Source organism: Polypterus senegalus, chromosome 9 (assembly GCF_016835505.1).
Source record: "Polypterus senegalus isolate Bchr_013 chromosome 9, ASM1683550v1, whole genome shotgun sequence".
In the NCBI taxonomy this organism is placed as follows: Eukaryota; Metazoa; Chordata; class Cladistia; order Polypteriformes; family Polypteridae; genus Polypterus; species Polypterus senegalus.
In genome coordinates, this window is record NC_053162.1 from 11,196,278 (window position 1) to 11,258,866 (window position 62,589).

Below are 62,589 nucleotides of genomic sequence, written 5' to 3' on the forward strand. Positions count from 1 at the left end.
TTATTTGAAGTATACGGGTGGCTGCCCCAAATTCTTTTTCGTGTGTCAATGTATATTATTCCACAGAGTACATTTATTTTGCATTACTTTTTTATGGCAGCAACAACAACATTTTTTTTTCTTGTACACCCCAAAATAACACAAGGAATACCTCAATGGACTTTAACAGACCCTTACTTTTTTGACAGCCCCCGCAGCCTAGACTTCCTAAGAAGACAAGGAAAGACCCTGGTAGGGAAAATAAACATGGAAGTATGTGAATTTCTCCTTGGGATTAATAAAGTATCTATCTATCTAAGAAATCTTGGGAAAGGCAAATCAACAGTGACCTCGGATATTTCCATGAATACTCCAACCGGAAACCCACGTGAACACACTTAAGTGGGAAGGAGAAAACGTCACAACTCGGAGCACTAACTAATCTGAGAGTACGTGAATGCAGCACAAGATATGAGGTTTCAGAAACTTGCAATTCCAAAATGGCTCCTGTTTGGGTGGTTGCTCTTGGAGTCCCAAATGAGGCACATTACCTGCATTATGAGGGAGCATCAGTTACGGCACGATTACCCGAGGGTGATCCGGCTCTCAGGACTCTCATTGTTGAGGACCTGAGTGGCTGGACCAGGCCATAGGGACGTAACACCTGTCTGCAGCAGATAGACGGGTCATTTCCGGAGGGTGGGACTGGACCACGTGGCTGCCTGGGGGTTGCCAACTGGGATCCCAAGCTGTTTCGTCGTGTGGAGGGTGCGGCAACATGCTGTACCAGTGCCTGCTCCCCAGCTGACCTGACCTATGAAGACAACTCAGGATTCTATATCAGGGGTCGCCAAGTCTGGTCCTGGAGGACCACCTGCAGTTTTTCATTCGAACCCCTTTTTATAATGAGTGCCCTGTTTGTGCTGCTAATTAACTTCTTGTGAATTTATTTTAATTGAATTGCTTTTTTAAAATTTGTTCCCCTAAATTTCTCCATCATTCCTCTGAATTGCTTCATTTCATTCCTTAAATGGCACCCAAACAGAAATGAAATGTGAAGTGAGTGAGCCAACAGAAGACCAACAAAGTGAGGGCCTCCAGCTCCAACCAATTTCACTCCAACCAGCTGATTAATGAGGGGACGATTCTTGTCGTTAATTAAACTCCTTCTTTAATGGCTTGCTGCTGCTCTCGTAATGCAAGAGCAGACATTTCTAAAATTGTTGATTTTCTCTTTTCTAATAGCATTGATAAAATGTTTAGGGGACCTGAGCAGATCGACATTCCTGAGACCTTCACCTTTCTTTATTTTCAGATATTGTATGATGGACACCAGTTGTTTTGGCTCATTTTATATCTCAATAGCAAAATACCCGCGCTTCGCAGCGGTGAAGTACTGACTTAAAATTTTTATTAAGAAGAAAATTTTACCTTTTTAAACTGAAGGAAAATATACCAATAATTATTTGTTAAGGATCTCTTTGTATACCACATTGTGAGTTCGGCCCTCCGGTTGTAACATGACCAAGCTGTGGCCATTTGAACAGTAATCTTTTGTCAAATCTCACAGCTTGGATTGCTGCTGTCATAATCGGTTTGAGTTTCATGGTTTGTTTCAATTACGACAGTATTTGTAGGACTTGTTGTGTTGAAGTGACATTCAGCACCTGTCAAGCGTTGTAAGCACACAACCGGTTTCATCGATAACTTCACATCCAGCTTTTGAGAGTTTAAACATTCATAAACATCAAAGTGTCCACTACTGAAATCGTCACCTGTGAATCTAAGATGTTTAAGAGGCATTGGTGGTTGTCCAAAGGTGTAAAATATTTGGCCATTTCGGTACACTTGAAAGTGACAACCGAACAATTCAGCGGCAGCCATCAACTGACATGCAGAACCATAGGTGAAGGGCTTAAGCATTTCACTCTTCTAGTGCTCCTGTGTAGTCTAATTATCAACAACAACAACAACATTTATTTATATAGCACATTTTCATACAAATAGTAGCTCAAAGTGCTTTACATATTAAAGAATAGAAAAATGAAAAACATAATTATAAAAAAATAAATCAACATTAACATCGAATAAGAGTAAGGTTCAATGGCCAGGGGGGACAGAAAAACAAAAAAAACTCCAGACGGCTGGAGAAAAAATAAAATCTGTAGGGATTCCAGACCATGAGACCGAGATGAGATAATTATCTCCTGTACCGTCATCAGTCCACACCTTGAACCTGTCCAGTCATTCAATACATAAGACACAATGTTCCTCCGGATATCAAGAGTGAGCCTGATATGGCCGTGCAATATGTAACAAAGAGAATGGAAAAGGTAGGTGCTATCTCCGGGCATGGAAACCACTCGGTAAGTGACAGTTCTTTGATCGATGGTGATCACCTCGATAATCATGTTAATGGGGGTACGGTTGAAATGATAAAGGAAATGTGTACCTGAACAATGTAAAGTAAGTCTAAAATACCTACACAATAACTATAATCATAATAAATGAACAATAAAACGGCGGAGAAGCCATGGATTAAATAAAAAGGCTGCAGTTATCAGCAGGGAGACGTGAATCCCGTGAAGAAGCAAGAAAGGGAATGAAGAGACTGGAGTGACGGACGGCCTTATATAGGCAGGCAGCCAACAACGTGGGAGGCGTTGGGATGGGGTTTTGTGTGGCACCCTTGTAAATAAACGTGTTTGTGGGTGATATGAACATGTCTGCCTGTCTGTGTCCGGGCCAGCCTCAACAATATATACAGTATATTTATATATATATATATATATATATATATATATATATATATATATATATATACTGTATATATATATGTTGTGAACCTTAACCCGGACACAGACAGACGGACATCGTTTGTTGCACCTAACACACGTTTATTTACACTATATTTACAGTTCAAGTTCAGTGCACGTCCCAGTGCCTCCAGCACCGATCCCCCAAAGTCCAGGCCTCACAGTCTAAATGCCTTTCTCCTGGCCGCCTCCAGTCCTCCCTCTGGCTCCGTCCTTCTTCCACCCGACTTTCGCTACTGAATGAAGGGAGGCGGCCCCTTATATAGGAACCCGGATGGACTCCAGCTGCTTCCTGGCATTCCTCCGCAGACATGCCGCAGTGTGGCGGAAGTGCCGGCTGCGCACCCGGAAGCCCTCTGGGTGTCCCCTGTCTTCTTCCCCGCAGCTCTTCCTGGTGTGGTGGAAGTGCTGGGCTCCAGGTTTCTTCAGGCACTGGGGCCCCTACAGGGTTGGGCTTCCAAGCCCTCTACCCGTGGCCCCCAACACAACCAGGACAGTCGCCCCCTCGCGGTCTGGAGGAGGTACAAGCCCTCCTCCGGTCCTCCTGGCGCCCCGCTGACTCCACCCCAGCCACATGCGACTATACAGTAGATAGATAGATAGATAGATACTTTATTAATCCCAAGTATATATATATATATATATATATATATAAGTGCACCAAGCAGTTTTATGTAAATAATGTATATAACAATATTTTCATTTTGATTTTCATTCTACTTTTCTAGGTGTTCTAATTGTTTAATTAACCCATTTGTTATTAGTTAGTGGGTCTGATACTAAAGTAGTTGCAGCCTTTGATTATTCCGTGTTGTTTGCCTGCGTGTCTGCTCTGCTCATTTTTAAGTTGTTATTAATAAGATACAACAAAGGGGAAAAACTACACAGAGAAAGGGCAAAATATAATGAAATCAACAAAAGAGAGTTAAGCATTTAAATCTGTAGCAAAAGCAGAAATATTTCTAAATGTCTTATAAATGTACAAATCATGCTGCTGTGCTTTTCCGAATGTAGAATAAGAAAAAAATAATGCCAGCTAATTAAATGAGATCAGTGGTATCAGGGATTGGGGATCTGATTGGAAGAAAAACCTGCAGACACAGGGGGTCTCCAGGACTGCGTTTGGGAAACACTGGCCTAACAGGACAATTCAGTAAATCAGGCAGCAGAAAAAGCAGTCCATTGTATCTTTGTATCAGCAAAATGCCTTGGAGGGAGCGTTCTTTAAAAGTAGTCTGCTACAGCCTGGTCAGAGAAAACAAAGAATAGAGATTCATTTTATAAACTACTGAACAGAGGTGGGTAGAGGAGCCAAAAATTGTACTCAAGTAAGAGTAGCGTTACTTCAAAATAATATTACTCAAGTAGAAGTATAAAGTAATCATCCAACAAATTACTCAAGTAAGAGTAAAAAAGTATTTGGTGAAAAGACTACTCAAGTACTGAGTAAGTGTTTGATCATAATAAATGATTTATTTTTTAGAAATGTAATAAGACAGACAAAAATAGAAAATAATGTGCAAATTCTGCTAGTTCCAAATAAAAAATGAGTAAAAATAAATAACATCTTACAAAGTAAAGATGCACAAATAACACAAAATTCCAAATCTCAGTTTTTCACAGCAAAGCTTTTGAAGCCGATACCTACAGTAGGTAACATGGATGTCTGAACAGTGCAAAGTACTTAGAGTGACAAGATATCCTGTACACCCAGGTGCCCAATACGTCAATTGCGATCGACCGGTAGATTGGAAAGGTAGTGCAGGAGGATGGCGTTGCACTAAAAAAAAATTTTTTTAAACGTTAGTCTATCATATATCCTCCCTATGCCATTTGCCACTTGATTAACATGCAGGGCAGCCAGTCTGAGATCTCTCAAACACACTGGTTATCCCACAATGAAACACGCGAGATACTGCAAAACTCCGGCTAGCTAAGTGATCTAGTTAGCCTTCCAATTTATATCGACTAAAGAAAGGATTTAAAAATTTGTTGCTTATGGGCTGGATGTGGAATTGGAAGAGGATTTTTTTCTCTCACAATGTCACAATCGAAGTGCGTTTCTCTGATCTGTCAATCTATCATTGCTGTTCCAAAGAAGGAAAATGTGGAAAGGCACTTTTAAACTGTTCATAAAAACTACGAAACTGACTTTCTTCCGAAAAGCCATCTGAGAAAGAGAAAGGAGAGGGAACTAAAATCGCAGGCAGCTGTCATTTTTCACTCGGCTGAATTCAAAAGCAAAGGCAGACACACCGAAGCATCGTCCCAGGTGAGTCACTCGATCATTAAGCATAAGAAGTCCTTCCAAGATGGAGAGATAATAAAAGATGCCTTCGTTGAGGCAGATGGCTAGGGAGAAATTCTTGCTCAGATTTCAAGACCCCTGGTCAGAGAAAAAGGAGTTTCTCCTCGTCATTAAACATGCAGAATACAAGCAACTTAATAACAATCAATGGCCGCTAGACTTGCCATTTATTTTATCTGATCTGACCAACATGTTGAATGAGCTTAATTTACAGCTGCAAGGAAAAGAGAAAACCAGTCAATATGATTAGCTCAGTTAATGCTTTCAATCAAATAATGCAACATCTGTCCTCAAAGCTGCAGCGCCTTGATTTGGGGAACATCCAAAACCTGACGCAATGGAAGGCGTGTGCGCAACTTGACAGCATCCGCTACACAGAGCAGATTGAAAATTGCCTGTCAGACTTTATCTAATGGAAAAAAAGTAACGAGTTGAGTGTCGCCCAATGTAGCGGAGTAAGAGTAGCGTTTCTTCTTCACAAATGTACTCAAGTAAAAGTTAAAAGTATGGTGCAGTAAAACTACTCTTAGAAGTACAATTTTTTTAAAAAGTTACTCAAGTAAATGTAATGGAGTAAATGTAACTCGTTACTACCCACCTCTGCTACTGAATTTATATACAGTGTCAATCAACACATACATTTTACTCTGGTTGGTTCATTGGTTTACACCCAAATGATTTATATAAAATAAAGTCTATTATATTACACTAGCCATGTGCGCCCAACTACGTTGCGCGTGTTCAAGTTGTCTGTGAAGGGCTCCCTGTTTAAACGCGGCTGCCAGTCGTGAACTGGGCCCTCCGTCGCACAGCATTATGATTTTTTATAAGGGAAACAAAATTACAAAAGAAAACCCTTGAACATTGATTTGATAGGAACGGCCTACTCGGAATCACTGTCCGAATCGTAATTCTGTGGTCGTGTAGGAGCATTTCTGCTTCTGTCGGTTCACAGTCTCGTTTTCATGACGCTATCGATGTCTTCTCAACCTTTCTCCAATCTCGCAGGTTGCTTTGTGGCAATCCAAAGAGTAAGGCAATATACACGGAGCAATGGTTATAAAAGGGGGACACATAGGTATCCAGGCGCTAGGGATCACTTCACTGACATGTGAGCAAGCCATGGTACAACTGTGAGACACGCAGCACTCGCCGGCTACAACGTAACAATAATAATTTCTGAACGTGCTGTTACATTGTCATTCATTTTACCCACTGTCTTTCTTTCATTCATATGTTACGTAGGCACGTACCTTTTATCTTCGGTAATCTCATTCTCTAACCAGGCCTCAGGAGCTAACCAGCGTAACACTGTCCGCCACCCCTTTCGTTATTCCGGCACATTGCTGACATCCGTGAGTAACAACAACGTACTAAACTGGAAGGTGGTCGACGCATGAGTGGAATTCATGGTCAAACAAAGATCAAGATCTAAATGAAGATCTCTTTAGTTAATTTAAAGCACAACAATTTGTTTAGTTTGAATGTCTGTGTTTTGAGGTGTGACTGGCATACTGCAGTCTTCAGTAGTATAAGCCTGGAGGAGATTCTTAATGCAATGCCTGTGTTTTAGCTGTCTCTCTACTGCCATCTAGTGCTTCTTCTTCTAATTCATTCACAGACAAACAAAGATCAAGATCCAAATGAAGATTATATATAGAGATTCTGGTTCTTCTTGTACCTTTTGAGATGAGCTACCACGCTTGAACTTTCTGTGCATATAACGACTGTCCATTCTGGTTGTTTTACAGGACATCTGCTGATCTCTTAGTCGTCCTTCAGTACATTTTGTATTTTACATCAACCTTTCTTCTGGTACATTCTTTATTTACTTGACCATGTCAGTATTTTTCCTAAACCAATTCTTATATTTCAGTGCACATTTTGATGTTCACTTGACGTTCGTCTGATTTCCTGGTGTGACTGAACAGGTTTCTGACATTAAGCCTTTATGCTATTTCTTTAAGATGAATGCTTTGCTACCCTAAAATTATTCTTCCACAGCATCTCACCCAGGTTTGATTCACATCTTGTCCGCAAGATAAGGCCTGGTTTCCTCTCACCAGAGCTAGAGACACCAGCTAGGAAATAAAAGAATGGGTGAGATTTGTGGCGGCTTATTGAATATTCTGGGTTTAATCTAATTTTTTTTTTTTTTGGTCACAACCTAATCTTGCTTTTTAATGGGTCTTCAAGACCTATTCTTTGTTCAATGCCCTGATGATCATCAAAGCTTAGTGGGGTTGGCTTGTTCCCACCTTGTGGAACAACCACAAATTCATCAGACCAAAGTCAATTGCTTAATCAACTTGTCCCACCTAAAACACAATCAAGTTTGCAAACCATCTATGACACATTCCCATTACATACAACTGTGACCTGTGACTAAATTTGGGTCTTGACCCCAAGTTTAAGAAACCCTGGGCAGGGCAGCTCACCATCATAGAATCCACTGTGAATACTTCATTGTATGAGAGGATCCTGGAGGATAATGCAAGACCATCTGACAGAAGCTTGAAGTTCACCGTGAGCACACCCTCAAACATACAGGCAGGTCCATAAGTATTTGGATGGGACAGAATTTCCATAATTTTGGCTCTGGCCGCCTCGACAATGGATTTGAAACAAAGCAATCATGATGTGATTGAAGTGGAGACCTTCAGCTTTAATTTAAGGGATTTACTAAAAATATCATAGGAGCCATTTGGGAATGACAGCCATTTTTATGCAGGGTCCCCTATTTTTCCAGGGGCTCAAAAGTATTTGGACATTTGACTGACAAGCTGTTCAATAGCCAGGTGTGAGCAGGTCCCTCATTATTTCATGAACTATTTAGCAGGTTGAAGGTCTGGAGTTGATTCCAAATGTGGAATTTGCATTTGGAAGCTGTCCCTGTGATCTATCATTATGAGGGCCATAGAGCTGTCCATGTAAGTGAAATCAGGCAGAGAAAACAAAATTAACACATCAGAGAGAGCAGAAACACCAGAAGCCTCATATATAAATGGTGCATACACACAAAAATGTTGTGTTCTCCAGTTTCTACGTTCAAATCGCGCTGTATAAAACCTAAGCTTGGCGTAAAGCCACTCACATTTCCACGGTAGATCATACCCTGGCATACATAAGTTCTCTGCTCAGTTTTGCAGACTGGCATCACCCAGTGTCAAAGCAGAGCTTTTTTAGATCCACATCCCTGACGCGGCTTTATCATATACACTGAAATTAACCGCATATTGTTTATTAGTTTAAGGCATCGGATTGTAATTAACCTGTAACAATATAATGCTCCACAGAATGGTCAAACTATTCTAAATACCATAGCTGCTTTAGCGTTTTTACTCTCACTGCACCACTCGGCGTATTTATATCACTGTATCTGAGTGTGGAATCACAAGTCAGCAAGTGATTGGAAAGAGAATTATCGTGATACAGCATTAAGCACAGATGAAATGCAGCAAAATATGTTAATTATATTATACAGATAAAACTAACTTCATTTAAATCTATCCTAATAAAAGGCAAAGCCCTCACTGACTGACTCACTCACTCATCACTAATTCTCCAACTTCCCGTGTAGGTAGAAGGCTGAAATTTGACAGGCTCATTCCTTACAGCTTACTTACAAAAGTTAAGCAGGTTTCATTTCGAAATTCTACACGTAACGGTCATAACGGTCGACAACATCCGCCATGTTAAACTTTCTTATTTACTGCCCCGTCTTCACGAAATTTGGTAGGTGGCTTCCCTGCGCTAACCGATACCGATGTACGTACTTATTCCAATGGTGTAATGCCACGTTCGGCCGCCATATTGAACTTTCCAGTGTCACTAATTCTCCAACCTGCTGTGTAGGTAGAAGGCTGAAATTTGGGAGGCTCATTCCTTACAGCTTACTTACAAAAGTTAAGCAGGTTTCATTTCGAAATTCTACACGTAACGGTCATAACGGTCGACAACATCCGCCATGTTAAACTTTCTTATTTACTGCCCCGTCTTCACGAAATTTGGTAGGTGGCTTCCCTGCGCTAACCGATACCGATGTACGTACTTATTCCAATGGTGTAATGCCACGTTCGGCCGCCATATTGAACTTTCCAGTGTCACTAATTCTCCAACCTGCTGTGTAGGTAGAAGGCTGAAATTTGGGAGGCTCATTCCTTATAGCTTACTTACAAAAGTTAAGCAGGTTTCATTTCGAAATTCTACACGTAACGGTCATAACGGTCGATAACGTCCGCCATGTTGAACTTTCTTATTTATGGCCCCATCTTCACGAAATTTGGTAGGCGGCTTCCCTGCGCTAACCGAAACCAATGTACGTACTTATTTCGGTGGTATGATGCCACTGTCAGCCTCCATATTGAACTTTCCAACGGTCTTTGTTACCTATGGGCCCATCTTCTAGAAATTCGGTACGCGGGTTCCCAGCACTAACTGAATCCTACTTACGTACATACAGTGGGTACGGAAAGTATTCAGACTCTCTTCAATTTTTCACTCTTTCTTATATTGCAGCCATTTGCTAAAATCATTTTAATTATTTTTTTTCCTCATTAATGTACATACAACACCCCATATTGACAGACAAAAAAAAATTTTTGAAATTGTTGCAGATTTATTAAAAAAGAAAAACTGAAATATCACCTGGTCCTAAGTATTCAGACCCTTTGCTCAGTATTTAGTAGAAGCCCCCTTTTGAGCTCATACAGCCAGGAGTCTTCTTGGGAAAGATGCAACAAGTTTTTCACACCTGGATTTGGGGATCCTCTGCCATTCCTCCTTGCAGATCCTCTCCAGTTCTGTCAGGTTGGATGGTAAACGTTGGTGGACAGCCATTTTTAGGTCTCTCCAGAGATGCTCAATTGGGTTTAAGTCAGGGCTCTGGCTGGGCCATTCAAGAACAGTGACAGAGTTGTTGTGAAGCCACTCCTTCGTTAATTTAGCTGTGTGCTTAGGGTCATTGTCTTGTTGGAAGGGAAACCTTCGGCCCAGTCTGAGGTCCTTAGCACTCTGGAGAAGGTTTTTGTCCAGGATATCCCTGTACTTGGCCGCATTCATCTTTCCCTCGATTGCAACCAGTCGTCCTGTCCCTGCAGCTGAAAAACACCCCCACAGCATGATGCATGATGACTGTATTGGACAAGTGATGAGCAAAGGGTCTGAATACTTAGGACCATGTGATATATCAGTTTTTCTTTTTTAATAAATCTGCAAAGAAAAGCCAAGCAAAATGACACCTTTTATTGGCTAACTAAAAAGATTACAGTATGCAAGCTTTCGAGGCAACTCAGGCCCCTTCTTCAGGCAAGATGTAAAACTAATAAATCTGCAACAATTTCAAAAATTCTTTTCTTTTGTCTGTCAATATGGGGTGCTGGGTGTACATTAATGAGGAAAAAAAATAATTTAAATGATTTTAGCAAATGGCTGCAATATAACAAAGAGTGAAAAATTGAAGAGGGTCTGAATACTTTCCGTACCCACTGTATATATGTTCATGGCCTGCAGCTCGGTCACCGTGTGAGCCGGCATTGGGTTCCCCATCCCAACGTCTCCCACGTTGTTGGCTGCCTGCCTATATAAGGCCGTCCGTCACTCCGGTCTCTACATTCCCTTTCTTGCTTCGCCACAGGATTCACGTCTCCCTGCTGATAACTACAGCCTTTTTATTTAATCCACAGCTTCTCTGCTGTTTTATTGTTCGTTTATTACGATTATAGTTATTGTGTAGGTATTTTAGACTTACTTTACATTGTTCAGGTACCCATTTCTTTTATCATTACAACCGTACCCCCATTAACATGTCTATCGAAGTGATGACCATCGATCAAAGATCTGTCACTTACCAAGTGGTTTCCATGCCCAGAGATGGCACCTACCTTTTCCATTCTCTGTGTTACATATTGCACGGCCATATCAGGCTCACTCTTGATATCTGGAGGAACATTGTGTCTTATGTATTGAATGACTGGGACAGGTTCAAGGTGTGGACTGATGACGGTACAGGAGATCATTAGACTACACAGGAGCACTAGAAGAGTGAAATGCTTAAGCCCTTCACCTATGGTTCTGCATGTCAGTTGATGGCTGCCACTGAATTGTTTGGTTGTCGCTTTCAAGTGTACCGAAATGGCCAAATATTTTACACCTTTGGACAACCGCCAATGCCTCTTAAACATCTTAGACTCACAGGTGACGATTTCAGTAGTGGACACTTTGATGTTTATGAATGTTTAAACTCTCAAAAGCTGGATGTGAAGTTATCGATGAAACCGGTTATATACTTACAACGTTTGACAGATGCCGAATGTCACTTCAACACAAGTCCTACAAATGCTGTCGTAATTGAAACAAACCATGAAACTCAAACCGATTATGACAGCAGCAATCCAAGCTGTGAGATTTGAGACAAGATTACTGTTCACATGGCCGACTGTACGTTACATGCTCAAGAGTAAGCTCAGCGCACAGCTTGGTCATATTACAACTGGAGGGCCGAACTCACAATGTGGTATACAAATAGATCCTTAACAAATAATTATTGGTATATTTTCCCTCAGTTTAAAAAGGTTTAATTTTCTTCTTAATAAAAATTTTAAGGCAGTACTTAGCCGCTGCGAAGCGCGGGTATTTTGCTAGTAATCTATATTGTTAATAATTAAACGTGACGACATGGTGTCGCTGTGCTAGTGAGGAGCTGGTGCTCCGTTCACGGATTGTTCCTGCCTCGCTCTGCATTTTTCTAAACACGTACTACGAAGATATTTCAGTGTTCCTTAAAAGTTTTGAAGAATCGGGATTCTAAGCTTGCAGATGGCTTAACGTCTATTACAGAGCTGATTGTGTGGTGATCGGGTATTTGGAGAAAGAAAAGTAAGGACAGGAATTGGAGGTTAGTACGTTTGAAAGAGACAGGACTGCTGTAATAATTTCATCAAAGGTTGCGCACGGCAAAGCAAGCATCTTCCATGAGGCAGTAACAATCACTGCGCCACCGTGTTTCCATGTTTAAGAACATGCTTTAACTCCTATCATCATGAAAATGATATCTCATATACATCTCAGTATTTTAATTATGCAGAGAGCTGTAATATCACGAATGTAATGGATTTCTGTGTCCTGTTGGAGGAAGAGAAAGGCAGTTTAAGAAGCACGTAGTGATTCTCACACATAGAAGATCAAATACAGCATTTAACATGCTACTTTCGTTATGATGGGATTTATAAACTAGTATATTAAACGATTTTAAGATGAAGTTTATGATGTTATACTTTAATGACACAATAAACTACGTGATTAAAGTGGAAATTTCGAGATTAAAGTTGACATTTCGTGCTTTTTCCCCACTGTGTGCCTTTTTTTTCTCTGTACCCTAATAAGCTTTCATATGCCACTCAGACGGTGGGCTATGACTCGCTTTTTCATGGCAATGTTGATATCCGACGCTTCTTTATTTTGGGCACTGTGTGACTTTGTTAACTTGAGCTTTCGAGTTTCTCCGACACGGTCACTCGATCAACTTCCTTTTGTTGTTTACATCACTGTTTAAACCAACAAATAGTACGTTTTCCTTGCCCTCCACTTGGTATTTGCTGAAATTCTTCTATTTCCCCCCGTGCTTTTGCCATTGCCTTTTCACAGAACGTGGCGCTGAAGGACTATATTGATTTACATATTCAAAGAGGTGAAATTCTGGGAGGAGACAGGGCGGGACAGCAGGCACGTGCACGTGCGTTACTTTTCACGCTGACTGGGATTTAAATAGCGGAAGAACACGGAAGCTGGCGTTTGGACAGATTTATGCATCTGGATTTTTTTATGCACAAGCACATTTTCGCTTTTGACCGTACACCCTGTTATAGTGTGAATTCTACGCACGGCCTTATGCATGAAGCACCAAGAAGTGGTCAAGTCAACCGTTTGGTAGATCTTTAAAGAGAAGATACTCACTGGTGAGCTCAGCAACACCAGAAGGCCTGAAAAACCACAGAAGACAACTGTGCGGGATGATCAGAGAATTGTGTGCTTGATGAAGAACTGCTTCACAACATTTACCCAAACCAAGACCACTCTCTGGGAGGTCAACCTATCACTGCCAGTCTACTTTCATGAAGTTCTCGATTGTAAAGGCAGAGGGTTTACCACAAGGTGCAGACCACTGCTAAACCTCAAGCATAGGAAGGGCAGATTTGACTTTGCCAGAAAACTTTTTAAAAGCCTGTCCAGTTCTGGACCACTGGTGTTTGGACAAAGAAGTCTAAGATCAATATGTACTAGAATGATAGAGTATGGAGAAGAGAAGAAACAGCTTCTAATCTAATGAATAGCACATCATCTGTGAGACATGGAGGAGGCCGTGTTATGGCCTGATCGTGTGTGATTGCCAATTGAAGTCGGTCACTTGTGTTTACTGATGATGTGACTGCTGGCAGACGTAGCAGGATGAATTCTGAAGTGTGCAGGGTGCCATACTGTCTGCTCAGATGCAAAGAAAACTGACAGGACGACTCTTCACAGTAGATAGATACTTTATTAATCCCAAGGGGAAATTCACAAATACAGTACAGGAGGACAATAAGCCAAAATATGCTGGGACAGCACACCAAGTGGTTTTCAAGGCAAAGTAGTGGAATATTCTTCAATGGCCAAGTCAATCAACTGAGCTCAACCCAAATGGACATGCAGTTCACTTACTGAAGACAAAGTCCAGCGAACAAGCAGCACTTGAAGACCGCAGCAGTAAAGGCCTGGCAAAGCATCACTAGGGGGGAAACAAACACTTGGAGACGGCCATGGGTTCAGACTTAAGGCAGTCATTGACTGGAAAGGATTTTTAACCAAATATTAAACATGATCGTGATATTTATGATTGTTAGTTTGTCCAAATACTTCAGAGTCTTGAAAATAAGGGGACCACATACGAAAATGGCTAAATGGCTCATACAATATTTGTGTTAAACCCCTTAAATTAAAAGCTGAAAGCCCACACTTCAATCACATAATTATTGCTTCATTTCAAATCCATTGTGGAGGCGCACAGAGCAAAAATAATATGACAATGGGGTCACTGTCCAAATGGATCTGACCGCAACCAGTAAATCCACCAATGAGATCATGAGATCCAATGCTGAGAGGAAAGGCACTATATGAACCAGCTTGTTCACCACTAGACTTCAAAATTTCCCTAAATTGAAAGTTCAGGTTTATTAATAAAAAAGGCACAGAAAACCATCCTGTTTTAATAATTCATTTTTATATACACACTTTTATATAAAAAGGCGTCAACTTCACATAAGCATGCAAAATGCAGTCCATCGCCCTACATTCAATGATTCATACATTTTGTTTAAAATAGTCTTAATTTTTTTAAATTTTTTTTTTATTATTTTTAAGTGGAATAAAACAGCTAAATATGTACAATTACTGGCAGTTGAAGCACAAATTAAGCACTGTGTCACTCAGAGCTGAAGCAAACCAAACCCAAATAAGTGCTTATATAGAAAGTGACGGTGTATTTGATGAAGTTTTACTAATAACATCTACACATAATGACATATCTACAGAAAAAAACAAAAATCATACAAAAGGTGTAAATAGCACAAAATATAAAATCTAAACATTTCCTCCAGAGAACAACCTATTATTCACAAATCGAGAGAGATATTCGAAATATAATTTAGCATTCAAGGTCATCGTGTTTTGGCAACTCTTTTCTATTAAGAACGTTAAAAGCCTGCGCCTCACGAAATGGTCCTCCTGTTCTCAGGGCTCCAGCCCTGCTGACTTAACGACTGATAATTTAATTTGGCGACCACGTCACGCACAGCAGTGCCGCTCCTCGCCCACAGCTGGATGGACGGCTCCCACCGTGCACTCGGGGGCATCTTTTTGTGCTTTTGTATCCAGCTCCCCGAGTCGGGACAATCGACACCACGCAGTCTTTCCAGCAGCTTCAATAACTCCTTCACAGAGGTCAAGAACTCCTGGGCGGCCATCTCTGCCTCCTTATTCATCGCAGCCCAATAGTCATCGGCTGAGGGATCTTGGAGTTCTTGATGAACTTCCACACACAGAATGTGCAAAGTTTTCGTCAAAGTCTCAGCGGCTTTGGGAAGTGACTGGAGGTGCGGCTTGAGAATCTGCAGGTCCGGAGTGTTCCAAGCTGTTTATGGAAATGAGAAATTTTAGTCTGCCAAATATTAATTTATAAAACAAGGATCAAGAAGCAGAACTAATGGCCACCACCAACTCCTGCAGGGTCTGCAAATGGAAACCACTCTATCATTAAATGTTCTCATCATTTCATACAAAGATTAAATATTATAGTACGGGTACGGTAAGCAACTGCTCATTGGAAAGGCTTGACGGGATCTGCCCAAAAATGCTGAAGGCACTGTGGGGAGCACTGCCCCAGGAATGGCAGACAGAAGTAGTGGGCCCGATGTGCTCCAACTATTATGGAAAATAAAGTTGTGTATTAGCATAAGTAGATATAAAACTTAGTATGGTCTTTTATAATCATTAAACTTAGTGTGAGCTTTAACACGAGTCAGGTATGCCAAGCAAATAGTTAAATAAAGGCATGTGCCAGAATTCTGTTTAATTAAGCTCAGAGCGAAACCACCAATATTTAATAAATTAAAAGTACAGAGAAGCTTGGTGTGTGGGAGTGTGTGCGTGCGCACCCTGCGGTGCACTGGCACCCTGCCCGGGGTTTGTTTCCTGCCTTGGCTGGGATTGGCTCCAGCAGACTCTCATGACCCTGTAGTTAGGATATAGCAGGTTGGAAAATGGATGGATGGACGGACAGAAAAGGGGAAGAATGATGAATGGAGACAGCCCGAGGTTGGTAAAGGGGGAACACCTGCTGGTTGAACGCCAGCTAAGAAATAAGGAAGGTGAGAAAAGATATTGGATGGCAAAACATGAGATATATCGGTGGTTTACGGGGGTCTTCCCAGACTGTCTTAAAACTGCTGTAGTTAAACCCCTGCTCAAGAAAAATAATCTTGACTCCTCTGCTTTTGAAAATTTTAGACCTATTTCTAACCTGCCTTTCTTAAGTAAAAACCTAGAGAAGGCAGTCATTATGCAGCTTAATGACCACCTCAATAAACCTGCTATTCTTGATAAGTTTCATTCGGGTTTCAGAACAAATCACAGCACAGAAACTGCACTCGTTAAAGTAGTAAATGACTTGCGGGTAAATGCAGACAGAGGCCGTTTATTTGTTCTCAACCTCTTAGATCCGAGAGCCGCATTTGACACCACTGATCCCAATATTCTTAGAAATCACCTTAGTCAATGGGTGGGCATCTCTGGCAGGGTCTTAAATTGGTTTGAGTCATACCTGGCAGGTAGAAAATTCTTTGTAAGCTGTGGTAATTATACTTCAGAGACACACGATATCCTATATGGTGTCCCACAAGGCTCTATCCTGGGTCCGCTGCTCTTTTCGATTTACATGTTTCCGTTAGGTCAGATTATCTTGGGGCACCACATGAGCTACCACAGCTATGCTGATGACACGCAATCGTATTTATCAATAGCACCTGATGACCCCGACTCTCTTGATTCACTAACACAATGTCTGACTTGTGTTTCTGAATGGATGAGTAGTAATTTTCTCAAACTAAATAAAGAGAAAACAGAAATTTTAGTGATTGGCAATAATGGATATATTGAGGTTATTAGAAATAAACTTGATGCATAATGATTAAAAGTTAAGATGCAGGTAAAGGATTTAGGGGTAACTATTGACTCTGACCTGAATTTTAAATTGCATATTAATCAGATTACTAGGACCGCATTTTTTCACTTAAGAAAAATGGCAAAAGTTTGACCTCTTCTATCATTGCAAGATGCTCAAAATTAGTTCACGCTTTTCAGTCGACTAGATTACTGTAACGCACTCCTCTCAGGACCACCCAAAAAAGACATAAATCAATTAAAACAAGTGTAGAATGCAGCTGCCAGAATTTTAACAAGAAATAGAAAACCCCGAGCACATCACGCCAGTCTTAGCGTCGTTACACTGGTTACCTGTGCCATTTAGAATTGACTTTAAAATCCTGCTTGTAGTTTACAAAGCCTTAAATAATCTGCTCCATCTTATATCTCAGAATGTCTGTCACCTTACACTCCAAATCAAAACTTTAGATCTTCAAATGAGTGTCTGCTTAGAATTCCAAGAGTTAAACTTAAAAGAAGTGGCGAGGCGGGCGGCCGGCCTTCTGCTGTTAGGCACCTAAAATCTGGAATAGCCTGCCAATAGGAACTCGCCAGGCTGATACGGTGGAGCACTTTAAAAAACTTCTTTTAACGTGGCTTTCTCATAACTTCATTTCTGTTTAATCCTGATGCTCTGTATATTCAATTAATTATTATTATTATTCATGGTTTCATATTCAAAATCTGTACTAACCCCTATTTTCTCTTCTGTTCTTTTTCCGGATTGCGATTGGCGATCTGCGCCACCACCACCTGATCAAAGCACCGTGATGTCCCTGCATTGATGGTTTAAAGGCCAGAAGTCCACATGACCGTCATCAGCAAGTTCTTCCATGTGAACCCTGAATACCACGAGAACTGATTGAGGTCATTGATGTTAGGTAGAATGTCTAGAGGGGGCTGGGTGGTCTCAGAACCCCTGCAGATTTTTTTTTTCCTCCAGCCGTCTGGAGTTTTTTTGTTTTTTTCTGTCCTCCCTGGGCATTGGACCTTACTTTTATTCTATGTTAATTAGTGTTCCCTAATTTTAATTCTTATTTATTTTGTCTTTTCTCTTCAACATGTAAAAGCACTTTGAGCTCCATCATTTGTATGAAAATGTGCTCTAGAAATAAACGGCGTTGTTTCAGAGGACTTGAAAGGGGCCAGCTGGAGCAGGGAGTCAGGATAAGCAGCAAATGAGTTGATTGAAATGATCCTTCTATATAAACGCAGTCGGGATTGTCCTTCCGTCCCGTGAGTGCTACACAGGCGCGGAGTTTCACACACGCCCCGTCCATTTTGCAATGCACGATGGGATTTGTAGTTTCGTTTTTCCAGGTAAAAGATGATTTTCTACTCCGACTGTGCGATATCTTCTTCTTTCTTACTATATAAAAGCGGTCGGGATTGTCCTTCCGTCCCGTGAGTGGAAAGCGTAGCGGTATTCCGCTTATCACAGACTTACTACTTGCAGCTTGCGGTACGAAGCGACATGATGTGAGCAGAGTTCTGGTGCTCCCATCATTCCCTTGCTTTTGTGCACGATGCGCTGGAAAAATAGACAAAATTATGTCTCTGGAAATAATTAATGTTGATCGAGTACAAATGCCTCACCGCGTAGTAAATATCAGGGGGTTCAAAAGGGCGACCTCAATATAGAAAAAAAGTTAAAATTTCATCACAAAAATAACAGAAACTACGAGTATTAAAGTAATCCTGCTCAAATGCAATATAACCAAATTAATGAGTTTGTATAAAATATCAAATTGATCTACATATTGAATTGCCTTAAGAAGTGGTCAACTTAAAAGGCGGGTCAGCCTAGTGTGTATATGAAAACTGTGATTTTTAGCTTGTTCGGGGCTCAACTCAGTTTGGCTTAATTGGGTTGAGTCCGCGTTATTGACTGTTACAATAAAGCGAATTACTCCGTTTGCCTGGTCTTCGACTCCTAGAGCCTTCTTTCAAGGTGAGAACCTCTGGTGCATTTTACGCCCAGACACTACCAGGGGATCACACTCCTAAGCTTCCCTGGGAAATTATGCCAGGGTACTGGAGAAGGGGACTCTCCATCCAGTCGTGAAACCTTAGATCCAGGAGGTGCAATGTGGATCAGTGAACCAGCGCTTTACCCTCATGAGGATGGTGAAGGAGCCATGGGATTACACCCAATTGGCCTACATATGTGCTTGGTGGACCTCGAGAAAGTGTATGACCTTGAGAGATTCTAGGGGGTGCTGGGAAAGTATGGGGTCCCGGGGTCCTTGCTAAGGGCTATTCGATTCCTGTATAACTGGAATGAGAGCTGTGTCCATATATTCAGATAAATCATCAGCACTGCGCTTGGTCTCCTATCCAGGTTCTGATTATCATGGACAGCATAACAAGGAGCAGCTGGGGATGGGATGGTGTCTAGTTTGGTGGCCTTAGAATTGCATCACTACTTTCTGTAGATGCTGTACTCCTTTTGGCTTCCTCGAGACATGAACTCCAACACATGATTTGCTATTGAGTATGAAGTGGCAGGGATGAGGATCAGCACCTCCAAATTGAAGGCTAAGGCCCTCAACTGGAAAACGGTAGAATTGTCCTCTCCGAGAGTGGGGAGAGTAACTGTCTCAAGTGGAGGTGTTCTTGTTGACGAGTGATGGGAAAAGATTAACAGGTGGACTGGCATGCCATTCACACTTATGTGGTCACCTTATTAAACTGTAGTGGCGAGGAAGAAATGGAGTACAAAGACAACACTCTTCATTCACTTGGCGATTGAGACCCCTACCCTAACTTATGGTCATGAGCTTTGCGTAAAGAACAAAAGGAGAGACTGTGGTCAATATGAGCTCTCCTTGCAGTGTGCCTGAGCTCTCCATAAGAAGCACAGACATTTGGGAGAGGACTGGAGTAGAGCTGCTGACCCATAGCATCGAGAGGAGCCAACTGAGGTGGTTCAAGCATCCGATATGGATGCCTCCCAGATGCCTTCAGTTGGGAGAAGATTCCAGAGTAGACTCTGGGCATGCTGGGAATATTAGATCTCCCAGATGGCCCAAGAACACCTTGGGATGCCACATAATGAGTTGGCAAGGTGGAAGTTGGGGGTCTCACTGCTAACACTTGCCCCCATGACCCAGTATTGGACAAGCTGTAGAAAAATGAATGGATGAGGATGAATGAGCATTGCTCATTGAAAGCAGTCAGTGGGACTTTAGGCACTTTAAAACCTACCAGGTATCTCAAAATATCAGATTTAATTATTCAACGTTTATGCTTTAAGATGTTAAATGTGGTACTTATTTGAAATCGACCACAGCAAAGTGGAAAAATAAATGGAGTAAATGATGCAAATAAAAGCGGTTAGGCCTAGGGATGTATCAGTAGGGTGATGCACCATGTTAGCCATTATGGTGTAATGAAAAGTGAACCAAAATGCCATCTTGTATTGGCTATTGGGTCTTTAATTCTGCAGGGAACTCCAATTTCTGTTCTACAACTGGCCTGAAGAAAGGGCCTGAGGGGCCTCAAAAGCTTTCATATTGTAATCTGTTTAGTTAGCCAATAAAAGGTGGCATTTTACTTCACTTCATTACACCTAGTGAAGAAAATTTTAATATGTAGCAATACTTGATCAACTTCAATCTTTCCATCCTGCTACCGCCACCTTCAAGTTTACCTGTTACAAGATTTCCGTCCAATCAGGGGCACAGGAAGCCAGTGTCCTAGCCTGGCAGTTCTGTCCACAAAGGGAGGAACCAACCCCAAATGAGATGCCAGTCAATAGCAGGCTCTACCCACTCATGATGCACCATTTTACAGTCACTGAGCCGTCTTTCGGTATCTGGTGGAGCTCATGCATCTCATGGAAGAACATGGAAAAAGGGGTCAAGATGAGAATGAAATGTACACTTTCCATGTAGCCAAATATATAAGTGTCCCACACTCACTACTGTGTCCCCCAGAGGGAGGTGGTGTATAATCCTGCTTGGCAGTGTTAGGCCCAGGCTTATACTTCACGCAATGCAAGTGCCTGAGGACGCTACTGCTACTCAAGCAGTGTACTGTTTATACTTGTGCCCATACTTTACGTAAATCTGGAAGATTCTACCAGGTGGCAGTGCGAAATATCATCACGGTGAGAACAGTCTTGGCTTCGCTGTGTTATGAATTGCCTGAAACACTCATTGAATTCCGAGGACACCTTGCCTCAATAACTCTGAAAAGGATGTTTAATGATTAAATCCATCAATTCGAGGGTGTGCCCATTCCAGCTAGCACTGGGCACAAGGCAGAAACAATCCCTGGATGGGGCATCAGCTCATCGCAAGGTGAACACAAGCACTCGCATACACACTGGCATCATTTTAGTGTCACCAAGTCCCCAAACCTTCATGTCTTTGGAAGGAAATCTGAGCCCACTGTGGAAAACCAGCAGGAAAAACATGCAAACTCCAGGCAGGTGACACCAGGGACGTGACTCCCTGCAAGACAGCAGTGCTGCCACACTGCCACCGTGTAACCACCATATGTGTAATTATTAACAGTATTCATTATTTAAATGAAGTTAACGACTTATCTGTAAAATGTAACAAACATATTTTAATGCACTTCATCACAAAAGTGATAAAGTATAAATCTGATTGTAAATGTGCAGAGAGCTGGAATATCAGAAAAGGGAATGTGTTCTGTGTGGCGATGCTGCTTGCCGCTGCGGTCAGGTCAGGAGGAGGCCTCAGAAGCATGAAATGATTAACAACTGGGTCGGTTTTAAGATGACATTTATGACAGTCTACTTTAATGATAAAATGAACTAAGATTAAAGTGAACATTTAAAAATTTAAGCCAAATTTCCACTTTAAATCACAAAATACACTTTTTCACTGTGTCCTGAACACTTTTTTCTGATGCTGTTGTGGGGCACAGAAGATGGTGTGCGAGACTTTGTACTGATGCAATACATTTTAAATGGGAATATGTGATGCTTGAATATAAAAGCACCATGAATGCATTTGTATGTTGGCAATTTGCTTCATATCATCAAACATCGTAGCACGCACATCGATCTTCTAGGACCTGCAAAGCGGCTTTCTGTCACATGTCAATAGTAAATAGAGCCTCTGACGTCACATGCCGACTTTCACACCGTGCCCCCAGACTTTTTGCTGGTAATGCAACTCGCGTTAATTTCTGAAGGCACGTCAAATGAACGCTGAGAACGTGTGGCAGCCATGATGCGTATGCGTACATGTTGCGAGTGTGAAGTATAAACCGGCCCTTACAGTTGTAGTATGATGGCAATCTGCAAGTTTCTTCACACAAGGTAAATGCCATGTAAATGAGATTTTGCTCACAGTAAAAAGTAGTGGGACATTACATGACTTTTAGGCAGAGGGGATGTCAGACTTAATGACTGAATTTGCTGACCTCGTCACCGGACTGCACCAGTTTAACTCTTTTAGGGCAGATGTCGACTTTTGTCGACAGGAGGGGTTGAGGGCGCATGTAGACTAAAGTCGACATCCAGGGATAGGAGGGCGATAATCAGCTGTTAATGGCGACAAATCTCACGGTCATGTCACAGGCATTCCCTCTGTGCTTGGAGGAATGCTAGACTCGTTGACTCGCCAACTAATCCTAGCGTGTGCGTGAGTTGCGAAATGTAAATGATGGCAAGATGGCATCGACATGTGACAAGGGAGCGAAGCGAGGAAAAGAAAACACTCGGCAGACAATGTTTTGCGCATTATCGCGGAGTCGGACTCTGATTTTTCAGAATTGGATTTTATTGACAGTGATCAGGAGATCGAGCGAGAGAGTGAGAAGCCGGCATCAGCTGATCAAACACCAGCCGATGCCGCGCCAGCGGATCTGCTGCCAGTTGAGCGCTTCGCACAGCCGATGCATCTACGGCAAGGTTCGCGTGGGATAAATACACAGACATTGATCCGTTGAGAGCCGATCTGGCTGCTGGACTTCACAAGACGGCATGGTTTGCTGTTGGACACGACAGATCACCAGCTGCTGTACTTCAGGCTGCTCTCTCCTGATGCTGCTTTTCAGCTACCGTCAGACGAGATAAACAGGTAGGCAGAGAAATGTTTTGAATCGCGGGCTGCGTTTGCATCGCATTCTCGTTTTTCAACACAACAAAAGACGAGATGAAGCGTGCTGTGGTATTACAAATAGAGATGGGACAGAACTGGTGATATACTGTAACTTCAGGGAGCATTGGTCCAAACGTGCTTTGTCCCCTGGCGGCTTTGGACAGGTTATGCAGCATGGTGATAGGTACGTGCTGCTGCAAAGTTTTAATCACTTCTGTAATAAACAGAAGCAAATCTCATGGGGTGAGCCAGGCTATAATGCCATGCATAAAGTTCATAAAGTTTCAGAAGATTAAAAGAGGTGACAATACGGTTTTCATGCGGGCAGAAAACTTGGTGGCAGTGGAATGGCAAAATGGCAAAAGGGTGACTTGTCTCTCTACAGTACACACTAACAATATATGTGAGAAAGTGCAGCAACAGACAATTGAAAAGTGGGCACCACAGCAACACGTATTGTAAGCAGTGCAATGTGGCAGTGACTGAATTTGGCTGCTTTGAGCGAGATCAGACTTTGCTGTGTAAAATGTATGTGAAATCATAGAGCATGCAGGCTCATACAACATGCAAGACAGCAACATTTGTCAAAAGTAAATATTTGTTGTTGATTTGATATGTTAAACAATTGCTTTGTGTTCTTTTTTAAAAAAATGTTAGTTTTTGGAAAAATATTCAGCCCTGGGAGATAAGAAACAAAAAAAAAATTAGCCCTAAAAGAGTTAAGTGACTAGAAATTGCAGAACATGACGAATTACATGATTCTGTGATGACTTTCCAGCAGTTTCACAGTACAGTGGAGCCTCAGGTCACGACCATAATTCGTTCCAAAACTCTGATCGCAACCCGATTTGGTCGTGAACCGAAGTAATTTCCCCCATAAGATTGTATGTAAATACAATTAATCTGTTCTGGACCATACGAGCTGTATGTAAATATATATTATTTTAAAGATTTTTAAGCACAAAAATAGTTAATTATACCATAGAATGCACAATTTAAATGTAAAAACATTGAGTAACACTGAGAAAACCTTCAACAGGAAAACTAACATTGCAAGAATTCACGCTAATCGGCCTTACGAACCGCTTGCTGTAAACACTTTTTTTTTAATGAGTTTTAAGCACAGGGAAGAAAAACAAACATTTGAAAAATCTGTAATTTATACAAAAACTAACCAGAAACAATCAAGAAAACTAACCTTGCATGAGTCGAGTTCTGGCATGAAGGAGCTGGGATTAAAACAATGCTTGAAGCACTCTCTTTAAAAACAAGCCTGGTGCAGTCTAACTGCCTTCTCGCTCTCTCTCGCTGTTCAAGGAGAGACTTTCGGAAATCATCGGCGCGTACGAACCGGAAGGGAAACTGGCTTGTTCGTCACCAGAGTGTGTGGTCGTGAACAGATGCAAAAGTTTGGCAAACTTTGTGGTCGTAACCCGATTTGTACGTGGTCCGAGATGTTCATGACCCAAGGTGTATTGCGAAGTCGCCCAATAATGTTCTGCCTGATAGAGTTGGTTACAGGGCAAGGTGGGCATTAACCATTCTCTTAGGCCGTTTAGCAGCACACCAGGCCTGTTAAGGCAGCAGATTTAACACAGAAGCAGAAATTCAGCTTCACTGCTCACCAGCTTGCACTCCACTGAACTGCAGTTCGTGCCAATCTCAGCTTGATCTTCATCTGATAACAATTATAAATCAGAGTTGAACTGCCATCGCTGTGGACTCATTCAGACCAAAAGGTGCCACATTGACACTGAAGTCCAAACAAAGCTATAATTCAAATGTGATGCCCAAAATAACACGCCTATGAAAAGGCACAGATTTTATAACTGGAAGTGACTTGAACCCAAAGAAGAGGTTACAGACTCCTTCAAACACTGGCTGCCCTCCTCAACACAGGGCAACTCTCTCTGAAATGACCTCCAGCACTCAAACCCAAAAGCTGATGAGCCGCACTCTTTCTGGGAGTTCAAAGCCGACAATCTTTTCTTTTGCTGGACCTCATAGCCGAAATCTACTCTGCTAAGCCAAGCTGTGTGGCAGAACCGAGCCCAGTCTGAGAAGATTGATTGTAAAGCAGCCATTATTTCAAGAAGGCAACTTCAGCATCTAAATTTCTTGTGCTAGAAAGGGTAATTAATGCTTTTCACTATGAAGTTAGAGGATACAGCAAAAAGCCTGGATGAGAAAAAACAGACCACCACAAACAAATGACCATGTCACAAAGAGAAAGTTCACACCAACCCAAGAAGAATCATCCACTTGAAACAGCAGCAGCAACTCCTCCACCAGCAGTAGACATCATCCTTAAGACTTGGTATCATCAAAATGTTCATCTGTGCCAGGATAAACCACAACTCCAAGTAACCAATACAGCCAGCCTATTCTGTGTTATATGGGTATCGGCCTTGTCTACCTGCATCCGGTCTTATATGTCAACATATATGAAGTTATCATATACTGCTAAATAAAATGAAAGGACCCCTTTTGAATGAGAGTATAGCATCAAGTCAGTGACACTTGTGGGCTATTGATCTGGTCAGTTAAGTAGCAGAGGGGCTTGTTCATCAGTTTCAGCTGCTTTGGTGCACTAGAGGTGGGGCAACAATGAGACAACCCCCAAAACAGGAATGAATGGTTTAACAGGTGGAGGGAGGCAACTGACATTTTTCCCTCCTCATCTGTTTTGTCACTTGTTTGGCATTTGGCTACGCTCAGTGTCCCTACTGGTAGCACGAGGGGATACCTGGACAGTACAGAGGTGGCAACCTCCCAGCCACAGTGGAGTGTTTAAGGATCCTTGTGGTTCATTTGAATGCGCTGAAGTTGCTTGTTTTTTGCTGCTGTTGCACTTTTGTAATTTGCTGGGTTTTTTTTGACCTTCTGGTATGTTTGTTTTTTTTTTTTTTGACCATTTTGGATCTCTGTTTGCATTGGATTGTACCTCTTATTGTCTCATTTCTTATTCTCTTTTTTTTTTTGGGAACTCTTGTGGTGGAGTGGTGCCTCTGAGGCTAGGGATCTGTAATTGAAAGGTTGCCGGTTCGGCAAGGTTAAGGATCTTCTATGAGGGACCCTGTCCAGCTCTCCTAGAGTAACTGCCTGTCTGTCTCCTGGAATCTCCTCCATGCCCTTGACACTGTGCTGGGAGATATATACATACATACACTCATCTAAAGGATTATTAGGAACACCTGTTCAATTTCTCATTAATGCAATTATCTAATCAACCAATCACATGGCAGTTGCTTCACTGCATTTAGGGGTGTGGTCCTGGTCAAGACAATCTCCTGAACTCCAAACTGAATGTCAGAATGGCAAAGAAAGGTGATTTAAGTAATTCTGAGCGTGGCATGGTTGTTGGTGCCAGACGGGCCGGTCTGAGTATTTCACAATCTGCTCAGTTACTGGGATTTTCACGCACAATCATTTCTAGGATTTACAAAGAATGGTGTGAAAAGGGAAAAACATCCAGTATGCGGCAGTCCTGTGGGAGAAAATGCCTTGTTGATGCTAGAGGTCAGAGGAGAATGGGCCGACTGATTCAAGCTGATAGAAGAGCAACTTTGACTGAAATAACCACTCGTTACAACCGAGGTATGCAGCAAAGCATTTGTGAAGCCACAACACGCACAACCTTGAGGCGGATGGGCTACAACAGCAGAAAACCCCACCGGGTACCACTCATCTCCACTACAAATAGGAAAAGAGGCTACAATTTGCACGAGCTCACCAAAATTGGACAGTTGAAGACTGGAAAAATGTTGCCTGGTCTGATGAGTCTCGATTTCTGTTGAGACATTCAAATGGTGGAGTCAGAATTTGGCGTAAACAGAATGAGAACATGGATCCATCATGCCTTGTTACCACTGTGCAGGCTGGTGGTGGTGGTGGTGTAATGGTGTGGGGGATGTTTTCTTGGCACACTTTAGGCCCCTTAGTGCCAATTGGGCATCGTTTAAATGCCACGGGCTACCTGAGCATTGTTTCTGACCATGTCCATCCCTTCATGACCACCATGTACCCATCCTCTGATGGCTACTTCCAGCAGGATAATGCACCATGTCACAAAGCTCGAATCATTTCAAATTGGTTTCTTGAACATGACAATGAGTTCACTGTACTAAAATGGCCCCACAGTCACCAAATCTCAACCCAATAGAGCATCTTTGGGATGTGGTGGAACGGGAGCTTCGTGCCCTGGATGTGCATCCCACAAATCTCCATCAACTGCAAGATGCTATCCTATCAATATGGGCCAACATTTCTAAAGAATGCTTTCAGCACCTTGTTGAATCAATGCCACGTAGAATTAAGGCAGTTCTGAAGGCGAAAGGGGGTCAAACACCGTATTAGTATGGTGGTCCTAATAATCCTTTAGGTGAGTGTATTTCCATCTATACTCAGCAAAAAAAGAAACGTTCCTTTTTCAGGACTGTGTATTTCAACAATAATGTTTTAAAAATCCAAATAACTTTACAGATCTTCATTGTAAAGGGTTTAAACAATGTTTTCCATGCATGTTCAATTAACCATAATCGATTAATTAACATGCACCTGTGGAATGGTCGTTAAGACCTTAACAGCTTACAGAAAGTTGGCATTTAAGGTCACAGTTCTAAAAACGCAGGACACTAAAGAGACTTGTCTACCGACTGTGAAAGATGCCCAGGGTCCCTGCTCATCTGCGTGAGCGTGCATTAGGCATGCTGCAGGGAGGCATGAGGACTGCTGAATAAATTGCCATGTCCGCACTGTGAGACGCCTAAGACAGCGCTACAGGGAGACAGGAAGGACAGCTGATCATCCTCGCAGTGGAAGACCACGTGTAACAACACCTGCACAGGATCGGTACATCCGAATATCACACCTGCGTGACAGGTACAGGATGGCCACAACAACTGCCCGAGTCACACCAGGAACACACAATCCCTCCATCAGTGCTCAGACTGTCCGCAATAGGCTGAGAGAGGCTGGACTGAGGGCTTGTAGGCCTGTTGTAAGGCAGGTCCTTACCAGACATCACCAGCAACAACGCAACGCCGCCTATGGGCACAAACCCACTTTCGCTGGACCAGACAGGAGTGGCAAAAAGTGCTCTTCACTGATGAGTCACGGTTTTGTCTCACCAGGGGTGATGGACGGATTCGTGTTTATCGTCGAAGGAATGAGCGTTACACCGAGGCCTGTACCCTGGAGCGGATCGATTTGGATCGATGGCTAGGGCCATTCCCCCCAGAAATGTCCAGAAACTTGCAGGTGCCTTGGTGGAAGAGTGGGGTAACATCTCACAGCAAGAACTGACAAATCTGGTCCAGTCCATGAGGAGGAGATGCACTGCAGTACTTCAAGCAGCTGGTGGCCACACCAGATACTGACTGGTACTTTTGATTTTGAGCCTCCCTTCATTCAGGGACACATTGTGAAACATTTTTAGTTTATGTCTTATGGTGTTGACTCTTTTGGTGTTCATACAAATATTTACACATTAAGTTTACCGAAAGTAAAACAGTTGAAAGTCAGAGGACGTTTCTTTTTTTGCCGAGTCTCTCTCTCTCTCTCGATTTTATTTATATATATATATATATATATATATATATATATATATAAAAATAGTGGCTGAAGTGCCAATCCAGCCACCAACCCCTAAGTTTTCACTGTATGTTGAAGGACCTGCCTGCAGGTTAACGTCATACTCCCAGGACAGAGCAATTGCAGGTTGAAGGTCTTGTTCAGGTGCTCAACAGAGTGGAATCACTTTTGGCAAATTACGAAATTCTGACTGGCAGCCTTCTGAACGCTGGCACAGATCCCTAGCCTCAGAGCCACCCAACCCCAAACAGGGGAGGACATAATAGTAGCTTTAGCCTAGAACAGGGATGGGCAAAATCGGTCCTGGAGGGCCACAGTGGCTGCAGGTTTTTGTTCCAACCAAGTTGCTTAATTAGAAAGTGATCCTTGCCAATAATTTAATTGCTTACTTAGTGCTTTAACTTTGCCATGTCATTCTCGTATCCTAGATTTTTTTTCCCTTTCTACGGATTTCAACTAAATGATTTGAGGCCTTATATGGATGAGTAATTCTCAGTCCTTCACTTTCTCCACTTCCCAATCCTGCTACCAACCACTAAATTTTCCCTGCAAGTTGGAGGACCTGCTTGCAGATTAACATCACACCTAAGACGAAGCGATTGCAGGTTAAGGGCCTTGCTCAAGGGCCCAATGACGTAAAGTCACTTCTGCCGTTTACGGGATTCGAACTGGCAACCTTCCGATTGCAGATCCCTAGAGCCTCAGTGGGACCACTCCGCCCCCAGAGTTACAACAAAATGACAGAATATGAAATGAGAGTATCAGAGATACAACAAAAGTGGGTGAGACATTCAAGTACGTACAGTAAAGGAGGTAGAAGTGGTACTGACATGTGATGAGGAGAGACAATGAGGAAGTGGGCAAAAGAGTGATGGGAATGGAAGTGTAGGGGAAGAGAAAGCAAGGGAGGCCAATGCAGAGGTGGATGGATTAAGCAAAAGAAGATCTGAAGGAAAAGGGAGGTGGCAGGACCGTGCTGAATGGAGAAGGTTGATCAGACACACCAACCCTACACAGAAGTGAAGAAGGTGGTGATGGTGGTGGAGGAGGACTCCTTTAATAAAAGAGCTTATCTTAACTGCAACAATACACCAGATTATTTATGGGATCTCCCATCTTGGACCCCCTTGACTACAACAAAACAAAATCCTATCAAGTATTACATACCTTTTAAGTGTTTCGGGGTCATTTCCACCGTTTGCTTCAAGCCGGTCTGTAGGTCCGTCAACAAGGAAAATAACGTTTGACACAGCAGAAACAACTTGTCGGGGAGATCATCAGGAATGGGTCTTTTACTTAAAGTGAGCAGTTCCTGTAGAAAGAGAGAGAAATGCAAATGTGTGATATTAAAAGGGTCCATTACTTAGGGGACATTTTCTTATTAAGGTGAATTTGCAATGACAAATCTTGGCTTAACAGCAGTAAACGCGAGGACAATGTGAACTCTAAGGCAGCCCCTTTCTCGATCTCTCTGTGGTGTGGTTCACTGGGGTATTGTGATTTTTCTGATAATCCACATGCCAAGAATTAGCAGTTACACGACACCACCAAAAGCATAGCCCACGAGGGTCTCGTTCCCTAAAGGGTATTATGCGCAAGACACCCTCAATAATGGACAACAGAAATGCCTTGGAGCTCTAGAGCAACGTGAAATAAAAGGAAAGTGAGAAGGCGCTGAAGGTGTCTACACTTTGTTGTCCTTGACAGAAGAAAACAAAAATCCCTTTCTGCTTTTGAGAGGCATCAGGTTTCATGGTAGAGTATGACACAGCAAGACGGCACAGTGTAAGGTTAAAAAAAAAGATACAATAAAGCATTGTTATTATTCAAATCACTCGGGTAAAGTCTCAGAACATGCTGGAAAGCACACACTTTGAATTAAAATACATACATTTCTAAAAATGAGAACCCATATAAAATACCTCATTAGACTGATATCTGGGACTTTCACATGTACAGTAAGTTTGAGACCCCTGCACTTTGTACACATTTTATGTCACAGCTGCCTTCTAAAATAAATTCAATTCATTTTAATCTCATAAAGCAACACTCAATACCCCCAAAACCGGATTTTAGACATTTTTTGCCAAATAAAAATTAAAATCTGAAACCTCACATTGTCACAAGTATTCAGACCCTTTCCTGAGCACTTCACAGAAGCCTCCTTGGCAGAGATTCCAGTGTGGACCACGCATGTTGGTACTTTTAGCAGATATCTTGGACTTCGCCCCACATTTGATTATCGCACAAGTCATACGTCGGATAAAAGAGCGAGACAAGATTGAACATAAATTGCAGCAGCGGGGTTGGCCTGCTCAAAGATGATCAGGGGCTAGACCACTTCTGAAGCAAAGAGACCCCCACTTGAGTGGAAGTTTAAAACGCCTGGATTTGAGGATTTTTTGTCATTAATCTCTGAAGCTCAGTTTGGATTGGAAGTTCCAACATACTGTCAATCGTCAGTATGTCAGTACATTTCTTTGTGGTGGTGGCCTGCGCCGCCACCACCACCTACTCAAAGCATCGTGATGCTCCAACGTTGATGGACTAAAAGCCAGAAGTCCACGTGACCATCATCATCAAGTCCTTCCGTGAGAACCCTAAATCCAAAGAGGACTGTTTCAATGATGTTAGGTAGAATGCCCAGAGGGGACTGGGTGGTCTCGTGGTCTGAACCCCTGCAGATTTTATTTTTTTCCCCAGCTGTCTGGAGTTTTTTTATGTCCTCCCTGGCCATCGGACCTTACTCTTATTCTATGTTAATTAATGTTGACTTATTTTATTTTCTTACTATGTCTTTTATTTTTCTAATTTTTCTTTTTTACTATTTTACTTTAAGCTACATTTTTTTGCATGAAAATGTGCTATATAAATAAATGCTGTTGTTGTTGTTGTCAGGTCTCTCCACAGATGTTTTATGGAGTTTTATATCTGGGCTTTGACTAAGCTGATCCAGAAGCCTTCTCTTCTGGTATTGTCTTGGCTTTTTACTTAATTAAACTAATGAAAAAGGTAGACTCCATTAATGGCCACCATCTGAAGTAGTAGTGGAGGAGAGAATGGAAACAAAAGAGGCAGCCATTATGAACAATGCTACACACATCCTTCCTGTGACACGCTAACCCTGAGGAGTTTCATACAATTAATTATTCAGCAGAAGTGTGTCAAGAAATGCGACGGGGGAGGATCCTTTAGACCAGGGGTTCCCAAACTTTTCAGCTCACGACCCCCAAAATAACCATGCCAGTGACTCGTGACAAAATATCCTATCCAAACAAGAGCATGACAACAAAAAAAGAACATAACGCTCTAACAACCATATAACTTTTTAAAAAATTGTTATTTACTTCAGCAAAACACCTCACCTAATGAGATGGGTGGGCACAATGCTTGGAGCACAGCAAGTCCATTCTTGGGTTAATTCTGGAGACCGCGACTCGGAGATCATCCTCCAAGTTCAGTCGTGACCTGTATTTATTTTTAATGTACGTGAGTGCCGGAAATCTGCGTTGTCATTGGTCGATATTAACCAACGTTTCATTTCAACAAAAATAATATCCTAAGCATAAAGCGATGAAACTTACCTACACGGTTCGTGCACATGTCGGAATGTTTAACATGGTGCTGTAAATTGATCTGCTGCAACTGACGCCATTGATGTGTCGTTAAACTGTCGTAATCACCTCAGTGGTCGCGATCGAACGGAAAGAAATTTGAAAGGCTGATGGCTTTTTAATTTGCATGTTTTTTTTAAATTTAACTATTAACTACTAGTTTTTATCTTTTGTTAGTTATGGATAAAATGTTATTTCTAAAAAATGTAATTCATTTCTAAAAAGTTTAAAAAAAGTATTTGATTTCTTGGAAATCTCGCGATCCCCCCCGTCCCCCCAGGGGGTCGCAACCCCTACTTTGGGAACCACTGCTTTAGACCAACAGCAATACAGTCGTGGCCAAAGGTTTTGAGAATGACACAAGTGTTGGTTTTCACAAAGTTTGCTCCTTCAGTGTTTTTCGATCTTTTTGTCAGATGTTTCTATGGTGTACTGAAGTAGAATGACAAGCAGAGTCCTCATGAGTTTCAAAGGCTTTTACTGACAATAACATGAAGTTTATGCAAAGAGTCCATATTTGCAGTGTTGGCCCTTCTTTCTTTTTCAAGATCTCTGCAATTCGCACTGGCAGGCTGGCAATCAACTTCTGGGCCAAATCCTAAATGATGATTATCCAAGAATGGGCTGCCAATGCTTGGTGTTTGTCAGAATTGGTGGGTTTTTGTTTGTTCACTCGCCTCTTGAGGATTGACCTCAAGTTCTCAATGGGAAGTTTCCTGGCCATGGACCTCAAATTTCGATGTTTTATTACCCATGCCATGTTTCTCATGTTTGCCTTATGGCCCATTAGAGACATCAGTGAAACCTTAGGATGACTGAAATCAACTTTCTGGAATATCAGGAAGAAAGAAAGAACACACTGATTAATCACAAAGGGACTGGTAGGCCAAGGAAGACCTCCACTGCTGAGGAGAGAAGAATCCTCTCTATGGTCAAGAAAAAGCCCCAAACGCAGTCTACTGGGGGCCAGTGTGTGTGTGTGTGTGTGTGTGTGTGTGTGTCAGTCAGAGACAACTGAAGAACAGAAACACAAAAGCCACACTGCCAGATGAACACCACAAAAACAGGATGGCCAGATTACAGCAGGTGAAAAAAAGGACTTGAAAGGCTTGGCAGAGCATCACCAGAGAAGCCCTCAGCACCTGGAGAAGTCTGACTCGCAGACGTCAAGCAGTCATTGCGCGCAAAGGATATGCGACAAAGAACTTAACATGACAACAGTTTTAATAGGCCTGCCATTGCGGTGTGTACAGTTTTCATCAACCGTAATCTGCCATCCTGTTTTTTTGGTGTCCATCGTGCAGTGTATCCTCTGTTTCTGTTCATGAAGTCTTCTGCCGATAGTCATCTCTGACACACACACACACACACCGGCCCCCCTGAAGACTGTTTCTGGTCTGTCAGTCAGACAGGCACTGGGGGCTTTTTCTTGACCATAATGCGGATTCCTCTGTCCTCAGCAGTGGAGGTCTTCCTTGGTGATTTCTGATAATCCAGACAGTTGATTTCGGTCATCCTAAGGTCTCACTGATGTCTCTCCAATGGTCTTATTCTTGTGTTTTCAGCCTCATGGTGACTTTGACTTTCATTGGCACAACTCTTGTCCTCGTATTGAACGATGGCAACTGCAGACTCCAAAGGGGAGAAGCAAGCCGAGGTGTCTTATGAGGCCATGACACCCACCTGAGTGATCACATACACCTGGGATGCCAATTGTCACAAATATTATGGTACCCTGAAAATGGGGTAATCTTACAGAAAAAGTGTGGTGGGACCAAAAGGTCTGCAAATCCCCTTCAATAAAAGTCTGCAATGTGCACTTTAATCACAAGTCTGAATGGTCTAATTTGTAATTTTAGAAATGTGTCTCTGTCTCAAACATTATGGAGGCCACTGTATATTTATTTATCTGTTTATGTATTTATTGAGCGTCTGTAAAAAGCCAAATTTCCCCCTTGGGACAAATAAAGTTTTATCCATCCATCTATCTAAATAGATAATTCTATTCAGTATTAGTTATAATAATTTATTGAGCTTCTGTAAAGTCAGATATCACCTTTGGGATTAATAAAGTTCTCTCGTGTGATTTCAGGCTATACACAAAATAAATTGGTGGTGCTGTTGATGTTCTATCCATCTTGAGAAGCTAACAAAAAAATCCCAGAAGAGAGACTGTGGATGAAATGGCTGCATTTTAAAAATTAAATTGCAACAAAACTGAACTCCTGCAAATTGGGACTAAAATGCAACTTAATAAAATGAGCTCCTTCCCAGTCCATCTTGGCGGTGATCTCATCAGACCTGCCTCTACTGTAAAGAATCTTGGTGTCATTTTTGATTCCTCCCTTTCTTATTCCACCCACATAAATCACATTAAGAAACTTTCTTACTTTCACCTCCATAACATATCCCGTGTTCGCTCCTTCCTCTCCTTTTCTAACACTGAGAAACCTGCCTCTGCTTTTATCACATCCCACATCGATTATTGTAATTCCCTATTGGCAGGTGCCCCTTCTAATCTTATATCACAGCTCCAGTTGATTCAAAACTCCACTGCAAGAGTCCTCACTCGAACTAGCAGCAGCGAGCACATCACACCCATCCTGCTCCGTCTTCACTGGCTCCCTGTGTCTTACAGAATCGAATATAAAATCGTACTAATAACCTACAAAGCCTTAAACAACCTCGCGCCAAACTACAATCAGTGACCTTCTCCATCACTATGTGCCTGCCTGCCCACTAAGGTCCTCCAATTCTGGCCATCTTGTTGTGCCCCACACTAATCTACACTCCATGGGTGACAGCAGGGCCTTCAGCTGTATAGCGAGTGCCCAGACTCTGGAATGACCTACTGAAATTAATCAGGTCAGCTGACTCCATGAATTCTTTCAAAAAACAACTCGGAACTCATCTGATCAGGAAGGCTTTTAGCTCTACTTGACTTTATTACCCTTCTCTCAGTTTACCTCTCTGTCAAGATGCTCATCTAACCTCTGTGTGTGCTGGACCATCAATTATGTTGTCTGTTAGGCTTTTCTCTGAATCTTCTTTATCTGGTTTAGCACAACGCTGTATACCCTGCCGTTCTTTCTTAAACTCTGTGAAATGCCTAGTGCATGGGAAAGGCGCTACATCAATAAAATGTATTATTATTATTATCCATTAATCCAAACTTGATGAGATCACACTCTGTTCAGATTAGTGAAAGTTTGGATTAACCAGAAGCCGCCTTTAACATACTGTTTTTCTTCCCTTTTTTTGTTTTATTTAAAGTTTGATTACTTACCTTTTTTTTTTTTATTTTTGATCAGTTTGTTTGGGCACCGCTAATTCGAGAGAAAAGTTTTTGTTCGCTTCCCGGGTCCTCCCTGTGTAGAGTTTGCATGTTCTCCCCGTGTCTGCATGGGTTTTCTCCCACAGTCCAAAGACATGCAGGTTAGGTGCATTGGCAATTCTAAATTGTCCCTAGTGTGGGCGCGTGTGTGTGTGCCCTGCGGTGGGCTGGCACCCTGTCCAGGGTTTGTTTCCTGCCTTGCACCCTGTGTTGGATGGGATTGGCTCCAGCAGATCCCCCGTGACCCTGTATTTAGGATATAGCAGGTTAGAGAATGGATGGATGGATGGATGGAATGACCTACTGAAATTAATCAAGTCAGCTGACTCCATGAATTCTTTTAAAAAAACAACTCAAAACTCATCTGTTCAGGAAGGCTTTTAGCTCATCCCGACTATTACCCTTCTCGCAGTTTACCTCTCTGACAAGATGCTCATGTAACCTGTATGTGTGTTAGACCATCAATTATGTTGTCTGTTAGGCTTTTTTTTCCTCTGAATTTATTAACTTACTCTTCTTTACTTATCTGGTTTGTACAATGCTATTTACTGTATACCCTGCCATTCTTTCTTAAACTCTGTGCCTGGAGCATGGGAAGGAAAGAGAGGAGAGGTTAGGAGCGGGCACTGATACAGTGCATTGCCGCACCCACCACATGCCAAACCAACTCAGGATCCAGATTAGGACCCGAGTGCAGCCATGCAATGGGTGACACCTCAGCACCACACCAGTGCAGATGTTTTTTTTATGGTGGCTGGAGTGCCAATTCTGCCACCAACCCCCAAGTTTTTCCCTGCAGGTTGGATGGCCTACATGCAGGTCTGGATGCTGATTAGCGTCAGACCCAGGACAGAGCAATTGCAGGTTAAGGGTCTTGCTCAAGGGCCCAACAGAGCAGAGTCCATTTTGGCATTTACGGGATTCGAACCGGCAACCTTCCAATTGCCTGTGCAAATCCCTAGCCTCAGAGACGCCATTCCGGCATGGGAAAGGCACTATATAAATAAAATGTATTACTTTTTGTTAAAAGACCCAAATTAAATACATTAAAATGCACAGAGTGAAAGTTTGGGGACTTTGAATATCCCATTCCTTCTTAGCAGCCTCATACCAGGAGGGCAGATACAAGGAGATGCAATTCTTGTTTTTCCTTCCCACATTTCAAGCTGAAAAATTCTTCTAAATGAGCCGTCTGAAGAGTAAATACGTCTTACCCACATTGATGAGATTTTCTTCATGAATGCCTTGAATGAAGTTGTCAGACAAACCAGCGCTTTTTTGGCTTCTTCTGTTACCTGCAAGAAAAACATTTGCTCATCACAAACATCCCGTCAGGACCTTTTCTTATCCAAATATTTTATATTATAAAAAGTAGCTCTGAAAGAGCAAAATGAGAGCTTTAACATTTTTACAAAAAACACTCTTGTATCCGGCTATTAAAACAAAAAACTAAAAACACATTGAAACATTAAGAACGGTGAAATTATTTCATTTGAACGAGGACAGAAATCGGCAGGAAAAGTAAAAGAACAAAGCTAAGCCGAGGGATTAGTAACACTATAATCCCTAGTGTGACCACCAGGGGGCGTGCAGCTCCCCAAACGCAACAGACACAGAGCCCAGTCTTGCTACTCAGCACGTTTTACTCTTGAGTGAGGAGGCGCTTTTCCTTTCCTCCCCACTACACAGCACAGTTCAAAGCACCCAATAGCACAAATACACCGTCCCCTTCTTTCTTTCTGCCTCCACTCCTCCTTCTGTAAGCTTTGTCCACCTCTACCTGACTCTGGCTCCTTAAGTTGTGGCACCCAGAAGTGCTCCACAATCTCCTTCCGACTGCACTTCCAGGTGTGGTGTCAGCCCTGCAGAGGGCGGCTCAGCCATTCTCCTTGCGCCCCAGCAGGGTTGTGAGCCCCTTCTCCAAACCCATGGCCCAGTAGCAAACCGGGGGAATGCCCTCTGTCATCCCAGGGAGGTATCGTCCCTTGCAAACTCCTTTACCCCTGGTCCTTCCGTCGCGTTTAAAAACAAAGCAGTTCTAACATGTATTTAAAAAAATGATTTGCATTACAGTCCACATTACATGCGTTGCAAAATTATGGTTCCTGTCCAAATGCAAATTACGTTAAGAATTATTCCTTTTATTACCCTTCTAACATGGGTCAGGATCTAAATATTCAACGTAGACCTCGGCAATAACGTTTGCAGTGTACCATTTGTAATACAATGCATTGCACTTTTCATTCCAACAGATGGCGCATCACAAACATGTGTAGTATTAAAATGCATCACTACGCCTTCTTCACATAAGATTCAGTAATTTCAATTAAAGATTTGCCTCTCATTCACTGGTCAAGAGTCCAGTGTTCAATTCAAAAGCTTGATGTGCCCTGCATTTCCTAGAGGGGGCCGGGCAGTCTCATGGTCTGGAACCCCTGCAGATCTTATTTTTTCTCCAGCTGTCCAGCTTTTTTTTTTGTTTTTTCTGTCCTCCCAGGCCATTGGACTTTACTTTTATTCTATATTAATTAGTGTTCCCTTATTTTAATTCCTATTTTGACTTTTTCTCTTCATCATGTAAAGCACTTTGAGCTACATTATTTGTATGAAAATGTGCTAAAGAAATAAATGTAGTTGTTTGATCTTTATGATGTGCACCAATTTTTCTGGAAGAATTTACATAAAAATATTTTAGCCCGGGCGTCACGGTGGCGCAGTGGTAGCGCTGCTGCCTTGCAGTTAGGTAACCCGGGTTCGCTTCCCGGGTCCTCCCTGCGTGGAGTTTGCATGTTCTCCCCGTGTCTGCGTGGGTTTCCTCCGTGCGCTCCGGTTTCCTCCCACAATCCAAAGACATGCAGGTTAGGTGGATTGGCGATTCTCAATTGGCCCTAGTGTGTGCTTGGTGTGTGGATGTGTTTGTGTGTGTGTCCTGCGGTGGGTTGGCACCCTGCCCAGGATTGGTTCCTGCCTTGTGCCCTGTGTTGGCTGGGATTGGCTCCAGCAGACCCCCGTGACCCTGTATTCGGATTCAGCGGGTTAGAAAATGGATGGATGGATATTTTAGCCCAAAATACTTGCATTTTACAATGCTGTTGATAAATGTTTGGACCTGTGGATTATGTGACACAAGTAAATGTGAGAGTTTATTATTTTTTTTTCTCCCCACATGGATGTTTTTATCATTTCCTGTTGTATTGTCACCATTGGCTTGTATTACATCATAAACTATCTTCAATCTTCAAGAAAACGTGACATTAAATATGTTTCTCGGTCATCACTACTAAAACACCTGGCGCAAGTACCATATAAAAATTTTTGGGTGGAGTATTCCTTTAAGCTTAATTCCACTGCCTTCGAATGTTCATTATTACGGATAAATATGATTTACACAAATTGATTATATTGAGAGACTCCTGCTCTTGTTAACTGTGTCAGTGCACACTAAGAAAGCATTTTAATTAAAGCCTCTTGATCCGTGACCCTGTTCCGCTGCTACTTGAGCACAAGAGTAAGTATTGACAAGAGAAGCCACATAATTGAGTGTCACAGAACCCAGACTCCAAGGGTCCATTTATCAGTAACTTGCAAGAACATTAGAAATGAAACTAATCACATTCCTCTGTAACTGATAAAGTGCATTTAAAGAAGTGTTACCACCATCTGAGAGTCAGGCATATCTTTCCACGTATTGAGTGACTCCACATACGTGTAAAATTAAGGTATGCTTCTTATCCTGGACTGGCTTTGTGATTCAACTTTGTCATGCCATAAATTTGGATATAGATACCCTTTCATGACACATATATATGTACATATATATATATATATATATATATATATATATATATATATATATATATATATATATACATATATATATATATATATATATATATATATATATATAATATATATATATATATATATATATATATATATATATATATATATATATATATATATATATATATATATATATATATATATATATATATATATATATATATATATATACATATATATATATATATGTATATATATATATATATATGTACATATACATATATATATATATATATATATATATATATATATATATATATATATATATATATATATATATATATATATATATACATATATATATATATATACATATATATATATATATATATATATATATATATATATATATACATATATATATATATATATATATATATATATACATATATATATATATTTATATATATATATATATATATATATATTTTTTATTATATAAAACGTAATATTTGAAATGTACCAGGCAGTTATATGGGAATAATGTATTTTTTTTCTTTTTAACAACTAGTGGGCTCCATCCCCTGCTTGCTTCGCTCACCCAACCCCTGGTTTGGTTAACCATATATATAATTTAAAGAGATTGTTATTTTCACTTTTACTTTAAAAAAAACTTTTGTAAAAATAATATTTGGAATTCTCTTTTCTTCAAGATCACATTGAATTTTGACTCTGTGTTTGGACTTGCAGTACATCGTGACAATGCAACTTATAACTGCCTGTGAGCGAATATCGTTTCTTTCTCTCTAATAAATAAAATGACTTTCTCGATTGTTTGTCCATACTCTTCTTCGCTTTGTCGTTGATGTGTCATCTTGAACGTATAAAATTATTGTCCTGATAAAATTTATAAGAGCTGAGTGTGCAGGAAGCGTGTCTAACAAAAACATTCACACAACTGTGGTTTTGTTTGAAAATAGTTATAAGTAGGGTGTGACTTGAAAGAATCTCATGTTGAAAGTCTCAGTCTCATGAGACATCCATACAGCAACAAATTTGGAATCTCTTAATTCTCGCTGGCAACACAAATTAGTTAAACTACAAGTCACCGACTTAAACTTTAAATCGGAACAATATATTCGATTGTTTGCACTAATGCGATCTTTACTATCCTTTTTTTGAGACTTTTGGATTTTCGCACTTCCATTATCTCTACCCTGCTGTGCATGTGTACCGCGGCAGCAGTTTTGAAATTTTAATGACTTTGTCATCTGCTATTTGTGCTTTATTTCTGGCCCCTGGCGTGGTTAAATCTCTTTCTTGCGGGATGTACAATGCTGCTTGAGTTGTGAAGGGGGTGGCTGAACGCACGCTAAGGAGATTTGGTTGGATCAACTGCGGTCTTGCTGCTGCTGCTGCATTGCGCGTCAATCATTTAAAAGCTTGTACAGCAGCTGTCATTTTGTCTCACTGCCTTTTTTCGTGTGAAGTCAAAGTGATGCTCAGAAGATCGCATCTTGTCTTTTTTTTTTTTTTATTATTACTGACTCAGGCGGCGCTGCAGTCCTTGTCCTCCTTGATCTGTCCACTGCCTTTGACACTATTGACCATGAGATCTTGTGGTTGCGGCTTAAACATCTTGTTGGGCTTAAAGGTGCTGTTCCTAACTGGTTCAGGCCGTATCTAATTGGTAGACACTTTTAAGTGACTTCAAATTCCTCTTTTTCGTCTCCTGCTCATCTTAAATGTGGTGTTCCTCAGGGATCCATTTTGGGTCCTATTTTATTCTCTATATCCCTTCACCCTATTGGAGCGATTTTTAGGAAATTTAACATTTTTCACTGCTATGCTGATGATACTCAGGTTTATATTCCTGTCTGCAATGAATCAACTGCACAACTGTCTTTGTGAACTAAGATCCTGGGTGGTTAATTTTCTTGATCCGAATCAAAATAAAACGGAGGTGATTATAGTGGGTCCATCAGCTAAAAACCCAAACTGGTCTTGGACTTCTCGGCGCTCTCTCTCGGTCTTTCTTTGGCAAACCTCAAGTCCGTAATCTTGGTGTTCTTTGACAGTCTTTTGAGAAACAGATTAATTCTGTAGTCAAGAGTTGTTTTTTCCATACAGACGGCAAAATTTTAATTTGATTAAGAGCTTTAGGTTTACTTGTGATAATTACCCCTAGGTATTTAAACTGATCTGCGATAATAAAAAGGGAAGGTGTCCAATCTAATATTGTATGCTTAAGAATTCACTGGAAAGAGCACACATTCATTCCGAGACCAGAAATCTTTTGAAATTCTGTTAGTGCTGTTAAAACTTCAGGCACAGTGTTTTGTGGGTCTGATATATACAGTATCATATCATCTGCATATAGAGACATTTTCTGTTCCAGTCCTTCTCTGATAATCCCCTTTATCTGAGAAGCATTTCGACAGTGAACTGCCAGTGGTTCAATGGCGATTGCAAATAGCAGTGGTGACAAGGGGCATCCTTCTCTGGTACCCAGTTCTAGTTTAAAGTAGTCTGAACAAATGTCATTAATACAAACTGAAGCTTCTGGATTGGTATACAATAGTTTGATCCATGCACAAATGTTCGGGCCAAACCCAAGTTTCTCTAATGTAGTGAAAAGGTAGTAGGGGAACAAATCTTAAAAAGCAATTCAATTAAAATGAATTCACATGAAGTTAATTAGCAGAACACTACTCCAAGACTGAATTTTGGCGACCCCCGAGTTACAGGATTTGAACCCACAACCTGTGCACCACACAGCCTGCCATCGAAGCATCCAACACTCAACAGACCACATTGCATTTTATTTCCAAGCCCTCTGGGCCTTACTTACCTTTCCTGGTAGTTCCAAACATATCTGTGCGTGAAGATCATCTGTCAGCAAGAGACTTTCAGATATTTGGTTTTCTACACAGCCATGAGCTCCTTCCGCCAATGCCATTTTTAAGGAGTCACTGATGAGCTGAAATGAAAAAGGAAAAAAAACAAAATGCTGAAGCAGGGATCCTCAATCCCAGTCCTGGAGGGCCACGGTGGCTGCAGGTTTTTGTTCTAACCCAGTTGTTTAATTAGAAAACAATTCTTGCCAATAATTTCATTTCATGGCTTGTTAGTGCTTTAGCTCTGCTATGTCAGCTCATTCTCATATCCTCGATTTTCTTCCCCTTTCTAAGGATATCATCCAAATGATATGAAGTCTAAAATGGAGGAGTAATTCTCAGTCCTTCACTTTTTTTCTCTTCACTTTCCTTCCAAGTATTTAATTAAACCAATTAGTGCATGATAAATACACAGAGGTGTAAACAGAAATAAACTAAATGGAGAAATGCTGCTTTCTTTTGTTATCTGCATGTTATTGCTAATTAGGAGCCATTAAAAACTGAGAATACAGCTGTTTGAGACTAAAATAAGCAATAAAGGTAAAAAAATATTAACAAGTAAGACGACTAAAGTGAAGCAGAAGTGTTACTTGAGTGAGCAATAAGGGATTCTTATTAAGCAACTGGGTGGGAGCAAAAATTACAGCCACTGCGGCCCTCCAGGACCCTGATTGAGAACCCCTGTGCTAAAGAGTTAACAGCCAATCACAGCACTAGCTGGAATACTGCCGGTTTAAATTCCATTACTGCCAGGAGGAGATCCTACTCCATTGGGCTATTAACCTTAAAATAACTCCAGGGTGCTGTACAATTGCAGACCCTGCGCTCAGACCACCAACAAGATCATGCAAAAAGACAAATTTATATAGGTGTCAAACAGGCAAATACATTGATTTTCTGAATATATAAAGTCAAAACCTGAATATTCCAACACTGACTTTATATACTCAGGCTTTGACTTTATATATTCGGGAATGACTTTATATATTCAGAAAATCAATGTATTTACCTGTTTGGCATACCATATTTTTATATTATATTACATATATATATACATATATATATATATATCTATACACACATACATATACATACATACATATACATACATACACATATATATACATATACATATATATATACATACATATACATATATATATATACATATATATACATATATATATACATATATATACACACACACACACATATAAACTGCTGAAAAAAATTAAAGGAACACTTTGAAAGCACATCAGATCTCAATGGGAAAAAGAAATCCTCCTGGATATCTATACTGATATAGACTGGGTAATGTGTTAGGAACGAAAGGATGCCACATCGTTTGATGGAAATGAAAATGATCAACCTACAGAGCCCTGAATTCAAAGACGCCCAAAAATCAGAGTGAAAAATTATGTGGCAGGCTAGTCCATTTTGCCAAAATGTCATTGCAGCAACTCCAAATTGTACGCAGCACTTTGTATGGCCCCTGTGTTCTTGTATACATGCCTGACAACATCGGTGCATGCTTCTAATGAGATGACAGATGGTGTTGTGGGGATCTCCTCCCAGATCTGGACCAGGGCATCACTGAGCTCCTGGACAGTCTGAGGTGCAACCTGGTGGCATTGGATGGACCAAAACATAATGTCCCAGAGGTGTTCTATTGGATTTAGGTCAGGAAAGTGTGGTGGCCAGTCAATGGGTCCTTCATCCTCCAGGAACTGCCTGCATACTCTCACCACATGAGGCCAGGAATTGTCGTGCACCAGGAGCCACTGTACCAGCATAGGGTCTGACAATGGGTCCAAGGATTTCATCCTGATACCTAATGGCAGCCAAGGTGCCTTTGTCAAGCCTGTAGCGGTCTGTGTGACCCTCCATGGATATGCCTCCCCAGACAATCATTAACCCACCACCAAACTGCTCATGCTGAATGATGTTACAGGCAGCATAATGTTCTCCATGGCTTCTCCAGACCCTTTCACTTCTGTCACGTGCTCAGGGTGAACCTGCTCTCATCTGTAAAAGCACAGGGCACCAGTGGTGCATCTGCCAATTCTGGTATTCTATGGCGAATGCCAATCGAGCTGCATGCTGCTGGGCAGTGAGCTCAGGGCCCATTAGAGGACATGGGGCCCTTGGGTCACCCTCATGAAGTCTTTCTGGTTGTTTGGTCAGAGACATTCACACCAGTGGCCTGCTGGAGGTCATTTTGTAGGGCTCTGGCAGTGCTCATCCTGTTCCTCCTTGCCCAAAGGAGCAGATACTGGTCCTGCTGATGGGTTATGGACCTTCTATGGCCCTCTCCAGCTCTCCTAGAGTAACTGCTTGTCTCCTAGAATCTCCTCCATGCCCTTGAGACTGTGCAGGGAGACACAGCAAACCTTCTGGCAATGACACGTATTGATGTGCCATCCTGGAGAAGTTGGACTACCTGTGCAACCTCTGTAGGGTCCAGGTATCGCCTCATGCTACCAGTAGTGACACTGACTGTAGCCAAATGCAAAACTAGTGAAGAAACAGTCAGAAAAGATGAGGAGGGAAAAATGTCAGTGGCCTCCACCTGTTAAACCATTCCTGTTTTGGGGGTCATCTCATTGTTGCCCCTCTAGTGCATCTGTTGTTAATTTCATTAACACCACAGCAGCTGAAACTGATTAACAACCCCATCTGCTACTTAACTGACCAGATTAATATCCCATCAGTTTCATTGACTTTATGCTATACTCTGATTAAAAAGTTTTCCTTTAATTCTTTTGAGCAGTATATATATATATATATATACATATAATAACACACACACACACATATACATACATATACACACATACACACATATATATACTGCTCACAAATTAAAGGAACACTTTAAAGAAACACATTAGATACATCAGATCTCAATATGAAGTTGGATATCTATACAAATAACGACAGGGCAATGTCTTAGGAACAAAAGGATGCCAAGTCTTTTAATGGAAATAAGTTTTCTGCCTACAGAGGGCTCAATTGTGTAGACACCCTAAAATCAGAGTGAAATGAGGATGTGGCAGGCTAGTCCATTTTTTCAAAAACTTAATTTCTGCAACTCAAAATGCTTTTCAGTATCTTGTGTGGCCCCCACGAGCTTGTATGCATGCTTGACAACTTGGGGGATGCTCCTAATGAGACGACGGATGGTGTCTTGTGGCATTTCCTCCCAGATCTGTATGAGGGCATCCCTGAGATGTTGTACAGTCTGAGGAGCAACCTGGCGGCGTCTAATGGACCGAAACATAATGTCCCACAGATGTTCTATTGGGTTTAAGTCAGGGGATCGTGAAGGCCATTCAATTGTTTCAATTCCTTCATCCTCCAGGTGCTGCCTGCATACTCTTGCCACATGAGGCCGGGCATTGTCGTGCATTAGGAGGAAACCAGGACCTACTGCACCATCTCGATACCTTATGGCAGTCAGAGCACCATTTCCTACGCAGTAGATGTCTGTGCGTCCCTCCATGGATATGCCTCCCCAGACCATCACTGACCCACCACCAAACCTGTCATGTTGAACGACATTGCAGGCAGCATATTCTCCTTGTCTTCTCCAGACTCTTTCACTTCTATCACAGCTGCTCAGGGTGAACCTGCTCTCGTCTGTAAAAAGTACAGGGCGCCAGTGGCGGACTTGCCAATTCTGGTGTTCTTGAGCAAATGCCAGTCGAGCTCCACGGTGCTGAGCAGTGAGCACACGGCCCACTACAGGACGTCGGGCCCTCAGGCCATCTTCATGAAGTCTGTTCCTGATTGTTTGGGTAGAGACATTCACACCAGTTGCCTCTGGAGGTCTAACCCTGTCCAGCTCTCCGAGAATAACAGCCAGTCTCCTGAAATCTCCTCCATGTTCTGGCGATTGTGCTGGGAGACACATTAAACCTTCTTGCTGCAGCACGTGTGGATGTGCCATCCTGGAGAAGTTGGACAACCTGTGCAACTTCTGTAGGGTTAAGTAATCGCCTCATACTGCCAGTAGAGATAATTACTCAATCCAAAACTAGCACGAGTGGAAAAACAGCCAAAAAAAGATCAAGAGGGAGAAACTTGAAATGACCTCCACATGTAAAACCAGTCCTGTTTTGAGGGTTTTCTCATTTTTGCCACTTTAGTGCACCTGTCGTTAAGTCAATGAACACCAATACAGCTGAAAGTGATTAACAATGACCTCAGCTGTTTAACCAACCAGAAAATTATCAGACAGGTTTAATTGATTTCATGCCAGGCCCAATAAAAAAAAGTGTTCCTTTAATTTTTGTCAGCAGTGTATATATACCATACTAATACGGTGTTTGACCCCCTTTCGCCTTCAGAACTGCCTTAATTCTACGTGGCATTGATTCAACAAGGTGCTGAAAGCATTCTTTAGAAATGTTGGCCCATATTGATAGGATAGCATCTTGCAGTTGATGGAGATTTGTGGGATGCACATCCAGGGCACGAAGCTCCCGTTCCACCACATCCCAAAGATGCTCTATTGGGTTGAGATCTGGTGACTGTGGGGGCCATTTTAGTACAGTGAACTCATTGTCATGTTCAAGAAACCAATTTGAAATGATTCGAGCTTTGTGACATGGTGCATTATCCTGCTGGAAGTAGCCATCAGAGGATGGATACATGGTGGTCATGAAGGGATGGACATGGTCAGAAACAATGCTCAGGTAGCCCGTGGCATTTAAACGATGCCCAATTGGGATGCAAAAGTTTGGGCAACCTTGTTAATAGTCATTATTTTCCTGTATAAATCGTTGGTTGTCACAATAAAAAATGTCAGTTAAATACAGCGGTGTGAAAAACTATTTGCCCCCTTCCTGATTTCTTATTCTTTTGCATGTTTGTCACACAAAATGTTTCTGATCATCAAACACATTTAACCATTAGTCAAATATAACACAAGTAAACACAAAATGCAGTTTTTAAATGATGGTTTTTATTATTTAGGGAGAAAAAAAAAAATCCAAACCTACATGGCCCTGTGTGAAAAAGTAATTGCCCCTTGTTCAAAAATAACCTACCTGTGGTGTATCACACCTGAGTTCAATTTCCGTAGCCACCCCCAGGCCTGATTACTGCCACACCTGTTTCAATCAAGAAATCACTTAAATAGGAGCTGCCTGACACAGAGAAGTAGACCAAAAGCACCTCAAAAGCTAGACATCATGCCAAGATCCAAAGAAATTCAGGAACAAATGAGAACAGAAGTAATTGAAATCTATCAGTCTGGTAAAGGTTATAAAGCCATTTCTAAAGCTTTGGGACTCCAGCGAACCACAGTGAGAGCCATTATCCACAAATGGCAAAACATGGAACAGTGGTGAACCTTCCCAGGAGCCGACCAAAATTACCCCCCAATCGAGCAGAGACGACTCATCCGAGAGGTCACAAAAGACCCCAGGACAACGTCTAAAGAACTGCAGGCCTCACTTGCCTCAATTAAGGTCAGTGTTCACGACTCCACCATAAGAAAGAGACTGGGCAAAACGGCCTGCATGGCAGATTTCCAAGACGCAAACCACTGTTAAGCAAAAAGAACATTAGGGCTCGTCTCAATTTTGCTAAGAAACATCTCAATGATTGCCAAGACTTTTGGGAAAATACCTTGTGGACTGATGAGACAAAAGTTGAACTTTTTGGAAGGCAAATGTCCCGCTACATCTGGCGTAAAAGGAACACAGCATTTCAGAAAAAGAACATCATACCAACAGTAAAATATGGTGGTGGTAGTGTGATGGTCTGGGGTTGTTTTGCTGCTTCAGGACCTGGAAGGCTTGCTGTGATAGATGGAACCATGAATTCTACTGTCTACCAAAAATCCTGAAGGAGAATGTCCGCCATCTGTTCGTCAACTCAAGCTGAAGCGATCTTGGGTGCTGCAACAGGACAATGACCCAAAACACACCAGCAAATCCACCTCTGAATGGCTGAAGAAAAACAAAATGAAGACTTTGGAGTGGCCTAGTCAAAGTCCTGACCTGAATCCAATTGAGATGCTATGGCATGACCTTAAAAAGGCGGTTCATGCTAGAAAACCCTCAAATAAAGCTGAATTACAACAATTCTGCAAAGATGAGTGGGCCAAAATTCCTCCAGAGCGCTGTAAAAGACTCATTGCAAGTTATCGCAAACGCTTGATTGCAGTTATTGCTGCTAAGGGTGGCCCAACCAGTTATTAGGTTCAGGGGCAATTACTTTTTCACACAGGGCCATGTAGGTTTGGATTTTTTCTCCCTAAATAATAAAACCATCATTTAAAAACTGCATTTTGTGTTTACTTGTGTTATATTTGACTAATGGTTAAATGTGTTTGATGATCAGAAACATTTTGTGTGACAAACATGCAAAAGAATAAGAAATCAGGAAGGGGGCAAATAGTTTTTCACACCACTGTATATCATATATGAGACACACACAGTGATATTTAAGAAGTGAAATGAAGTTTATTGGATTTACAGAAAGTGTGCAATAATTGTTCAAACAAAATCAGGCAGGTGCATAAATTTGGGCACCGTTGTCATTTTATTGATTCCAAAACTTTTAGAACTAATTATTGGAACTCAATTGGCTTGGTAAGCTCAGTGACCCCTGACCTACATACACAGGTGAATCCGAGTATTTAAGGGGCCAATTGTAAGTTTCCCTCCTCCTCTAAGTTTCTCTGAAGAGTAGCAACATGGGGTCACAAAACAACTCTCAAATGACCTGAAGACAAAGATTGTTCACCATCATGGTTTAGGGGAAGGATACAGAAAGCTGTCCCAGAGATTGAAGCTGTCCGTTTTCACAGTTAGGAAGATATTGAGGAAATGGAAGACCACAGGCTCAGTTCAAGTTAAGGCTCAAGTGGCAGACCAAGAAAGATTTCGGATAGACAGAAGCGCGAATGGTGAGAACAGTCAGAGTCAACCCACAGACCAGCACCAAAGACCTACAACATCATCTTGCAGCAGATGGAGTCACTGTGCATCGTTCAACCATTCGGCACACTTTACACAAGGAGATGCTGTATGCGAGAGTGATGCAGAGGAAGCACAAACAGAGCCACTTGAGGTCTGCTCAAGCACATTTGGACAAGCCAGCTTCATTTTGGAATAAGGTGCTGTGGACTGATGAAACTAAAATTGAGTTATTTGGGCATAACAAGGGGCGTTATGCATGGAGGAAAAAGAACACAGCATTCCAAGAAAAACACCTGCTACCTACAGTAAAATATGGTGGTGGTTCCATCATGCTGTGGGGCTGTGTGGCCAGTGCAGGGACTGGGAATCTTGTCAAAGTTGAGGGACGCATGGATTCCACTCAGTATCAGCAGATTCTGGAGACCAATGTCCAGGAATCAGTGACAAAGCTGAAGCTGCACCGGGGCTGGATCTTTCAACAAGACAACGACCCGAAACACTGCTCAAAATCCACTAAGGCATTCATGCAGAGGAACAAGTACAACGTTCTGGAATGGCCATCTCAGTCCCCAGACCTGAATAGAATTGAAAATCTGTGGTGTGAGTTAAAGAGAGCTGTCCATGCTCGGAAGCCATCAAACCTGAATGAACTAGAGATGTTTTGTAAAGAGGAATGGTCCAAAATACCTTCAACCACAATCCAGACTCTCATTGGAACCTACAGGAAGCGTTTAGAGGCTGGAATTTCTGCAAAAGGCGGATCTACTAAATATTGATTTCATTTCTTTTTTGTGGTGCCCAAATTTATGCACCTGCCTGATTTTGATTGAACAATTATTGCACACTTTCTGTAAATCCAATAAACTTCATTTCACTTCTCAAATATCACTCTGTGTGTCTCCTATGTGATATATTTAACTGACATTTTTTATCGTAACAACCAACGATTTATACAGGAAAATAATGACTATTAACAAGGTTACCCAAACTTTTGCATCCCACTGTATGTATGTATGTATGTATGTACACATACATACATATATATACACACAGACTGGCTGAGACATAACATGGCAGGGGCTTTCAACTGTTCCTCTTCCTTGAAGGGCATTTATTTGCATTTACAATATATACTCAACAACATTTATTTATAATAGCACATTTTCATACAAATAATGTAGCTCAAACTGCTTTACATGAAGAAAAGAGAAACAAAAGACAAAGAAAGAATTAGAATTACTCGCGTTTAAGTTCTGCCAAGGAGAAGTCAGGACTTGATTTTACTGTGTAATTTCTGGTACAGTGGAACCTCGGTTTGAGAGCATAATTCGTTCCGGAAATGTGCTCGCAATCCAAAGCACTCGTATATCAAAGTGAATTTCTCCATAAGAAATAATGGAAACTCAGATGATTCGCTCCCAAACCCAAAACTATTCATTTAAAAATGATTAATACAAAATATAAAGTAAAAATACATAAAACAAATTAACCTGCACTTTACCTTTAAAAAGAATCATGGCTGGTGTGAGTGAGTTTCTAAACTCTTGTGAGATTCCACCCAACAGGACGACACGCGGAAGAGTGTCCCAAAGCAATCGCAATCTCCCAGCGCTGTAGCAGTTCGCCGTATAAGCGTATCCAAAAAGATCAGACATGCTATAAGCGCCTGCCGTCAATGGGTGATACAAGGAACATTATAAAGATCCCGCTACAATAAATAACAGCGCTGTTGCTGTTTCAAGCTGAAGGCGGCTGGTGGTGTTAAAGTACTGAGACTCAGCTTTGTGTTTTGTGGCGCAAGATGGGGACTCGCACTTCACAGCGCACACACAGTCACAATGCTGTAGTAAACAGTATATGCTCGTACGGATGTTGACTATATGAGTGAGGCACATAGACTCAGACGGAGAATAGGAGACAATTGCCCTCGAGAGAGACGAGTGCGAGCGAGCGAGATAAGGAGAGAGAGACGCGCGGGAGCGAGAGATAAGAAGAGAGAGACGCGCTGTGCGAGTAAGAGAGATAAGGAGAGAGAGAGAGTCGCGTGCGCGTGAGAGAGAACCATCAGCTCAGTTGTGATCACATGATGCTCAGCAGACAGTGCATCCATACTGCTCGTATTGCATCACATCACTCGTTTATCAAGTCAAAATTTATTAAAAATATTTTGCTCGTCTTGCAAAACACTCGTAAACCAAGTTACTCGTAGTAAACCGAGGTTCCACTGTATTTTATAATGTCAGTCGTATAAGTCGAATGCGGAAAACTCACACTGTTGGTCCAAGAGTTTATGATATGCTAACACCCACCTGAGAGAGCAACCACGGAGCACACAGCCTCTCTTTTCTATGTGGGTGCGGCAATGCGCTGTATCCGCGTGTGCTCCTAACCTCGGCTCCTCTCTCTCTCTATTGTGCCTACGTGACCACATGGTAATACCCGAACTATTCCGAAGCAACGTCTGCATGGTTTTGTGTTTTTTGTACCTCACACCCTCATACACCTTTATCGTAAGAGCATCCCTCATCTGCGATGGAGCGTTCGATCAGAAGAAAATATGAGGCTGGTTTAAAATTAAAAGTGGCAAAAGAAATTGGTAACTGCGCTGCTGCAACAAAATTCAATGTGTCTGAGAAACTGATGAGGGATTGGAGGAAGCAAGAAGATGTTAAAAAAAATTTAAGGGTCATATTTTTGAACAGGTGTATAAGCTACTTCCGCCCTTCCTCTGTCAACTCCCGATGACGTCAGCAATCCCACCATCCATCTCGGCTCCTTACCAGCATACCTCTCTACTTCCGGTCCCTCCTCAAATTTTCCTCCTCCACCATGTTTCAATGTCAGCTGTGTAGTGCAAATGTGTACTGACTGACGGCTATTTTTGTCTTATTGCTACTGTTTTTACAGTATATGGGGCCGGAAACCCCAAACCTTTATATTCGTTTTGTCTTTCTTTTACAGTGGCGTAGTCGGCAGGATTGAGAATGTCCAAAAATGTCACAAGGACAGGACCTCAACAGCATACTGCAAGGGATGGCATCACAAATCCAGTCCCTAGAACTCGAGCAGGCCGCAACAAAGCAGGAACTGGAAGAGACCAAAGCAAGGTTGGCCACAGCAGAGACGGTAAGACCGGACCCGCCCGACCTCCACCTTCTCCGATCGTCCCACTAACCGAAGCGGACGATGGAGTCCTATCTGGGCATCTTTGAGAGGACGGCCACCCGGAAACAGTGGCAGTGGACCGAGTGGGCATCCATCTTGGCACCGTATCTGAAGGGTGCCACGCAGCGAGCCTATTACAACCTCCCCGAGGAGGAGGCCGCGAATTATGACCTCCTGAAAGCGGAAATCCTAGGTCGCTACGGCATTACGTCAGACCAGCAGGCGAGCGAGTAGCGTAACTGGCAGTTTGACCCCGATCTCCTGGCCCGAGCACAAGCTTTTGAGTTCTGGGGCAAGATGGGGCGCTTGCTACGGCCTGAAGGTCCCCAAGCTCGGAAAGTAGTTGAACAAGTGGCATGTGAGGGGCTAGTCAATGCCATGCCCGGTTATCTCGCCCAGCAGGTCCGACGACACCCTATTCAAGGACATGAAGGGTCTCTTGGACGTCCTGGAGCATCAGCTCGCGGTACAGCGATTCGGGGGGTTGGAAAGGTCAGCTCGCGGGGCCCGACAGGGACGTGCCGTTCCCCCTGAGCCCACTCGCCGTGCTGCGGAAGCTCCAATAAAGCCCAGAGAAAAGCCGGCCTCACCGCGCTGTTTCAAGTGTGGTGAGGCCGGACATCTATTACCAGCCTGCCCTTTAAAACATCGAGCCTATGGACTGCAGTTGGGCCACCACTGAAAGGTACTGTACTCTGTCACATCCCCTGGCAATCCCTAATACGGGAGTGGTATTGGTGAACGGACACTCAGTAGTGGCCCTATTTGATTCCTGCAGCTACATAACCATTGTGGCTCGCCGTTATATTCTGCCGCAACAGTGGCTAAAACAGCAGTTACAGGTCACTTGTGTACCAGATCGTATCGTTCCGCGAAGTGTTACATTTCCTGGAAAGGGGACTTAAGTCAGTTGTCAGTCGCTGTATTACCTGAGCCCCCTTTTCCAGTGATTTTGGGACACGACTGGTCGCATAATACTAGCGGTAGAATAACAACCACTCCCGTAGCCTCCTTGGGTCTGGTTATGGATGGGCGGGGCACCCTCCCCGCGACCCCCACGCCGTGCACGCAGGCAGACAGTGATGACGTAGAAAGCCGGGGGGGGAAGATTCTCAGGTGACGGACCCTGACCCGGAAGTATCCGCCGGTGAGGGCATGAGCCAAGGAACCATGGTTTCCTCCGAGCCACAAGATCCTCTAGACAGCATGGATCATCAATTTCGGTCTACGCCTGCGTCATTTAAAAAGGAACAGTGGAATGATGATTCCCTAAAGTTTGCCCGGAATGCTATTGTTTTCCCTGGCAGCCGCCTGGCTGACAGTTTCATACCTCGAGAGGCCTACTGTGTTTTGGAAAATTATCTGTTGTATTAAGTCGCGACGCATTAAGGCGAGGTACGGAAGTTGTTGCTAGTACCGCGTACCTTCCGGTGGGAGGTTTGCGAACTAGCTCATGCCCACCTCCTAGGCGCCGAAAAAACCTTGGAGAGGATAAAGCTCCATTTTTATTGGCCCGGAATTATTGAGGAGGTTCAGACGTTTGTCAGTCCCGCCCGGAATGTCAGACACGTCAGATACCTAGGAGGGACTGTGCTCCACTCGCTCCAATACCCCTGATTGACATTCCCTTTGACAGGATGGGGGTGGACTTTGTAGGACCCCTGGAGCCCTCGAACCGTGGCCATAAGTATATGTTGGTCATGGTCGATTAAGCGACTCGGCATCCAGAGGCGGTTCCGCTGAACTCCGCTAACACGAAGAACATCGCACGGGAATTGGTCAGCCTATTTTCTAGCGTGGGAATCCCCAAAGTAGTCCTCATGGACCAGGGTACGCCCTTTACCTCGGATACGTTCAGGGAGGTTGCCAGGTTACTCCGTATTAAGCATCTGAAGACACCTGTCTATCACCTGCAAACTGACGGGTTGGTGGAACGTTTCAATCAGACTCTCAAGCAGATGCTGCGCAGGGTAGTCAGCGCGGACGGTAGGAACTGAGATCAGCTCTTGCCTCTCATGCTTTTTGCTTACCGGGAAGTACCTCAAGCCTCCACGGGTTTCTCCGCATTTGAACTGTTATATGGACGCCAGCCTCTGGGACTTTTGGATATAATAAAAGGATGGGAAGCCGAGGCTCTGCCCTCCACGAATGTATTAGAGTATGTGGCGCAACTGCGCGACAGACTAAATAAAATTAGACCTCTGCTAAAAGATCACATGACTTGCGCGCAAGCACGGTGTTATAATCACAACTCGACTCTCCGGGAGTTCCATCCTGGGGACCGAGTGATGGTGCTCGTTCCCACCACCCACTCCAAATGATTGGCCCATTGGCAAGGGCCATACAAGGTTAAGGAAAGAAAGGGGCTTGTCGATTATTTGGTGAAACAGCCAAATCGTCGGCCGAGCGAGAGGGTATACCATGTGAACTTGTTAAAACCTTGGAGAGACCGGGAGGAACCTCCCGACTCCGGTAGGGCCCTCTCCCTTTTCGCTTGCACATCAGCCCTTAACCTCGGACCAGACCTAGTGCCCCTTCTGCGGCAGGAGCTGAAACAAACGATCCTGTCCGTTCCCGAAGTGGTGATCGAGTCACCGGGCTGTACTTCACTAATTGAGCACGACATCACCACCAAGCCCGGAGTGGTAGTCCAGGAGAGACCCGATCGCCTCCCGGAAGCAAAACGCGCAGAGGTAGAACTCGAAGTCCAACGGATGTTGGACATGGACATTATTGAAGAGAGTCATAGTCCCTGATCTAGTCCTATCGTTCTCGTTTCCAAGCCGGATGGCTCCTGGAGATTCTGTAACGACTTTAGAGGTCTTAACCAGGTCTCCAAATTTGATGCCTACCCGATGCCCCGGGTAGATGACCTCATTAACACGATTGGGTATGGCTCGATATTTGACTACCCTTGACATGACTAAAGGGTACTGGCAAATTCCCTTAATGGCATTCGCCAAAGAGAAAACTGCCTTTAGTACCCCTAGTGGGCATTGGCAATATAAGGTCCTTCCATTTGGGCTGCACGGGGCACCAACGACCTTCCAACGTCTGGTAGACAGAGAGCTAAAGCCCCACCAGTCCTATTGTGCCGCCTACCTGGATGACGTGGTCATCTATTCTGGCACCTGGGAGGAGCATCTATTGCAGGTATTCACTGTCCTCGCGACGCTAGCAAAGGCTGGCCTCCACATCAATCCCCACAAATGCTTCTTCGGCTTAAAGGAGGCCAAATATTTAGGCTACCTAGTGGGACGGGGACAGGTGAAACCACAATGCTCCAAAGTGAAAGACATCCTGGAATGGCCCCGTCCGAATACCAAGAGACAGGTGCAGGCCTTCTTAGGGCTAGCGGGATACTGCTGCCGGTTTGTGCCCCACTTCTCTGAAAGGGCAGCACCCTTGACTAATTTAACAAAGAAGGGGGCTCCTTTATAGGTGGTATGGAACGACAAAGCGGAACAAGCATTCAGTGACCTAAAGAAGGCTCTAACCTCGGCACCAATATTAAAAACCCCTGATTTTTCTCTGCCCTTTATTCTCCAGACCGATGCTTCGGACACAGGCCTGGGTGCCGTGTTGAGCCAAAGTGTTGGTGTCGAGCACCCAGTAATGTACCTGTACCAGAAATTGCTGAACCGGGAGACCAGGTATGCGGCACTGTAGACGGAAGCCTTGGCCATTAAGTGGGCGGTGACTCATCTGAGGTATTACCTGTTGGGTTGTGAGTTCACTCTGGTGACTGACCACGCTGCCCTTCAGTGGATGTCACTTCATAAGGAGTCAAATCCCGGAGTCACCAGGTGGTTTTTGGACCTACAACCATACAAGTTCACCGTCACTTATCGTCGGGGCAACCTTCAGGCCAATGCCGATGCCCTCTCCTGGATCCACGACCTCTCGGTTCGGTCCACCCGACCTGACGGTCAGGGCTGGGGGATGGTGGTCATGCGCGCGCGAGTAGGGGGCCGCGGATGGACCTAAACGGTATCGTGAACTCATATGCCAGAAGGGAATGGCGGGGTTCTAACCTTTCCGTTTCCTGCAGAAAGAAAGACTCACCACCGCCATGAATCGGCCTGCCTCAATACCCACGCACTGCTACTTCCGCCCTTCCTCTGTCAACTCCTGATGACGTTAGCAATCCCACCATCCATCTCGGCTCCTTCCCAGCATAACTCTCTCCTCATAAATTTTCCTCTTCCGCCATGTTTCAATGTCAACTGTGTAGTGCAAATGTGTACTGACTTTGACGGCTATTTTTGTCTTATTGCTACTGTTTTTACAGTATATGGGACCGGAAACCCCAAACCTTTATATTCGTTTTGTCTTTCTTTTACTATATAGAATTTTTTCTTTTTAACAGTATTTTCACATTGATTTTCATTCTAGTTTTAAAGGTGTTCTAATTGTTTCATGAATCCATTTTTTATTAATTAGTGGTCCTAACGCTAAAGTAGTTGCAGCCTTTGATTATTCTGTGTTGTTTGCCTGGGTGTCTGCTCGGTTCATTTTTAATTGTCATTAATAAGATACAACGAAGGGGAAACACTGCACAGAGAAAGGGCAAAATATAATGAAATCAACAAAAGAGAGTTAAGCATTTAAATCTACCGCAAAAACAGAAATATTTCTAATTGTCTTATAAATGTAAAAATCATGCTGCTGTGCTTTTCTGAATGTAGAATAAGAAAAAAATAATACCAGCTAATTCAATGAGACGAGTGCTATCAAGTGTTGTCACTGATTAGGAATCCGGTTGGAACAAAAACCTGCAGCCACAGGGGGTCCCCCAGGACCGAGTTTGGATAACACTGCTGTAAACCATCAGGCTGTCAGTTCTATCCTGACCACTAACTTGCTGCTCCAATCTGAACATAGAAATGTTTAATGCTTGTAGTCAATTTCTTTATACAAATAAAAAAGTAAAATAAATAGCTGGCATAACATGAATCTCTGTAGAGCAACTAAGGCAAAAGGAATTGCCTGCAGCAATATGGCAATACAATGCAAACAAAGATCCAATACAGTAATCTAGTGAATCGTCAAAATCCAACAAATCAAAAAAATACAACACAGCAAAAAAAAAAAAAAGTAGAGTGGTCTTCCCTCAACCTTCTCGTATACTCAGATATGGGGATGGATATTTGAGGAGTAAACCGCAAGATTTTTTATATTATGTGTGTTAAAGAACCATCAACGGCAAATCAAATCAATAATATATTGAACATTATAAAAGTTCAATAAATCTGCATGAATAAAAAAATTTGCCATAATTTTACTTTGGAGTATCATCGTGTTTATGCACACACAGGCAGGCACACAGACACAATTCCAAAAATGGTATCTTCATACTCAGGGATATCTAAAATATCAAGATTCATCGAAATTAATTTTTTGGATGATTCTAATACTTTCCCTATACTTCTTATATGAGAAAGAGAGAGGAAAAAAAAAAAGTAAACTCCACGCATTCAAAAGAACCACCAGGAATTGCAGGACACCCTCACCTGTATAGAGCGGAGCGTAGTCCACGGCTATGATAGGCAGGTGAGCCTGTATCTTGGGGAATCACCCATAAGAGATAAGGCAGATAATACATGTACAGAAACAGAATTCCAAAGCACATAAGTCCCAAAGAGCATCAAACCACTAGAGGGGGAGATCCCATCAAAAGCCCAGGCTAATAACAGTATGCCACATGGAATCTTAAGATTTATTCTTAATGAATGTGCTCTGACATAACATGAATCTGCACAGAGCATAAAAGGCAACTGAAATTGAAAAATGTCAATCCGATGTAAAAAATCCAATACAGTAATCTAGTAAATGGTCAAGAAAATCTAATAAACAGCAAAAGTACAAGAGTGGCCAAAACCAAAAAAATGAAAAATTACAATTAAACACAAAGCATTCAAATGAACCGCAAGGAACTGTGGGAAACTCTCCCCTTAATAGGGTTTTGGGCTATCGCTGGCTATGATGGGCAGGTGGTCCTGCCTCTTGGGGAACCACCCACAAAGCACATAACACAGGCAAAAAAAACATAGCAGACCATTAATAAAAGTGACAGTGACATACAGAAATGACAAACACAAAAAAAAAAGGCAAAGAATTTAACCCCAACCAGGGGAGGAATCCTGACTTTGGCAAAAGACCTCTTATGTCTCTTTCTCTCCCATGAAGGGTATTTGTGTGTATTTAGGTACATTTTAAGAATATTGCTGCATTTTGAACTTAAACCAGAGCTACTTTTAGGCCAGCGAAGGCCGAAGCCGGCAGGTGGTGTTTGAGGTCAAGCTGCCTGAGGTCGGCCTTCTTTGTTGATTCTTTGGAGGCCTGCACCCTTTGCTATTATTGTGCGCTCGATTCACAACACTAAGAAGCTGCAATCAGAAAAATAAGCAAACAATCTTGGCAATGTGCTGCAACCAGAGGGGTTATTAGTGCAGCTCTATTCTTGATAACAGATCAGAACTATAAAGCCGCGTTTCTCAACCTTTAAGTATTTGTGACCAGAGTTTTCATAACAGTTTTAATCGCGCCCCCCCCCAACATTTTTTTGAAATGTAGATGCATATTTTATTATACCTACTTTTATCGACATTTATCTAACTCTATATTTATTGTTCTAGTATCAGAATGTAGTTTAAGTTCATTTGTTTTGATTTCAACAGATTTTTTTATAATTTTTTGGATTCTTGTTTTTCTTTTTTTTACATCTTCGCACCCCCCTAGGAGGACGCACCCCACAGGTTGAGAACCACTGCTATAAAAGGAAGAAAAAAAAAAAAAAACATTGGCATAAGATGAATGTCAGTACAGCACAAAAGGCTAAAGGAATTGTTTACAGTAAGATGGCAATCCAACGAAGACAAAGATCCAAAGCAGCCATCTACTGAATGGTCAAAAGCGTGAGCAGAAGGTCCAAAACAGCAGCAGAATGAACCACAAGAAACTGTGGGAAACCCTTACCTTAATAGGGCTGAGGGCAGTCCCTGGACAGGATGGGCAGGTGGTCCCCCCCATAAAGAGACAAGGCACATAACCCAGGCATAGAAAGCAAAGCAGATGATTAATAAGAGAGACATAAGAAACACACAAAAAAAAACAAGGAATTGAACCCCGACAAGGCTGAGAAATAATAATAGTAGCCTTAGCCAGAGGCTTTCACAGTTCCTCTCCTTTTTTTCTGTCCATCCTGGCCATCAGACCTTACTCTTATTCTATGTTAGTGTTGTCTTATTATAATTCTTATTTATTTTGTCTTTTTTCATTACGTAAAGCACTTTGAGCTACATTATTTGTATGAAAATGTGCTATATAAATAATTGTTGTCGTTGTTGAAGAGCATATAATAGGAGGATTGAAGGAGTATTGAGCAGAACGGTGGTGCAGTGATTCACTTCCCAAGTCCTGCCTGCGTGGAGTGTGCAAGTTCTCCCCATGTCTGTGTGGGCTTCCTCCCACAGTCCAAGGACATGCAGGTTAGGTGCCCCTAACGTGTGCTTGGTGTGTGCCCTGCAGTGGGCTGGTGCCCTGTGTTGGCTGGGATTGGCTCCAGCAGACAAACCCCCTAACCCTGTGATAGGATTTAGTGGGTTGGACAATGACTGACTGACTGAGTGAAGGAGATATTTTGAACTTAACAAACCAGAGCCATTTTGAGGCCAGCAAAGGCTCAAGCTGGACGTTGGCGTTTGGGGTTAAGCTGCCTGGGGCTGGCCTGGTTTCTGGATTCTTTGGAGACCTGTTGCTATACGAGTGCACTCGATTCACGACACTAACAAGCTGAAATCAGAAAACCCCCCCCACACAAAAAAAAAATCTTGGCAGAAGTTATACAAAAAAATATTCAAGCACATTGAATCGCAGGTCACATTCAAAATGACATGGCCTGACAATGTTAAGATGGAGTGGAACACTTTTGCAAGGAATTCTTAAAAATGATCAAAAGCAAAATGGCAGAATTGAAAGCTTACATTATAGGCGAAGTTAATGTAAAGTCAATTCACTTGGCAGCACTGATTTGATTCAAACATTGGAGGGTAAATGTGAAGATGATCCGGACGGCATTGTTCTCTTAAATGCATGTCAAGTATGGATCTGGGGAATTTCCTCAACCTTAAGATAACTTACAACAGCCTTTCTAAACATTTGAACAGCACATTAGGGAAAGAAAGAAAGTGAACACAGGAGAAACAAACCACCCTTGGAATCCCCCTAACCCTGGACACACCCCCTCCATTCTTTGTTGCTCCGAGCCCCTGGTGAGGACATTGTTCAAATATTACCTCTGCTTGTTCAAGGCTGCATTTTTCCATCATCGTAAAACTGCCTTTTGGTCCCATGGAAACCACAAGGCCGCCAAGCTGGCTGGCAATAACCATAGATGACTGATGGGTTTTCTTCTGCGATTCTTCTACCATGGACTCGATGTCATTCTCGCAGCCCTGTCAAAAAGAAAAAAAAAAATCCAAAATTATGGGCCATTAAACTTCATGGTTATGGATGAGGAGCTCATTCTTCAGAAAGGAAAGGGCAAGTGCCAGTTTTATGAGTGGTTTACAGATTTAATCATCAAGGGTTTAGCTAACCACCCACTTTCTACATAAAACGTTTCCCACAGCACATGTGTGGATCAGCCACAACAATGAATCTATTTGGAGGGGAAGTGAATCCCATGGAGGATCTCGTTTCAATGGCACCTGTCAAGGGGTGTCATATACAAGTATTAGGAAGCAAGTGAAAAGTCTGGTGATGTGTTGGAAGCAGGAAAAATGGACAAGCATAGTAAGGACCCAAGTGACTTTGACAAGAGCCATATTGTGATGGCTGGACACCTGGGTCAGAGCATCTCCAAAATTGCAGATCATGTACAGTGCCCTGGTATACAGTGGTCAGTACCTGCCAAAAGTGGACAAGAAAGAAAGGACAATCGGTGAACCAGGGAAAGCGTCATGGGAGCCCCAAGGCTCATTAATGTGCATGGGGAGTGAAGGTTAGACCATCTGATCTGATCTCACTGATGAGCTAACATAGCACAATTTGGTAAGAAACATAAAGATAGCCATGAGGGAAAGGCATCAGAGTGCATGATGTGTAGCTGCAGACTGGTCAGAGTGCCCATGCTGACCTCTGTCTAGCACCACCCCTGGCCTAGTTGCTCTCCTCTGCACTTTGCTTTGTCCTTTTTTGAAGCCTGGTGACCCAAACTGAACCCAGTACTCCAGATGTGGCCTCACCAGTGTGTTAGAAACTCTACACGTCAGGGTGCTATATAACCTGACATTCTGTTAGCCTTCTTAATGGTTTCTGAATACTGCCTGGCAGTCGATAGTGACAGGTCCACTATGACTACTCAATCCATCTCATTAGGTCTATTTTAGATTTTCAGAGCTTCCATTGTATATTCCAGCTTTACATTTTTACTTCCTACATGTAATTTACTTGTGAAACAAATCTGCCCAAACCTGTATGCTGACCCAGTCAGTCTGATTCAGCACATTTGAGTTTCAGCAGTCCACCTTAACCAGCTTTTTATTTATGTTCTGAATCAAATCGTATAGAAATTATATAAAATACCCTCCCCCCCAAAATGGCATCGGTCCTAGCACTGCCCCCTGCTGGTCACCACTCTTAACATCGGCCAATTCTGATGAGGTTTCTCCCACCATCACCCTTAGCTCCGTGTGTCTGAGCCAATTTTGCACCCATCTATAATCACCCTGAACTGCCACTTTTTAGTTTGATGCCCAGCTTCTCATGTGGCACCTCTCATCAAATGCTTTTTGAAAGTCCAGATCAATCCTATCATCTGCTCCACCCTGATCATATCCTTTTGTTGCCTCCTCATAGAATTCCAGCATGTCCGTAAAACACGACCTCCCTCTTCAGACCCCATGCTGACTGTTCAGAATAACTCCTGTCCTTGCCATTTGTCACTCAATCTTTTCCTTAATATTTCCTTCCATTAACTTTCCTGTGATGCACGTTAGGCTTACTGGCCTACAGTTGCCTAGATTTGCCCGATCACCCTTTTTTATATAATGGGATGATATTTACCATTTTCCAGTCTTTCAGAATTAACCTAGATCACAATGACTCCATAAAAATATGCATTAAAGATTTATATATACACTCACTAACCTCCTTAAGAACTCAAGGATAAATATCTCATCCTAGAGATTTGTTTGATTTCAGCCTATTTAATCTGAGCAGCTCTCCTCCCTCTATTTCCCAAATCCCTCAATATCTCCACAGTAGCCCCCTCAATACCTCCATAGTAGCCCCTTTTACTGCTGGGAGGTTATGTGCTTCCTCACATGAGGAAGACCTCAATAAAATATCTAT

At 42.4% G+C, this 62,589-nt stretch overlaps 1 protein-coding gene across 1 annotated transcript; it reads right to left on the reverse strand.

Moving 5' to 3' along the window:
* Positions 1 to 14,347: 14,347 nt before the first annotated feature.
* On the reverse strand, positions 14,348 to 60,686 carry LOC120534936. Its single transcript, XM_039762443.1, has 5 exons — positions 60,531 to 60,686; positions 42,091 to 42,219; positions 36,671 to 36,751; positions 29,676 to 29,820; positions 14,348 to 15,268 (listed from the first exon to the last, which is right to left on the reverse strand). The coding sequence occupies exons 1-5, from the start codon at positions 60,663 to 60,665 to the stop codon at positions 14,847 to 14,849; spliced, it is 912 nt and encodes a 303-aa protein (XP_039618377.1). The 5' UTR covers positions 60,666 to 60,686; the 3' UTR covers positions 14,348 to 14,846.
* Positions 60,687 to 62,589: the final 1,903 nt, after the last annotated feature.

Excerpts from the sequence above, each read along its gene's own strand:
- LOC120534936 (XM_039762443.1), bottom strand. The coding sequence starts at position 60,665 with ATGGTAGAAGAATCGCAGAAGAAAACCCATCAGTCATCTATGGTTATT. Across the intron at positions 42,220-60,530 it reads GCAGCCTTGAACAAGCAGAG|CTCATCAGTGACTCCTTAAA; the intron begins GTAATATTTGAA and ends TTTTCATTTCAG. Across the intron at positions 29,821-36,670 it reads AGAAAATCTCATCAATGTGG|GAACTGCTCACTTTAAGTAA; the intron begins GTAAGACGTATT and ends CTCTTTCTACAG.